Raw genomic sequence first — 68039 nt, forward strand, 5'->3', positions numbered from 1 at the left:
TCAAGAGTAGGGGCTGAGGACCCTTTCTTGTTGCCTCCTCTTCTCATATTTTTTGTTCCTTCCATACAGGTGTATATAGCAGGCCCAGTTTCTTTCTTTGTCAGTTACAATTTGTTTAAATTGCGCCGGCTAGGAGTTCCCGCCCACTGCAGTGTACTAGGGAGACACAGACCAGGGTAGCGTATGTTGGGCCCGCCCCTCCAGGTTGACCTACTGAAGGCTTCACTGCTAGGGTGCAGCCCAGGTCCTGGGACCTGGTTTGGGCTAGCCTACTGGGTCTTAGTCCGTGGCTTTACCCAGGTCAAGTGCTCCCCACCAATCTTGAGAGAGGAATACGCAACTAAAAATCACTGCACCGTCCTGTTCCAGCTAGTCTGCCCAGTCCCAGAATGTCCTCTGTTGGAGCCTCCTTATCTATGGAGGGATCCCTGTTCCTCTTACTCACTGCAGGTCAGTGCAGGGCTCCCACCCTGTCCTCAACTCTGTGTGCCAATTCCCACTCGCAGAGCTTTGCCGATTCAGATGCAGCAGTGGCGGCAGGAAATTCAAATCCCGGTTTCCAGAGGTGCAGTTCCAACTTCGGTGCTGAGATTTTACCTGTTCCAGTCACAGCATCGGGATTACATTTCCAGTTGGTTTCTCTCAGCTTAGTTCATTCCTGGATAGGCTGGGTATATCTCCCCTTGCTTAGGACTCCTCACACCACACCATTCCTGGATTCTAAGCTGGCTATCTCAGAGAGCCTCCATAGCTACTGTTATCTATCTGCCATGTATTCCCGGAAGTCTCTTTTTCTGTTTTTTTTTTAGACAGGGTTTCACTTTGTAGTTCAGGCTGGCTTTGAACTCACTTTGTAGCCTAGGCTGACCTTGAACTCACACAATCCTCCTGCCTCAGCCTCCCAAGTGATGGGATTACAGGTGTGGGCCACCACACTGGTGCGTTACATTTTTAAGAGGAAGGTTTTTACTCATATCTTACTCTTGTGTACACAGAAGGATATGCAGCTGACAAAGTATTTCTAAAATCATTTCCCTGCATTAGTTGAAGCTTCTCATTCGCTTTGAAGGCATTACCTGTGAGGAGTCCCCTCCCCATAGCCCCTGTTGCCATGTCTCCAAGCACTGGCCTGCAGCAGGTCACAGAAGGCCGAGCCCAGGCCACTCCTCTGAGATTCAGGCCTTTGTCCTGTCTCAGAACTTGGGCAGGGCAGTGGCGGCTCTGACCAGCACAGTGGAGGTGACATGGTGTGACTTCTGAGCTGATGTCATAAAGAGCCCTTGTTTTTACCTTGTCTTTGCAAAAGTCTTCCCTTGGGGCTCCGAAGTGGCCACCACCCCTGATACTATCATACTCCAAGTCACCTGGAGGGGGTCAGGTGCAGGGCCTGCATGAACAGTCCCAGTGGAGCCCAGCTGTGGGGTCCTGCAGCCTGGGTGTCCCACATCAGGTGATGAAGCCTCCAGAGAACTGTGTGAAACCCTGCCATTCAAGTCCCATCCTGCTCCCCAGCCTTCCCAGGGTGCCCATTATGGGGCTTCTGCACTCTGCTTCCTGAGGGTCTGGCCATGGAGTTTGGGACACAATAAAATGGTCCTGGTTTCAGATCACTGAGGTTGGGTGGCCTGTAATGGGACAGGGATAAGAGTGTCACAGGAGATCTGGGCACAGGGCACAGGGCACAGGGCATAGTCTCCACCTTGTCCAGCTCTGCATTGCCTGGTTAGTACCAGGGTGGACACAGTGGCCCTCCTCACTGCCTCCAAGTCTCTGAAGGAGATGTCACCCACAGCGACATCCTGATCTCAGCCAGCACTGCTGCCCTTTGTTGGTTAGCAGGCTCCTGAGGGCTGGGGAGAGGGACAGGAAGGCCGCATATCATACCATGACACACAGATCCTATGACCTCCCAACTTGATGCTGTCAACATGCGAGTCCCTGGGCAGAGCTGCAGGTCACAAAGTCACCATGTCAACCTTCCTGTCCAACATAGCTCCTGGGTATTCTGCCCCAGGGTGGGGGAAGGGCTTTGGAGACAGTGGCAGGACACCCAGGGCTGCTGTATCTTGGTCCCCTTGCTCTGAGAGGGAACCGGTGTGGGCACACTGGGCACTGGTGACAGAGCGCCAGGAGCTCAGTCCCTGGGCACAGGCAAGGTGGCTGGGCAGGAGGCCGGAGGTAGCTCATGCCTTCCCTACCTGGGCCCTGGGATAGGGTTCCAGGAGCAGAGAGGTCCCAGGGACAGCCAAGAAAATGGGGCGGCGTGGCCCTGGTGTGCTCTTCCCTGTGCACTTCCTCCCGTTCCTGTTGCTGTCTCCCTCCGTGGTCAGCACAGGGAGCCCCATGGAAGTTGATCTGGGCTTCGGATATTTAGAATCCGGGGTGCCAGGACACAGCTTGCACAAGAAGCAAGCAAAGGAGCAGACATGCCTGATTGGCTCTGACATCTACTTCGTCCTGGAAAAGTGAGTCGCCCTCCCCTCCTGCCTCCACCTGACCCGGCCCCAGTCACTGCAGGCAGGGTGGGGCCTCTGGGGGCATCCCTGTGACTGCAAGAGGACCAGCAGCCCCTGCGGTGCTCAGCCCCCTCACAGCCTCAGCGCCTTCCTTGTCTCCTGAAATGGCAGCTGTCACCGCAGGGGCTCCGGCTGGCTCTGTCTCTGTAGTGAGGTCCTGAGGGTCCCTCAGTCACTGGCCCCCAGGAGCCTCCTCCCAGCCCTGGGAGAAGCCCCAGCAGGGTTCTCTGGGGAGACACCACCTGTGGCCTCCGGGGGAGCGCTCGGCCAGGACCCTGCTCAGTGCCCTTTGCTCTGGCCTTGTTTTTCCTGTCACTCTGCAGACCTGGCACAGTCCCTGTATCCTCAGGGCTGTTGGGGGTTCTGCGTGGCCCTGGGGACGCTGGGCTGTCCCTGGGGCACCCACCAGCTGTCAGGGAGGGAGGCAGGGAGGTCTTGGTCTTGGAGAGGCGACCAGGTTCCATCTCAGCCCCTCCGGCTGGCTGGGTCAGGGGACCCAAGGGGAGCCTGGTGTAGCTCTCAGCAGGGGACGCCCTCGCTGGTCCCCAGCCCTCCTCCTGCAGCATCGTGTCCACTCCAATGCACAGCAGCCCAGGGGTCTCTGTGTGATGTCCTGGCGGATGGCAGGCTCCTAGGTGGCCAAGGTGCTTGGAGGACACTGGGGGTGACAAGATCTGGGCTCCTTGGCCTGGGCTCTTTCCACAGTGTCAAGTTGGCTGCACTCATGACCTCCTTCTCCGTGGGCACTGAGGGTGGAGGACACAGGCCCTGGCCCCAGTTCCTGAGTGAAATCAGTGACCTGAAGCCTCCGCTTGCTGGGGGAGAAGTCTCTTTGCTTCCAGCCCAGGCACTGGTGGAGACTTGGATTGCTTCTACCATTCGGTCATTGTGAACAGTGTTGCTATGACTACTGGAGAACGCGTGCCTGTTTGAGGTCATGCTTGCACTTCTGTGTGGCTTTACATGTTAACTCGTGATTGACCTTCGTGAGGAACCTGCAAAATGCTTGTGGGGGCATCTGCATCGCTTTCTGTGGCTACCAGCAGGCACCAGGGACCGACTTCTCTAGTTTCCCTGTGCTTTTTGGTAATATTCACCTGAATGGAGGTGAAGTCATTTTTCACTGTCGCTTTGAATCCATTTTTCTGGCAGCCTGGAGGGTAGTATAATGTTCCGTGTGGTCACTGTTCAGGTGCCTGCTTTGGGAAGGTGCTATTTGTATCCTCTGCCAGAGTTTCAGTTGTATCTGGATACTAATGCTTCGTCAGACTGACAGTTCATAAACATTCTCCGCCGTTCTGGATGAAATTCAGTGGTTTTTTGGGTACTTAACGATCACATCCATCACAGGGAATTTGTACCGGTACATTATAGATTTTGATCCTTCATTTTTTTCCCATTCTCTTCCTCTCCCTTAAGCTCCTCTTCCCCTCCTTATTCACAAAAGTCTTGTAGCTATTTTTTCTTTTTTGTTGTTTTTCTTTTCTGCTCCTTCATTTTTTTCTCTGCCCTCCCTAGTTCTCCATCTCATTTGAACATTTTCTTTTATTTCACAATATCTATTATATATTTGGGTCCTTATTTACACTTTTGGTTTCTCACACCAGAGAAATGATCCCATATTTACATGTGTGTATCCAATTTATTTCACTTAAGAATATGGTCTCAAGGTGCAACCATTTCCTTAGAAATAGCTCAGATTTATCCTTGTTTATGGCAGAGTAGCATTCCATTGCATAAAAAATTCCACAATATCTTTGTCCACTCATTGGTTGATGGGCATTTCGGCTACTTCCAAGATTTAGCTATTACAAAATGTGCTACTATAAACATAGCTGTGCATGTATTACTGCAGCATAATGTTTTTTTAATTTTAAAAACGAACAAAAAAGAAAAAATGATACAGAATTTCAAAAAAGGAAATAGGAAATTAACACTAGTTAATATAATGTTATCTTGAAAGTAGTTGTTCCAATTACAAAAAAAAACATGATATAAGACCCAAAATGCAGCAAAATGCTTTTAATTCTTTTGACAACATACCAAGAAGAGGAATAACTGGATCAAATGGAACCCTTAGTCTTAGCTTTTTGAGGAATCTCCACACTGATTTCCACAGTGGTTGCACCAGTCTACACTCCCACCCACAGTGGAGAAGAGCTCCTTTTCCCCACAGCCCCTCCAGCATTTGTTATTGGTTGATTTCTTGATAATAGCCATTCTTTCGGGGGTGAGGTGGAATCTGAGTGTTGTTTTGATTTGCATCTCTCAAATGAGCCAGTGATGTTGAACATTGTTTCATATGTTTATTTGCCATTTGTGTGTCTTCATCTGAGAGGTATCTATTCATTTCAATGCCCATTTTTGGACTGAGTCTTTACGTTTGGGATTTCTGATTTTTTTCAGTTCTTTATATACTCTAGATATTAGTCCTGTTTGAGGTACAGCTGGAAAACTGTTTCCCACTCTTTGGGTTTTCTTTGCACTCTGTTGGTGATTTCTTTTGCAGTGCAAAAGCTTTTTATAAGATGAGTTTCCAGTTGTTAATTTTTGTAATATTTCCTGAGCAATCAAGGTTTTGTTCCTAAAGTCTTTACCTACACCTATGTCTTCAAGAATTCTGCCTGTTCTCTCTTCCAGCAGATTTAGTGTTTCTCTTTCAATATTTAGATCTTCGATCCACTTTGATTTTATTTTCTTGCATGGTGAGAGATATGGGTCTAGGATGAAGTTAAGTTTTAAAATTGTTTTCTATTGTTACCTGTTTGACTACATCTTTTTAAGAGAGGGTAAATTTATTGGGAAAAGGATAAAAGAATAGGAACAGCTCCTGAGAGACAGGAGGGGTACCGGGTGGGCTGTCAATGAGCCTATTTCCCTGAGACAACTTTACAGAGCACAGTCATGAGGTGGGTACAACATGGGTCAAATCTATATGGGTCAAACCAATCTGATTATAATTGCTTGGCTAAAACTGACTCACTAGTAGCAAGGGCATGTGGGTGATATCATTAATCATTGTTGAAAATCTATGGTCTTGGTAGCCTTAGTCTTAGTGGATGAGATAAGATGCCCCTACTAATGACATAATGGTTCATTTATGTGGGAAATCTCAAAAGGATTGTATTAATAATCTCAAACTTCCAATTTTCACTTACAGAAGTATGCAAATCTAGCCATTGTGACTTTAATCTTCTTTAAATTCACCTCCAAATACAATTTGGATGTGTTCTTATCTTCTGAAGGGTTTAGCCCTGTCTGACTGCCTATATTTACACCCGGCTGAACTGTCCACAAAATTCCTACCTTTGATGAGGCATCCCTAACCGTGGTTAGTAATAAGAGACGTAGTTTCCATCTAGCGACTTTGAGCTGAGAAGTCTCAGTGTAGGAGAGAATGCAGTCAGGGGCCTTTCCAGACAGCTAACCTAATGGGTACTGGCTGTTAAGTCATGGTGCAGTTTAGCAGTTATGAAATCTCTTCAAAGGTCAATGTAGTGGATCCTGGGCAATGGAGTCCGGCATGATTGTCATTGGTTCAATCTGGTTTTGTCTGCATGATCACTTGGTTAGTTTTGCAAGAACAAATTTTGCAAGAAATTAAAGCATGTGCAATCAAAGCATAAACACTAGAATGGAGAGGCAGATGGGAGGGGAATGCCATATCTGTGTGATGCTCATAAGGAATTGGACTAGTGATTGTAATCAGTTGGCCCTTAGACCCATGTACTGAAAAATGTCAGATCCAAAAGTGACATTTCTTGTCATAAATCCCTCTAGTTGCAGTTGTAAGATGGAAAGTTTGGTTGTTGTTTTAGTTATTTTTCTCTCATTGCTGATACAAGATCCTCAACACAGGAAGTAAAGGTTTATTTAGCTCACAGTTTGTGGAGGTTTCAGTCCATAATCAGCTAGCTTTAAGGCAGGGTGGCCTGGCACTGGGCAGCACTTCAAGGCAGCAGCCAGAGCAGAAGTGGGGAACGAGCCTCTTCTCTTCCCTTGTATTGTTCACAGGCCACCCCTCCCTCCAGGGTGGGTGCAGCACTCACAAAATCTTTGTGCCCTCCTTTGCAAAGGATGAGGATATTTACAAAGTCAGGACTCTGCTCCCTGCTGAATTTCTCAGTTAAACTTCTAAACTTCTCAAGTTGACACAATGTATCAACCCTAATAGTCAGTTACCCACTTAGCTGGCAACTGCCAGAAGGGGTCAGCAATTGGAGCCCCTTTTTAGATGTAGCTTTTATTACTATAGTAATGTTTTCATACATCTTTTGATTATAGTCTTCAGCTAGGTGTTTAAGACCAAGTTCAAGTGAGATTTGTGTTGGTCAAGACTAGCTTCTTGCTGTCTATCAAGGTCAGTCTTAGTGGGTATTACCTTTTTTTGGAACCATGCACAGAGCCTCCAGCTGCTCTGTCAGGATGAGCTGCCAGAATGGGTTATGGTCTTGCTTGAATGAGCTGCTTTCTGTGAAAGGGTAGGAGACTTTCCCTCTTTGGTGATCTTTTTGGCTGTGCTCTGTACAGTACACAATTCTTGTCCTCTGGGTTCTAGAGTCTCTCCGCTCAGGAGGTTGGGTGACTCACCAAAGTTTCCTGCAGAAAATGTTCCCTCATATACTGGGTTCTTGTTGATCTTGGAGAGTAAGGGCTAAAATATTGGCCTTTTAGCCCAGTTATTTTTGTATTTCTAGTCTCCAAATTTCAGTTAGGAAACACCCAGGAAAGAAGACCATTGGTTAGGCTGGTGTTGCATTGGGAGCAGTGAGCTTAATTATTATAATCTTATCTGGGAATTAAACCCTTTGAGATATAAAATATAGTCAGAGATTATTATTTCTTACTAGTCATGGCTGTTTTAGAAGTTGAATTTCTGCAAAATGTTACCAGACACAATTATAAATTTTTACAGAGAAAATTTGAGATCAAGAGCCACATATAATATTTCAGAATGAAAACACACTTGAATGGCCACCTTAGTATAAAGTAACTTTTTAGTTACTTAATTACAAGATACTAAATGATATAAACTTTTACCTAAATTTGTTATTTTTCAATCATTTTTGTTATCAGAGTGATAATTATGCAGAATGTTCTTGTTTATGGCTATACTTGAAAGGTTATTAATGTCTAAATTTAACTCCCTAGAGTGCCATTCTCTGTACTGTACAGTAGATAGGTAGCTTAACTGTTGCAACAGAATCACATAACAATAACACAAACACAAGCCTGAAAATGTACTTACATTATTTGGTTGTCCAACACTGGACTGACATGTACATTTCATCACAAACAGAACACAAGTAAGGGACTGCCATATTTGAGCCTAAAAAATTTATCACCCTGAACAACTTTCACCAATAGGATGCTCTTAGTTTTATAAATTTTGCCAAGAGCATTTTTAACAAGACAACTTCATTGTTTTACTGACAGAAAAGCTAACCTTTTGATGATGATAACCTTTTTATTTATGTAGACGTATTACAGTGTATTCAGTAGTATTTGTTGGGGGGTGGGTGTCCCAAAAGGCTATGGAAATTATTGGTGAATAAGGCTGGAATAAATGTTTGCAGGCATCTGCTGCCTTACTCATCAAGTGGAGTCTTACTCAATAGTTTTGCCAAGCCTCAGGGATCCCCATTTAATTTTCTCACGAAACTTTTTCCAATGACCCATGAGAACAAGAGCATAACAATTAACATGCTATTCTCGACCAAGGAAAGACTCCCACGTTATTGTACACAGACAAAAACATGCATCACATTTGCAAAGACATCATTTTGATCAGCTGTCAACCTGGGGGGAAGCATGTCCTTAATTCTAATAGCAATTACCTATGAGCCAACTTAAATTGTAGACAAATATTTTAAGAGTCCCAAAATCCAAAAAGAAGAAAAAATCATTGAGCTGGAACAAAACAGCTGTAGATATTGCAACCAATCACCAACTGAACAGACAGACGTGGGCACACATAAGACAATTGTTGCTAGACTAGAAGGCACTCAAACGTTTTTGTCCAAGTTGAGTTACAATACTGTTTCACAGTTTTTAGATGCGTAACCATAAATAGACTACTCGGAACTTTTTACAGCTCAGTTAACAGAATGTACTTATAAGAAGAACCAGAACAAATAAAAACCTCTTACACCTGTGAAAGCAAAGGCTTTTTAAGCTGGGCCCTGGGCTGACGGTTAATGTGATTGTAGTACCCAGCTACACATTCTTCTCAGTGATGCTTTGATAGCTAGTTGTTTGGCAGTCACAGCTGATTGCTGTTTTAACAGCCATATGTCCTGTGACCTGCATGGCTCTTGAGGCTGCTGGGGCGAGGGACCATGAGAGGATGAGAAAATATCAAGAAGAGACAAAAACTGGGGTCAGGTGGAGCCCTCACTCCCCGGATGGGAGGAAAGGAATTGCCTTCTCAATGTAGGGACACTTATTTATCCATTTAGCTGCACAATGTCATGCAAAGGTATTCCTTTGCCTAGTGACCCATTGCTTGGATTATGTAGGGACTGGTGTTTTTCTGGGCTGAAGCAGCTTCTTCATGTGGTTTGCTCAGGATGCTCTTTGTTCTTGGGATGGTCGTGCCTGCATGAGCGATCAATTTGCAGCTTCAGTGGCTCCCAACACACACGTAACTGTTCCCTGTAAAAGGACAGACTATTAAGGGCAACTGTGACTCTTGCTGGCGTGAGGGAGGGTCCAGGACGGGTTTGCATGCAGAAGCAGACTGGGTGGCACTCTGGAGCAAATTACGATTTCAGACTGTAGGGAGGAAGGTGCTCCCAGGCTACCACCTGCCCTGCTGCAGTCTACCTGGGGCAGTTTCTTCCCATTTTGAGGAGAAACAAGGGTTAGAAGGTGCTGCTGTTTATCCCTCTGGCTCTGTGCCCTCTCTAAAGCATCTCCTGGACTTAATGCCATCCAGAACCAGCAGTGGTGAACTGGAGGTGCCAGTGCTGGGTTATCCACTCTTCCCACGCACCTGGGCACCCCTTTCCTGGGATCCTATGCTCTTGGACCCATGTAGCTACAGGTATTCTTCGTTCAGAATCTCAGTTAGTGTATGTCTGAGAACAGTGGCTGGCCTGGCATGATTTTCCAGAGAGAAATCAAGACGAAAGAGAGGCAGTCATCTTGGGACTGAGGCTACAGCTCTCCCTTAGTACCTGTGTCTCTTAGCTGCTGAAGAGTCTTTTGGAATTTAGCCTGTCAGGTGGCGTCTCTTAGCGAGGCACCTGTTTCTTTATTGAAGAGAAAATCAGCAGTGAACGGTGTATCATCTACACATTGCAGTGACCGTGACTTGCGAAAATTTAAAACAGGCCAAGTCATAGGAGAGCACTTGTCCAAAAAGATGAGGACAGTCTCTTAACTCAGAGAAAGTCTGAACAAAAGGTAATTCTGACCATGTTTCCTTGCTCTTCGGAACAACCCCAGCTGCAAAATAGTATTGGAATCAATACTTTTCTTTGCATTCTATTTCAGCTCTAGTGGGTTAGGCAGGTGGTGCAGAAAAACATAAAACCACTCTTTCTCCATGCACAAGGATGGCACAGATTCCAGCATTTTATAATACTGTGGTAGTCTGAGTTTGCAAGGAAAACAATTTGTTAACAGGACGCATGATTTATGGAATTATTTTATAATAGTCAACCAAAGAGTCAAACACAAAAAGTGCAGGAAATCTGTCCACACACTAAAGACCCTCCAAAAGCCAGCTGAGGGCCAGGTTCTCATCACAGTGTCCTGTATGAGTCCAGATGAAGACCAAGGGCCCAAGACAAGGTCCCATGCAAGTCTGTGTTTAGAATCTGCACTGGGAAGGCCCAAAGGTCAGTGGTGGAAGCAGCAAGTCTGTACTAGAAGGATCTGTGCCAGAAGGCTGAGGGTTATGCACTGGGGTCAGTAAGCAATGATCAAATTCAGGACCAGAGCTCCCCTGAGAAGTACCATAGCCTTCCTCAATGACTATGAATGAGGTCCCATGCTCCTCTACCAATGAGGGCAACTGAGTCCTTATCAGAAGTCAGGATGGCAAGCTTTTCTTGGACACGGGGCAGCACCCTTGAGCTAGGGAGTGCAATGTAAGGACCAGAGCTCTTCCCCGCTTGAGTTAGGAAGTGCAAAGTAAGGACCAGCGCTCCTCTCCAAAGTAAACCACAGCCATTCTCAGTGAGGTTCAGAGCTCCTGGGGAGATGGGAACAGCCAAGTTCACATCAGGAAAGAAGCTGACAAGCTCCTACAGGAAAACCAACAACAACCAGGAGAACCATCGCCAATTCTCCTTCTTATGATGGCAATGATCCTCAGGGGGCCATCCACACCTAGCACCATGCTGGTTCAGTTCAGTTGGTTTACAAGTTGATCACCGATTATCAGTCTACCAGAAGCACATTCCAGAGGAGGAAGAGAATTCGACCTTCCTAAAAACAAGGAAAAATGCACATCCCTTTTAATCCCTATTTGGTTTTTGTCTGTTCCTGAACTGAACCACTCTAGAGCAGGTGACTGCTATCTGGAGAGTGTCCAGAAGCTAGGTCTGGGTGCACTGTCCATCTTGTATTATCTACCCAAACGCACTTGTGAATCTCAGAGCTTCAACCCTGTATTCATGATCCCGCAACCACAACTTAGACCTTAGCAGAAATACTTGCTTGGTTTGCAATGTAATGTAAATGATAAGAGCCAGCTGGGGCTGAGCTACGTGCCTGTAATCTCAGTCCTCGGGAGGCTGAGGCAGAAGGAGGATCACTGGATTTCGAGGCCAGCTTGGGTCACAAAATGAATTTGAGGCCAGCCTGAACTGCACAGTGAGACCCTGTTTCAAATAGACAAAGGAACAAAAGTACAAAAAGATCAGAGAAAAGAAAGCTTTTCTTCTCCTTTTCTCATTCTCGTGGTGAGTCTGCGACAACTTGACCCGTATTGTCACGCTCATCTTGGGAAGACAAGCATGGGGAACCTCAAGAGCCAAGATTGCTTCTGCACCAGCGGAAGATCAGACCAGAAAGGAAACAAAGACACACGTGCGCTGGATGCTCCCCTCAATGATCATGGGGGGCCGGATCGGGCCAGATGGTTTCCATGAATACTCTTGTGACCCAGATTTTAAATGGGCCACTGAGCTGTTGCAAACGACAGGCTGAGTGAGCTCCAAATTTATGAGGTATCTATATTTCACAAACTAGATTTTATTCAAGAAACCCACTTTACAGAATTTCATAAATTCACAATTTGGTTAGTATCAAAAGCCTCTAGGAGATGTTCTAACATGACTCTTTCCTGGGGTCCCTTTTCCAAGACAATAACCATCACAGGCAAAGAACAACCATCAATTCATTAGCTACCAAAACAGGAATATGGACCCGGCCAGTAAAAATAAAATGTCCCCCCGGAAAAACATCACAATCTCCCCACGCTCTCAATTGAAATTTACCATTGACAAAAAACGAGGCATAAAAAGACACACAAGAATGACATCTTCTGATTACCTAAGTGGGTCACAATCCAGAATCCGTGAAACCAAAGCGGATTCTTAATCCTCTTCCAATTATTTTGCATCGTGATGTGTGAGAAAAGAGATATTTGTGTTATCTTCCTAGATGCCTACAAATGATCCATGGGGGAAAATTCGAAAGTCCCAACCTGCTAGATAGCGGATACGCTGCGTTTGTGCTCGCCGCAGTCAAAGAATGAATTCTGTGGAACAAAGAAGCTTGAGAGCAGGGAAATCTATTGAGGACTAGGAATGGGGTACAGGCAAAGCTCGTGAGAGAGAAGAAGGGTTCTGAATGGGTTGTCTTGGGCTTCATCCTTTTGCATAGGGATGCCCAGTTTCTCAGCACTGTTTGTTGGAAACACTCTTTCCCACCTGTGGAAGACGCGTGCCTCTCTGATTGAAAGCATGCAGCAGAGGGCCTGGGACACGCTTCCTCAGGGGAGTCATCCTGATCCATCTAGAACCATCCAGGCCTCTGTTTCCTCTTGGCATTCACATTGATTTAGATGCAGTTCGATGGAAGGAAGGGGCCGGAGGAGGTGGCTCTTGCTGTGTGACAGTTACCACATGTTTGTGTGATCTTCAGGGATCCCCCTTATGGGATTCAGGATCTCTGGGAGGGAGAAGGGTGGCCTCCTGGCAGGGGTTTCATGAAGCACGGACACCAATATGGTCCAGGGGAGGAGCCCCGGGGGAGCCACAGCCTCAGTTCCACCTGTGTCAGCTTTAGGACCTCGCACAAAAGCTCGCTCCTGAGTGTCATGTGTCCCTCCATACTGGGCACAGTTTTTGCCCCGTGATGCTCAGCTCTGCAGAGCTGTGGGACCCAGAGACCAGCTTCAGGGATGTAGAGCAGCTGTACATGGTCCCCACTGGACAGGAGGTCATGAGGCCCTGCTCTCGCCCTGCCCCTCTCCACCTGGGAACAGTTTGGGAGAGAATGGAGCAGGATGAGGCAGTGTGGACAAGAAGAGCCTGCAGCTGTCCCTGTGTCCACTGTGCTAGCACCAGGGCAGCGGTGGCAGGCCTGTCCCTCTACCCTGGCACTGTCTCCTGGAAAAGTCCTCCTGGGCTTGCAGAAGCTCCTGGGGACAAAGCTGGGGTATCAGACAGTCTGTGGTGCTGGTCACCCTGCTGAGACCCAGGTTCCCATAGGAAGTGTCCCTCTGCCTCATGTGCTGAGAAATGTGGAAAAGGAGAAGAATTTGGGGTGTCATTAGGAAGGCTGGGGGCAGACACTGCTTGCAAAGACTCCTCCATCTCAGGGGCGGGTCTGATACCTGGAATCTGATACCCAGGTCTGATACCTAGGAGCCCAGTGGGGGAACCATTGGCCACACCTGGTCATGTCTGGACCTGGGGCTGTCTCTTAAATTTTCTGATGGCCGTGGAGCCAAGGTTCCCAACACCTATGGGGAGCTGAGTGCCTCACGTAAATTAAAGAAGTGGGAATCCAGAGAGCCTATGAATCGAGATGCCCAGGTGTCTTTCCAATCCAATTTTCTTTCTTCACCTACTGTGATCAGACACTGGGTGCTGACCAAGCATCCTTCATTCGGGGAGGCCCCTCTAACCGAACAGAAGGTCTAGAGGGCCAGCCTCTGCCCATAAATGGCCACCAGGATGACCCACTGGCTGGCAGTGTTGGGCTGGGAGGGGCTTATTAAGGATCGTGCAGGGGAAAAAAAGGAGGCAGAGGCTGTGCCCCCTTGAGGGGACACCATATCCCCTGACTGGTGTCTCTTTTGTTTTCAGGTCCGACTTCGTGGGTAACAACTGGTATCAGATTTACAGGTTTATGAACAATATGATGAGAAGGTTGACAGAGTACGCTTCCCCTCGCTGTGGGCTCCCTGTGCTCCCCACCCCCGTCAGACTCAGTGGGGTCCCTCGGATGGAGCACACAGCCCAGTGTGCCTGGGAGGAAAAGGGACAAGTGCACTGTCCCCTGGGTCTCAGCATGTGGTTGCCCTGCCTGGGAGCCTGGGCACCTGCAGGGACCCCACCTGCCCTCCAGGACTCCCTCACCCCGCTGGGGAGGAAGTCAGGACAGACGAGCAACTTTGCAACCTACACCTGGACATGGGGTGCTCAGGGACAGAGGACAGGGACAGCAAATGTGCAGGGAGGCTGGAGGGGAGGCCAGGACCCCTAGAAGGAGGGTATCCCGAGCAGCTTCCCAGGCTGAGGGGAGTGAACTTGACTTTGAAGGATGGAGAGGAGTTGGGGTCACAGCACCCCTCAGGGTGAGCTCGACAGGGTGGGGTGGCGTGTTCAGGCCAGGGAGTGAGGGAAACTCAGAAGAGGGCAGGAGACAAATCCTCACAGGTTGCTGGGACCAAGGCCTCAGGCTTCACTGTGCCAGGTGGGGGGATGGGCGGAGCCCTGTCCTGTGGGCCACAGGCAGCCCTGGAAGGTTCCTGGACAGGAGCCACGTGGTCAGGGCTGTGCTCCAGGAGGAAAACCCTGGCAGCTGTGGGTGAACGGAGCCGGGAGCCAGAGGGGGAGCAGCGGGCAGCTCAGCCAGGGAGGCTGCAGCCCATTGACCACGGGCAGCCAAGAGGTCCTGAATGGAGGGCGGGTGGTAGTCAGTGGTCAGTGGTCAGTGGTCAGCGACAGGAAGGGGAGGTGTGAATGGCGCCCAGAGGGGAGGGGTTTCCTGAGCTGGATTGAGGGAGGGAGGAGGAAATGGGGGAGAAGGGGAAAGAGCGAGGACAGAAAGAAGGGGACCGTAGGAGGCGGGCCAGGTGGAGGGAGGCCCCATGAGGAGCGTGCATTCATCTTGCCTATAAAGCATGCATGTGTGTGTGTGTGTGTGTGTGTGTGTGTGTGTGTGTGTGTGTGTCTGTACATGTGTGCATGCGGGGTGCTGAAGCACATGGACAGGGCCTGAAGCCACCCTGATTATCTCCCCTTTTTGGGATCATTCATCTCCATAGGCTTCTGAATCCTTCACTAAATTTATTCAGTTCCCCAGTGTCTCACGATGTACCCCAAAGTGAAGGTATAGGGGTGGCAAGACGGGGATTTGGCCCAGCCCCTTCCCAACGGCTGGGTGCCAGCGCGTCGGTGTACACGTGACTTCTCACAACCCCTGCTTCCCCCCAGTCCGAACCTGCGTGTGTCCTTCATCACCTACTCCTGCAAGGGCAACATCATCCTGCCGCTCACTTCAGACAGGTAGGTCGTCTTGGTCACCTGTGCATTGCTGGGATGAAAGAGACAATGCTCACAGTTTAAAGGAGCAACACACTGTTTTAGCTCGCAGTTTGTGGAGGTTTCAGTCTGTAGTTGGCTGGTTCCAAGGCAGGGGAGCCTAGCAGAGGGCCATCTCAGAGGACAAAGAGTCTCTGGCAGACCGGGAGCACCAAAGTGGCAGGTTCCCTTTCCCTCTTCATTACACCCAGGGCACAAGTCTATTGGTTGGTGCAACCCTCACTGAGTGTGGGGTTCTGTCTCTGGCAATCCATTTAGCCGCACCCAGAACTGTGCCAAAGCCATCTGGGGACTGACCCTGCACCACACCCATTACTTCCCACACCCCCGCCTATGAGCACCTGAGGCTTTGGGGGGACATCTGGATACAAGCCATTTAGAGAGGCTGACTTGAATCTCAGTGCAGGTTCGCTTTCCAGCTCACAGGGGCAGAAGGTTTTGCTAAGATTCCCAGGAGGCTCTCTCCAGGGCACAGGGTGGGCTAGAGGGGTACACTTCAGTGCCTCCACTGACCTCAGCTTGGCTCCCTGTCCCTGGAGTCTAAGCCTATGGAGCCAAGAGAGCTACTGTGACAACCCCAGCCTACAAGGAAGGAGCCTCGGGGAGCAGGTCTGTGGGTCCCATGGCTACCTCGGACAGAATGAAGCCTCTGAAGACAGGGCTTACTCTGCCCTGGCCAAGGCAGCAGGGACCAGGGGAAGCTTTGGGACACTGAGCAGGACACAGGGGTCCTCAGGCAGGTCCAAGACAGAGCATTTCCCAGGGTGCAGCTGAGGCCTAGCTGCTCTGAGTGTCACAGGGAAACCTAAGTCACAAGCATGCATGAGAAGGAGGCCCACCTATGCCCAGAGGCCAGGAGACCCCAAGTAGGGGTTAAGGGGAGGAGCTGACAGTCTGGGAGTGAGGGGTTATCTTGGCCACAATGCAGGGACCCTTGCAGAGAGGAGAAGCTCAGAGGAGAGGAAGGGGGACTCTTGGATTGTGGAGGAGCTGCTATGGGGGTCTGGAGAGAAGCCAGGGCGCAGTGAAGCAGAACAGGCCAGCTCCGAGGGTGGGAGGGTGGGAGGTTGGGGACTCCTGGGTCCGGGCAGAGGTTACCCCTGGGTCGAGCTGGCAGGAGAAGCAGGGAGGGGTTGGCTCCATGGGCACAGGGGAGGCCTGGGCTGCTGTGTGCTGTGCTGGGGGTCGGGAGAGACCTGTATGGACACGGGGTTGGAGACTGTGTTGGGGCGGTGGGCTAAGCTGGGCACAGGGCAGGAGCTGGGCTGGGCAGGACTGGCTGGGCCTCTCTGGAAAGGGCTGCCCATGGCTTCTCTTCCCAAGCAGGGCCAGGAGGGGCAGATCTTGGGCCCTCATAGCTCCATGGCAGGGTCTCTGCTCCAGGAGGAAGCTGCCCTTAGGGTCCCTGCTCTGGGCAGCCTTTCTGTGTGGATTTGGCCTGTCACAGTCCATCAGCCTGAGCCCAGCTCCGCTTCATGCCCCGGTGCTGCCACCAGAGCCACAGCCAGGGCTGCCTGCCCCAATCGGCGCTGTCTCTCTAACAGCCTCTGACAGCCCTGTTCCAGCAGCCTGGGCACAGGGCTTGACCGCCTCAGCAGCCTGAGGCCACGTCCCCTCCTCAGGCTTTCTGAATCAGGAGCCCTGAGGTCCTCGGCTTGTGCTGCTCAGAAAGCAGCCCAGCTCCTTCCCTTGGTGGCCAGAGCGGGCACAGGTCAGAGTCTGTGCTGTGGGGACAGCGCAGGGCACACTGAGCTGATAACCTGAGGGACCAGGCCTTCCCTGCTGGAGGACAGAGCCTCAGCCAGGGAGTCCTTGGCTTCTGGTCAGCACTGGGTATATGGGTGCTCCTGGAGCCCTGGACTCAAGCTGCACGGCCCTGGGTCCCACCTTCATCAGGAAATCCCTGGGGGACCCCTGAGGGTGGGGTACCTGAAAGCTACCCCTCCCTGTGGGACCTGCTGTTGGCCACTGAGCTAGAGGCCAGCAGAGAAGGCCATGAATCCCGCAATGATCCAGTGCAGAACAGGGTGAATGGATCAGTGGCCCAGTCCCTTGCTTCTGCACGGTCAGCGGACACAGCTGTAGTTGGTGGCCAGCCTTCCTTGTGTCATCCTCTTTTCCTACCTGTTTTTCAGACAAGAAATTCAGAGGGGCCTGGACAGACTACAGTACACTGTCCCTGCAGGTTCTCACTTCCTGGAGGAAGGAATCCACAAGGTGGGGATGGAAAGTCCAGGAGGGTCAGTGCTGGCCCCACTTCCTGCTGCTCTGCACCATCTCACTCCCCTCTCCAATGAATCTCATTTCCTCACAGGCGAATATGCAAATTCAAAATGTCAACTTCAAGTCCGGAGGAGGTGAGCACCTGCCTTCCCCCTCAGGGCAGCTGCTGGGAGCTGCCCACACTCCGAGAGTTCTGTGCTCAGACCCCATGGCTCTCCAGCCCAGCTGTGGGAGCCCAGTGCCCCCTGTCCCATCCCGGTCCTGGGCATGGACACAGTGCCCACCTCAGCATGGCTCTCATAGGACAGGAGGCTCCGTGGGTCCACCCAGGAGGCTTAGTTATTCTGGGCTGCTGGACCTGCACTGGGCTGTGTGTGCAGAAGGAGAAAGTCCAGGGCCTGAGCAGCCCGAGGATCAGCGTGAGGAGCACACGCTGTCGAGGGCACAGACCGTCTTCCCTTTCTCTGTCCCCATCTTTCGTTGCCCCCTGCACCTGGCCCTGCATCTCAGACCACACAAACAGCTGCGTGGCCCAGGATGGATGGTCCCAAAAGAGTCTGGGGGGGGGGACCCATTGAGGGGGTTTGAAATTGTCCAGGATCCTTCCTAGGAGTCCTGCACAGCTGGGATGCTGTTCTAAGTGGAAGTGCCCGCAGTGGGCACCAGTGCCGCTCCCTCCCCTGCTACTTCCTGTGCCCAGAAATAGACTGGGGCAGCTGGGCACGTGGCTGGGCCACCCTTAGCGGCGAGAGTGAGCAATCTGGGGCCAGTAAGGGTCCAGGCTGTCAGGTGGGGAGAAGAGGACCTGGGTGAGGTCCTCTTCTCTCTCTCTGGGGTCTCTGGCTGATGAGTGCTGGGATCTGGACACCTGTGCTCAGATCCCAAGATGTGGGGAGCACTGGCCCACCTGCCGTGGGCAGTGCTGTTCCCTGGCTGCCTGTGGTGCCTCTGGTCCTCTGCTGGTTGCTCCTGTATCCTTCACGGGGCCCTCCTCGTGTGTCCTGCAGCTTCCAAGCGTCCTGCTACGATCATCGCTATGGTGGGCAGTACTTTGAAGCAGGAAGTATTGAATGAGGCCAAAAAGCACGTGAGTCTGCCTGACTGGCAACTTGGTCTTTGGTGTGTTTTGGCAGTTTGGGCTTCACCCCTTTCTCCTCTTAGGCTGACAGGTCTCGGTCGTTGGGAGCAAACATCTACACTGTGGGTTTCGGTGGGGCTGACAGAAGTGAGGTAACTCAGCTGAGGTGACTGGGGGCCCTTCTGATTCTCCACCGTCTCTGAGGGCAAGGGCAGGATATGTCCTGGGTTGGGGGCCCAGGTGCTTCCTGGAGCCCTCGCCTGGGGTTCCAAGCCAGCACCTCTCTCTGTAGTTAATGCAACTCTCCGGCTTGCCAGAAAATGTGTTAGAGGTGCAGCATGGAGTCGAAGGTTTGCCCAACATTCTGGAACCGGTGAGCAACTTGTGTGAGCCGAGTGGGCTGGGTTTCCTTGGTGCCAGACACTCACCCTCTTCCTGCTTTGTCCTCTCTGTCCCAGCTGGCTCTCGAGGTCTGCCCTATCGTCCCCGAGGGCTTTACTCCCGTGTGTGTAGAAGGTAGGAGAACACAACTGCCACTACAGGCAGACAGATGTCTATGGTGTGTGTGTGTATGTGTGTGTGTGTGTGTGTGTGTGTGTGTGTGTGTGTGTGTATTGTGCATGGAGATAATTAGCTCTGTGACTGTGTATGTCACTGTCAGGGGTGGAGCTGGCATATGCTGAGGGGCTGGGGTTTGCACGTGTGCAATTAGGGCTCACTTATGTCATAACAAAAGCACAATTATGAAGATGGGGAAAGTCTACATTAGACATGCTGAAGGAAATGTAGGAACTGTAAGCAGCCCGACACAGACACAGAAACCAGGGCTCAGCCTGGGAAGAATGGTTCCATCTGGCATTAGAAATGTAAATAGTTGCCATGTCCTCAAATGGGAACAAACACAAGGTGGTCGCCTCCTGGGATGAGGCGCAAGTGTCACATAGATGTCCGGCACTATGGGAGAGAGAGAAGAAGCCTGTGCCCTAACCAGCACCCACATACACAGCCAGCATGTACCTCACCCTGTGGGGAAAAGGTAGCACCTGTCCCTGGAGCACCAGTCTATCCCAGGTCCCTGCTTCTGTGAGCTAAGGATGCTCCTGAGTGGCCCAGTAAGCGAGGCCACTTCTGTATGTCACAGGTGCAGTGTGTACAGCCATGGTCCTCCTGCAGCTGGCTTCTGACACCTTTATGGAGGGACCTAGGAAGGTCCCCTTCTCCCAAAGTTGGCACCTTGGCCACTGCAGCTTCGGGATCTGGCCTCCGTGCCCCTCATGGGAGGCACCATGGCTGCAGGTGTGGGCAGACAGAGCGTGCTCACTTCCAGGCTCTCCACCCATTGTCCTGGGGAGGGGAAGAAGATGCCAAACACCTGGGTGCCGTGCGGTGCCCGAGAAATAGCATTGTGGAGACGTTGGGGGATGGAGGGACAGAGACGGTGTAGCTTCAGGACGTGGGTAGGAACTGAGGACGACACCTGGTCCTGACCCCTCCACCTGGACCTCAGCTCTGCATCCCCGAGCCCTTCCAATGCTGGGCAGGGTGGGGGCCACAGTGCTGGGGTACAGGTGGTCAGGGACCCTGCCCTGGGTTGTCTCCTGCTTCTGATGTGAAGCAGCTCAGCTGTGCAGCCCACTCAGTCTGTGCACGTCCCTGATGTGTCCCCGACACACAGGCCTTGATGTCTGGGCAGCCAGACAAGCCCAGGTGAGGACAGCAGCTGTCACTGCTTCCTCCCAGCTGCAGAGCTGAGGTGACAGGTGCCTCTGGACACCAGCTCCGCTGCTGACCTGCTATACTGCTGGGTGTCCTGTGCAGAACTGCCTCACATAGTGACAGGGACTCGGGGGGAAGCCGAGGCAGGAGCCTGGGCCCAGGTGACACAGAACGGACAGGTTCCTTGGGTGGCATGTGGAGGGAGTCCATGTGCAAGGTCTGAAGGAGGGGCTGCTGCAGACTGGATCCTGGGCCAGCTGACCTGGGGCCACTCCAGGGCCATGGGGACAAGAAGCCAAGGAATTTGTCAGGCCGGGGACCTGGAAATAACAACAGGAAGATCACAGAAACCCAGCCTGGGTGCCGTGGGGCCACCCTGCTGTCCTCTCTTGTCCACTATGGCTTGTTCTGGGGACCATGGAAGGCCGCGCTGGTGGATTGAGGGGTTGGAAGGTTACAGGGCAGTGGCCTGTGGTCTTTGTGGAATGTAAAAGAGACTGGGCCATAGTGGGAAGTGTGGCCCTCTGTGAGAGACCCACCTAAGTGGGCCAGGGGCCTCCTGTGCCTTCATGTAGGCACTGTTCATAAATTCAGGGTGGGAGGCCCCAGCTGAGGCGGTCTCTGGAAGGTGGGCCTCAGTCCCAGTTCTATCGTCAGGGCTGGTGGGAGGAGGGCTCCGAGGTGTGCACGACTGGTCCTGTGGCACCTGTGTAGATCCTGGGCAACAGCAGATGTAGATTTGGTCCTGGGGACACACAGATTTTCAGATACAACTGCTGCCTCTTGGTGTCCCTTGGAATTGTCCACGGGGTAGCAGCTATGAGTCATGGGTCCAGAGGGACCACAGAGCCAGAACCCCTTGCTGATGTGTTGGAATGTGTCTTTGCAGGAAACTATACATATACCGCCACCCTGAACGAGGAATACCAAATAGGTCCTAAGGAGGAAATCCTCTGCAGATTCACGTTCAATAGCTCCAGCTGGGTGGGTAAGGAATCTCTGCGTGCTTCCGAGTCTCTCTCACCCTACTGCTCTGTGCTTTCCCCTTGCAGCTGAGCCTGTAGCCTTGGTCACTACTTCAGGGGGATGCAGATGCCCCAGCCTCACAGCATGGTGACCGAGCTAGAAAGAGGACCTGGGAAATGGGAGCATCCAGACTGAGCCTTCTGCCCAAGGAGATCATGGGGAAGATGGGGTCCTGCCTACCCCCAGGAAGGGGGCTTAGATGCTCCCCAAGGGGTCCTCCTTGGGTGCCACTTGGAGGTCACTTGCTTTTTGCCCAACAGAGATCAGGGACCAGAGTAGCTCATGGAGACCCATGCTACTGTCCTGGAGCCTCCCAGATGGCCACCCTGCAGTTGATGTGTGGCAGAGCAGGGAGTGACCACCATGGTAGTCTGCTGCAGCAGGGATTGATTTATTGGTTTGTAATTTCATTTTGGTCTGGAAAATACTGGGGTGCCACTACAGAAAATGGAAAGGAGAGGAGACCAGTGGAACAGTCAGTGTTTCAGGATGTTTCTAGCTTTGTCATGACAGTACTCTAGAGCAAGATGAAATGTTTCATGATGGCAACCAGAGTATTCAGTGTAATGACTTAGTCTTGGCTTGAAAGCTTCTCCCGTCAGTCAGGCTTTGCTGGGTCCTTTTTCCTCTCTGACCCAGGGTCTCTACCTCAGCAGGCAGGGGACACTTGGACCCTTCACCTCTTCACTCTGTGATGTCCGTGGCGCCTCTTTGGGGAGACCTTTCCAGAGCCACCCCAACAGAATTAGTCAGTTTTCCCATTGTTGGAACGCAGTATCCCACACACACAACTTAAAACTAAGAGAGGTTTAATTTGGCTCACAGTTGAAGGGATTCAGTCCATGGTGAGTTGGCTGACGGCAAAGCATCATGGTGCACGGGCATGGGAGGAGGGTGGCTCACCTCGTGGCAGCCAGAAAGCAGAGAGGAGAGAGGAGCCAGGGAAGGAGATGCTTCAGGAACCAGGGGATGAACTCACTGATGATTGATCCTTAACATCTGATCACTTTCTAAGAGCTCCAGCACTGAACTCATGAGACATTAGGGGGCCTTCTAGGTCTCATTATAACACTGACCACTCTGCTAACCCTACAAGCAAATCCTTCCCCAGGATTCCTCATCAGGTCTCATGATCAGCATCAGTGGAAATTACCTCACGTGTACAACAAAATCTTAATTGGAAGAGAACTTTAGACTTTGACTCGTAAGCCTTTATAATTTAAGAATTATAAATTAAATTGAACTATCTTTTATTTAAACAAATGATACATAGTACAAAACAGAGGCACACAGAAAAGATAAAAACCTTTCCCTTATCAAGCTATTATGGCTGATACACTGTGTCAACTTGAGAAATTTAGAAATTTAACTAAGACTCAGCAGAGAACCAGGGTCCTTACTTTGTAAACATCCTCATCCTATGCAAGATTTTGTGAGTGCTACACCTGCCCTGGAGAAGGGAGGTGGCCTTGTACAATATAAGGGAAGAGAAGAGGCTTGCTCTCCACCTTTTGCTCTGGATGCTTTTGCTGGCTGCCACCTGCAGGTGCTGGCCCGTGCCACGCCACCCTGCCCGAGAGCCAGCTGATTATGCACCGAAACCTCCACAAACCGTGAGCTAAATAAACCTTTCTTCATTTTGGGTTTTGGGTATTTTGTCCCAGCAATGAAAGAAAACTAAGACATAATTTAAAAGAGAAGTACTGTTAGCAGTACTTCTCAAATATACCATGAAAAGTTTAATTTTACGTGGACATGAATTTGAAAGACCCTGGAACGGAATGTGCAAACCACTGGGCAGCCACAGATGCTTCTTCTGCGACACTTCAGTGCCCAGCAGGAGCCGGCTGTGAGAAGGGACTTTAAAGACCCTGAGCAACCCAGTCAGGGATGGAATCATCCCCGCAGGCAGAAACAAACACAGAGGACAGGATCTCAGAGTCCTTCTGACTTCACAGGAGACAGCAGATGCTGGGAAGCTGGAGCCTGGGCACAGAGGGCTTCCTGCCAGGCAGCCAGGGTATGGCTCAGCTCCACTCTGGACCTGGGCTCCAGGGGTCTAGGGAGAATTTGGGCTCAGGAATGGAAAGATTCATTGCTACGCCTTAGGGAACTCTGCTGAGGTTCCCAAGCTCTTTGAGAAATTGAGGAAAGGGATGGGAGGAAGGGTGTAAGGAATGAAAGAAGGAAGGAAGGAGAGAGGAAAACAGGGAAGCCACCTGAGGCCCACATCCCCTCCACAGGCTGCCCTGCTCAGTGACGCCCCCTACTGGTCCCTGTGGTCAAATCCCCAGTCAGCCTGGATCCTCCCAGCTCACCCCACAGGCAGCTGCCAGCCAGTCCCATGACACCGACGTCCACATGGTGTCCAGTATCTGCCCTCAAAGATCCTCTGCACCAGGAGGAAAACCCAGTCCTCCCCTCACCACCCGCCTCCTGGTTCCCGCCCTTCCTTCCTCTACAAGCCCCTCTGTTCCTGCCCCAGGGCCTTGGCACTGACCACTCACACAGCCCAGATCCTGCTCCCTCGCATGGCCCCTGGCTGCTGCTGCTCTGGTGGGGCTCAGCTGAAACCCTGCTGCTCCAGGAGCCCTGACTTAACGGAGCTGGCCCCCAAGTGCAAGGGGAGCAGGACTCCCGTGGGGACTTAGGCTCCCAAGTCCTGCTCTTAGGGTTCCCATTCCCCACAGTGCCTGTGCAGTCTGGTTCCAGGCCTGGCACCTTTCTCAGTGCCCCAGTATTTCAGCATCTCCCGAAGAGCAGCCCCAGCTCCCATGGGTGGCACAGGTGGCCCGGCTCAGCACCAGCCTCCCACCTCCCCGCCCTCCCTCTGCCCCTGCCTCTGGTGCTGCTCCTGCTCAGCCTTTTGCTCTGGGTCCCTTGGTCCCTGGCACTGGGGACCAGAGCTCAGAGCCTCTCTGCCTCTCCCTGCCGTGCACCAGTGCTGTTCGGAGCCCAGCAGAGCAGGAGCTGAGCAGGGTCTTGGAAAGCAAGGCGGACAGCAGATGCTGGCCATAGGCCCTGCATGGGCTCTGCTGGCCCAGGGCAGGTAGAGGGGACAGGACAGGATATGTGCACAGATGCCCAGGTACCATTCTTTTCAGAGCATAACCCCAGCAAAGTGGAAGGCTTTGCCATACGGTGTCCACTACCGAAGACAGACAGGGCTGGGAGGTGAGTGCCCGCGGTTCTGGGTCCTGGGACAGTGTGGCCTGTGTTTGTCACCCTCTCATGTCCTGACTCTGGGTGTCTCCATCCAGGCAGCACAGGTCTGCCTGCTCCGGGCTGGGGCGCCCTCCCCACCTGCCCCCGTGGTGACCTCCAAGGTGCCGGGGACACACAGAGGCCCGGGCACTGCTGAGGGTGGATATGGGTGAGGCTGGGCCGGGAGCCTTTCCTCTGGGTCCCCTTGCTGGCTGGGATCACCTGGTGAGTGACAAAAGCAAGGACAGTGACGCCCTGCAGACCTCTCTGCCATTCAGCTGTGGCCAGGATGGGCCACGGGGGCCGCTCACTGTCCGAGCCGCACCCCTGCGAGCTGACCTTGCAGTGGTTTGGGGCAGCAACTCTTATGACCCATGTGGCTTCCCTCAGATCACCCTGAACGTGGGGCTTTCAGAGTCATGGCCATGATCAGAGCTGCAGGGTCCCTTCCAAGTCTAGGGCCTGGTCCAGGGCTGCCAGATGGATCCCAGCTCCTGCCCTTTCTCTGTATCAGAAAGTACTTTGTGTCAGTCAGCCTGGACAGAGGGGTGACTTTCTTGGACCTCAGGTTTGACATCATCAGCATCGATTGTGTGAGTCCTGGGGGTTGGGGGGCTACTGGAGCACTCTCCAGAGTATGGGAGCCATGTACTGGGCACATGTACATCTGGGGGTTCTGTGCAGCCCAGAGAGCAGCTGTGTAGACAAGTCCTGGTTCCATCTCAGCTCCCCGGGACCAGTAGGGGGCCAGAAGCTTCAGTTTTTGGTCTGTCCAGGGCTCTAGGGCTCTGGTTTCTGCTCATGAGCAACTCTGCACAGCCATGCACAGGTCTGGGAGAGGGTGCAGAAGCCAACCAGGGCTCGGCCAGCTGGGGGCCACCACTGTCCCCACCCCGCTGCGCATGCTTTCAGCCCAGTCCCCTTGCAGTCTCTCTGACCCAGCATTGTAGCTCGGGGGAGGCCAGGCAGGCAGCCAGTGTCCCTTCACTGTGACAGCCCCCATTCCTTCATCCATGTACACGGGCCTGAGCTGGGTGCCCCAAACCCTCTGAGCCCTGAGTGCCTGGCAGAAGGGGGGTCCCTACCCTGTGTGAAGGGACCCACTGAGGCTCAGGGTGGGATGAGCCCAGGACACAGAACCGGGAGCGGGGCAGTGAGGCCTGGGGGAACCTGCGTCTCCCGTCTTCCCTGGGGTCCCCAACAACCTCGCCTCTCCCACGTAGCTTTCTGGGTCCTCAGGACACGCTGTGCTGAGTCTGAGGCCAGCAGTGAAAGCCGGGGTGACTCGTCCTGGCTGAGCCCAGAGGCCTGAGCGGGGCGAGGTGTGGCCTGCAGCCCAGGGACCAGCCCTGGTCCCTGCCCCACTGGGTCCCTCACACTGCAAAACTGCAAAGGACAGCGTGGGTGGATGGAAATCTGCAAGGTAGACACTGAGAGACAGGCCCTGTGGGACCTGAGGCCTGGCTATCAGTCCCTGACTCAGCTGGCATGCACCTCCCTCCCCATAAAAGCCCAAGAGCACAGCTCCGCCCCCGACCACAACTCCGCGAACCACAACTACAACAACCACTACCCGACCCCCACCCCCACCTCCGCCCCCGCCTCCTCCCCCACCCCCACCCCCACCTCCACCCCCTCCCCCTGAGGTGATGAGCAACTTGTTCCTGGTCCCCCTTGGACTGTTCCTGTTGCTGGCACTGCTGCTTCTGTGTTGTCTCCACCAGCTTTGCCGTCCTAAGGTCAGTGTCCCCTGCTGCCCCTGCCCTGGGGCTGAGGTCATGCCCTCCCGCCAAGGGACAGGGACATGATCCAGCTATAGGTCATTGTCATCTGCTCCAAAGTCATCCTGTGTATCAGGGTCACAACCCTACATCTAGCCAGCCACCCCAGGTCCTCTCACTGGGATCTCTGCAGGTCCTAGGAGGATGTGTTCCCAGGAGTCTCTGTGCAGAAAAAGGGATGGGTCCCCATGAAGCACTGATGGCCCCTATGCAGGGCAGTGCTGACCAGGGAGGCGAGGTCCGGGGTGGCTGTGCCATCAAACCCACAGGGACCTGTCCACACCGTCCACACCACGGAGTGCACAGCCATGCTGGGCCAGCGGGAGAGGAAGGGCGGCTGCCATCCTCCCCCGAGAGCTCAGAGCCGCATCTGCTCAGGCATGGCCAGGGACATGGCAGGGGCCCTGGGCACAGCAGAGCCGAAGCACTGGGCAATGAGCAGAAGGAAGGAGCACCTAGAGCGGGAGGAGAGAGGACAGCAGGCTTAGAGGGGTGCAGACCAAGAGCAGGTGCCCAGCTCTGCCTAGGGTAACGGCCGGCAGGGACAGCATCGAGGGCAGGGGAAGCCAGGCCCCCAGAGGATGAGGGGACAGGAGTGTCCTGCAGTGCAGGGGGGTTGGCAGGCGACAGTAGCTTGGCCCAGCTCAGCAGCGTCCCCGAGGGAGGGCGTTTGGGTCAGGTGGGCTGTTGGACACAGTGGCACAGGGACAGGGTAGCCAATGGACATCCCGAGGCCGTGTCCTGCTGGTGCTCTAGACCAGGGTCCCCTGGGCTACAGGGCCCAGGCAGAGCCTGCCCCAGCACCCCCTGCTGTGTCTGTCTTCCATTCCAGCGAAGAAAGCCGCCACCACCTCCTCCGCCTGAGCCTGAAGTAAGTGGATGTCTGGGCCCTGGCACAGTCACACACCCAGGACTGTGCTGTCCTTCCAGAGGGGCACTGTAAAGCCCTGTGCTTAGGGTGCCACATTCACCTGAGCAAAGAAGGGGGCAGAGGGCCAGGAGGACAGGGCAGGGGACTCCGTGACGTCCCCGGGCAGCAGCCGCGGCTCCATGTCCTGCTGCCCTAGTCTTTGTCACAGACCCAGCACGTTGGGGCCTGTTCTGGTAGTCTCCATCCCTGCTGACCTGCCTGGCTGTGTGAGCCCAAAGGCGCTTCTGGGATCGAAGCGCTCAGGGCTTTGGGAAGGGCGTGCTGGCCCTGTGTGCGTCCTGGATGCCTGCTGGGCGCCTTTGGATTCATCTTCATGCCCACCTCCTGCAGGGCAGGGCTGGCTGGGTGCAGCCTGAGGGTTTGGCAGGGCTGAGGATGGAGGTGTCTGGGGGCTGGGCTGTGAGGGCACCCCCAGGGGAGTACAGGGATGGGGTGGGGGGCAGCCTGAGGCTCAGCTGGGCTGGACCAGAAGTGCTGAGTGCCTGGGCCAGGGGACCAGCTGGGGGTGCTGGGAAGCAGGGTGCTGCCTGGGACCTGTGCTGTCTGCACCATGGCCTGAGGAGGTGGCATCTGCCGGGACAGTCAGTGGCCAGTGCCCTGATCCCTGCAGACCCAGCCAGGCTTCTGCTAGCCAGGGCAGCCTCAGGAGACTAAGGCTCCACCATAGGCTAAGGGACTTTGACTGTCCTACACAGGGCCCTCCCCTCACTGGGGTGCTGCTCACTGTCCTTTGGGTCACCCACAACCTTAGCTGACCCCACATGCAGGTGCCAGGACAAAGACCTGATGTCCCTGCTCTCAAGAGGCTACAAACTGGGTTTTTTCACTTCTAGGAACCAGAAGAGGAGCCCCTTCTGCCTCCACAGCCTCTGCCCCCTCCTCCAGCACCGCCCGTCACTGTGTGCCCCGTTATAATCGTGTGCTGCTGTGCGTGCGGCGGCGTGTGTGTGAACAGAGGCCCGGAGGTGAGGGGCTGGGCCTGTGACCCTGGCTGGGGCTCTGGGGAACAGGGGATCTGGAGACCACCAGGGCTGGGGAGATCTCCTAGTGCTGAGGACAGCTAGAGACCCTGGTCTTGACCAGGGAGGGGGGCACCCAGTGGGGCTCTCCCTCCCTCTGACTGGCCTGTCCCAGCCCAGGGATCTGTGGCTTCCTCCTGGGAGTGCCATGCCTCTGTTCCCACCACCCTGCCCTGTGAAGAGGAGGCTGCCACTGCCAGTAGAAAGGTCTGGCCGATGGACGGCCCCACCCACGTGGCCCAGAGGGGCAGGACCGCATGTGGTCGGAGCTGCCTGAAGCTTCAGTCCGAACCTGCAGGAGGCCATGTCCCTGCCGTCCCTGCCATGCTCTTCCTCACGTCCTGTTTGCTTTTCAGGGCACCTTGATCTCATGCAACTTCAGTCACCCCAGCTGCCACCAGGTGCCACTGACATGGTCTCCATCCTGTGCCCAGGTGAGCAGGACACTGGGGCCCTCTGGGCGAGCGCGGCTCTTCTGAAGCCTTGCTTGTAAGGATTGTCCCTGTGTCCCCAGCAGCTGCACAGTAGCTGCTGGTTTATTCCTAGTTTACACTGGGGCAGCAGCCCTCAGAGTTTGTGTGATTTGTTCATAAAGCCTAGGACACACAGAGCGGGGATTAGATCCGGGCCTGGCTCCCTCTTTGTGTCCCCACTGACTCAGCCTTGGGACACGTACTGGTCACCCCCAAGTCCTTGCCAGGCTGCTCTGCTCAGGCCAGGTCCCTGACACCCTCTTGCTGCATCCCAGGCTCCTGTGCCTGGGCCCCCACACCCAGTCCCCTGCACAGGCCGCCATGGGAGGAGGGCGGGCAGTGCCCAGGCCCGCAGCAGGCCGCACTGAGCTTGGTCCCGGGACCAGGGCAGCACAGGGCCTGGGAGTTCGCTGAGCAGCAGGTGCTCAGAGGAAGGACAGGGTGAGTGGGGGCCCTTCAGAGCCTGTCCTGGGCCTGAGGAGAGGTGGGCATAGGACAGTGCTACCCCTTAGGGGCAGGCCTGTGGGCATTTTGGTGGGCTTCTCTTGGAGCTGAGGCTTGGAAGGGAAGGGTGCCACAGGGCGAATGAGGGCCCTGTGAGAGAAAGAGAGAGAGAGAGAGAGAGAGAGAGAGAGAGAGAGAGAGAGAGAGAGAGAGACTGTCCCTGGGTCAGTGCTGGAGAAGGGCACCCTGCCTTTGTGGCTTTTGTGACCTGAGCATTCCTCCAGATCCAGCATGGAGGATGCTGCCTGGCAGAGGCAGGGCAGCACTGAGGCCATCTGGGAGGAGGGGAGACGTGGGCCCAGGGTGGCGAGGCTGGGCAGTTCCTCCCTCCCAGCTAGCAGGAGGGAGGTGTGTTTGTCAGCAGGTGAGGGCCTCTGTCCGGTTCTGGCTGGAGGGAGGTTGCAGGAGAGCTCGGTGGGCAGGTGTGGGCTGTGAGCAGGGCAAGAGGACTGGAATCCGGGGTGGGTGGAGCCTTGGAGTCCCCAGCCAGTACCTGGGAGTGGCCAGAGAGGGAAGCTGTCTTCTGAGGGCCCAGAGTGGGTGACCCAGACCCAGGAGGCTGAGTCAGGACAAGGTCGGAGGAAGCACAGAGGGGAGCCAGCTGGAGAGGGGCAGAAAGACAACAGGGTGCTGAGGGGAAGGGGCATCTCAGCGGGTGTCTCCCAGGCTGGGGCCCAGCAGGGGCCAGCAGCTTCCAGACGGACTGGGGGGAGGCGGGGCCTGGAGGCCCAGAGGCCAACGACACCCCAGCAGTGCTCACTTTGGAAGTCACAGCTCTGTCCCGGGCACAGTGAGGATGCTGTTCGTTTGTACGCAGGTCTCAGCCTTGAGTGTCATCTGGCCGCTCTCCTACCTAGGCGGAGGGAGCCCAGAGATGACACTGTCTCTGCCCTTTTCTGGGCAGTGTGTCCAGAGTACAAATGACATTATAAGGGAAGCTTTCTTTGGGAAGACAGCAGCCATTCGAATCCCCGAGGACGGCTTCCCCGGGACGCTAACACCCCTCCTTTGGTAGACCACACTCTCCAAGCGCTTTTATGTTAACAGAATGGTTGCAGGGCTCCTATGGATACATCTAGATTCCAAGGAAAAAAGGACGAACAAGGTACGGGGTGCTTTCTGCAAAGCACAGCCCTGTCCCGTCTGCAGCATTGATGCTGATCTCGGCTCAGCAAGAGAGAGTGGGCAGGTCATGTCACAGCAGAGCACCTTGCCGGTCCTAACACAGTCACTCTGCTGTCATTCAGTGGGAATGGGCACAGGGTCACTGCGCAGCACTGGGACCGCTGCCCCCGATTTAGAGACAGGAAAACCACTTCCCTGATGCTGAGTGGCTCAGGAAGTCCCCACCAGATGTGGACCACAGCTCCGTGGGCTTAATTCAGTGAGGGACACTCAGGGCTTTTCTAAGAGGACCTGATCGGCCCTTCAGATGGACTTCTCCCTGATGCCCTGGGCACGCAGGACTAGCAGAGGCACCGACACCAGCACAGGGACCGGGCAGAGTGGGTGGGGCCCAGCAGGGGTGACCTGCAGCTCCTCTGTTGGAATAAAAGAATCCCCTGAGTATGCTCTGGGGAAACAGCTCGGGCTTCGGGGGGCCTGGCTGTGGTTCCAGTTGTGACCACAGCACAGAACCCAGCCCGGAGGCCACCCCGGGAGCCCTCGGCCCTCAGCCTCTGCACCTGTATGTTGCAAAGGGGTTTTCTAAGCAGAATTCAAGTTTTCCCTGGGCTGTTTTGGGTACATCTGTTTCCTTGCCCTTTCTAGCTTTTAGAGACCCAGCAGTGCAGGCTCAGGGACTCTCTGCCAGCTACAAATCCCACAGGGCAGCACCTGCCGCAAAGGTCTCCTGGCTTCTTCCCTAAGTGTGCTCTCCTCCCGCACCCTCTGCTGTCTCCCCTGTGACCTGTGGGCTTGCACAATGTCCACCTGGCACATGCCCAAGTCCATAAGCATAGCCTTGAAGTCCTTTCCACAGGGTAGGGCGCAAAGCCACAGTTCCAAGGGTGTGGACATGAACCCCTGTGAGACCCACTCCTCAGCCCCAGCCTGGCTGTTTTCATATGCCTTCACTGGTTCTGGGAGCAGTGGTGGCTGCAGGGCAGCACTAGGGCAGAGCCTCACCCAGGCCCTGCTGCCAGCCAGCCACCCGCAGCCTCTGCTCAGGTCCAGGGCACTTGGCCACTTCCTGCCTCTGTCCTCCCTCCAGGGCACCAACTTTGACTTCCTGAAGATGCTCTGTGCCGAGGGATCCTGGGACCCCAGGATCGGCCTTCAGCCCAACCAGGACGATCTCCCCCTGGCCTACTGCTCCCAGTGCCACCACCAAGCAGTCCAGAGCGACCGGCTCCCCTCCAGGATGCTCCCCCGCTCTGCCCAGATGGCCTGCAGACCAACGCTGTCTCTCTCAGCCCCATAGCCGCCCCCAGGCCCTGTGTGTGTGGACGAGAGGTCTTGCTGCTGAACTGGACGCAGGCGTGCAGCCGTGGATTCTAATAAATCAGAGTTGGATTTTGTTGCTGAGCAACACGGGCCTGTCGCCGGGAGATTGCCCTCCCCACCCCCGTCTGAGAGGTGATTATTCTGCACCCCCAGGTCGCACACCCTGCTGCCCTGTGGTTGCTGGGCACGGGGACCCCATTGCCAGTAGTCTGTCTTCACGCATCACTGAGGGCTGGGAAACACAGGTGCTAATATCAAGTGTCTATCAAAAAGGAAAAAGCTCCCAAGTTGTTGGAATACAGACATGATCCTGTGTCTCCTTCCCTAAGTGTCTGTAAGAGAAGTGTGTAAATGTCTTCCTTGGTCTTCATTTTTGGCTACCAAATCCTGAATGCATTCAGAAGGGGTGAGCCCTTTCTGGAAGAGAGATGGCTCTTTCCAGAGACTCTGCACTGTCCCAAGCCTGGGGGATTTCAGAAGGTCCCCTGCATTTCTCCAGAGCAGGCAAACCCTCCTGAGGCTTCCTCGCCAGAGAAGAAAGCAGAATCCTGACAGCGGTGTACAGCCCACAGCATCATACTGCCCAGCACACACACTGCTATCCACCTGACCACCCAGGAGCAGGGCACACAGGCAAGGGAACCCAATAAGAGGATCCAAGGACCTCAGGCGGTTCCCCAGGGGCCAGGGCCAGGCTGCCTAGTCATCCCTAATCCATCCTGAGCACCTCCCATCTGCCCCCCAGCTACCTCCAGCTTACAGGTGAATTTCTGTGCAGTTTGCACATGCAGAGAAAGGCCAGGCTTTGTACTTGACTCAGTGTGGGTTTAACACGATGGGCAGCGATGACCGCACTGTCCCCACGTTTGCAAACTGACTGGGCTGGCTGGAGAGACTTGTGTCACACATGGAGGGTCGTTTTCTCTGGGTCCCTTTCCAATCTTTCATTCATTCTGGGAATCGCTGTTTCTCCCCCTTCTCCAGCTTCTCTGTCCTGCGCCATCCAGAGCTGCCACAGTCTGGTTCCCATGCCTGGGTCCCGCCTGCTGCCAGGATAGGAGCTAGGTGTCTCCCACCCTTCCTGGCCTCTGCCCTCCGGCAGCACATCTGTCTCTCCCTGCACTCCAGAGAAACAGAGTCACAGCGTGGGGATTGGAGGAGGGGCTGTGACCTGGGGCAGGACAAGCTGGTCTGATCTGGTCCCCTAAGAGACTTGGCCCCAGAGCAACCGTGGGATTTTCGGAGAACAAGCAGCCCCTCCACAGGGCACAGCCTGACAGGCACACTGGGTTGCAAGGCTTACCTTGGATAATTTTCTTTTTCTGGTTTTTACCTTTTAAAAAAGTCTTTGTTTTGCACTCAGAGAAGCCCTGGGCTCCTGAGTATCTAGATTGGGGAGGCCTCAGTACTGCAGGAGGAGGGCTGGGGACCAGCAAGGGTGTCCCCCTGTTGAGACACCAGGCTCCTCTTGGGTACTCCGGCCCAGCCAGCAAGAGGGGCTGAGATGGAACCTGGTCACCTTCCCAAGACCAAGACCCACCTGCCTCCTTCCTTGACAGGCAGCAGGTGCTCCAGGACAGCCCAGCTTCCTCAGGGCCATGCAGAGCCCCCATCGGCTCTGAGGGTGCAGGGACTGTGCCAGGTCTGCAGGGTGACAGGAAAAATGGCCTAGAGCAAAGGGCACTGAGCAAGGTCCTGGCCGAGCGCTCCCCCGGAGGCCACAGGTGGTGTCTCCCCAGAGAACCATGCTGGGGCTTCTCCCAGGGCTGGGAGGAGGCTCCTGGGGGCCAGTGACTGAGGGACCCTCAGGACCTCACTACAGAGACAGAGCCAGCCGGAGCCCCTGTGGTAACAGCTGCCATTTCAGGAGACAAGGAAGGCGCTGAGGCTGTGCAGGGGGCTGAGCACCGCAGGGGCTGCTGGTCCTCTTGCAGTCACAGGGATGCTCCCAGAGGCCCCATCCTGCCGCAGTGACTGTGTCTTCCTGGGGTTGGGGTTAGGTGGAGGCGGGAAGGGAGGGCAGCTGGTCCAGGGTGAGGTAGCTGTAGGAGAGGCCGGACTCCTGGCCTGCCTTCCTCTTGTGACAGCTGTGTGCTGGGACCCAGGGTTGGACCCTTCCTGAGCCCAAGCCAAGTCCTTAGGGGTCATCGATCTCTACTGCGTTTCAAACTACATCAATCTCTGCGGTTCTTCTTTAACAGTTTCTCCCTTTCACTGTCTTTGAGTTCATTTTGCTGTTCATTTTCTATTATTTTTAGTTATAATTTAAATTTATTTTACCTCTTCTATAACATAAGCTTTTGGGTCACTAGTTTCCTGCTAAGTTTCTCTTTTACTGGGCCATATACATTTTCAGATGTATTATTTTATTATCCCTGGTTTTTCTTACTTTAATTTCAGTGATTGATAATTTATATATAATTTAAAATATTCAATCATCGACTTTCAGAACAATCACAGACCTTCAAGGTAACCGGATTCTGACAGGAAGAGGTGGCCAGAGGGGTTTTATTTTGGGGGGCTGGGATCTAGCTCAGTGGCACAGAACTTGGCTGGCCACATCGGGTTCCCAGCATTGTCAAAGATGTTTTTTAACAAGGGACAATAGTCCCTCACAGTTTACTGTTCGTCATGATTTGTTCTAGTGGAATTCTTGAGGGATAATTCTTTATAAGCCCAACTGCAGGAATTAGATGTCCTTAAATCGTTGTAAGTTTTTAGGAGAATTTTAGGTACTTCACACACACACACACACACACACACACACACACGTTTTAATTTCTTGGTATAGTAGAAATGTGGCAATTTCTCCTTGCAGTGAACTGTTTTCATTTGCTCAGGAGCATGCCCCTGCAGAATTTCTGCTTCGTGTTCATGAAGCCTTAGTACTAAGAGCTTCTCTGTTCACTCCTCGGCAGTGCCCCTACCTGGAAGGGTACCAATTTTCTTTTCTGGGGCTTGGCATCTCTGCTCCAGCATCCCCGTCCTTTTCTGTGAACTTTTTCATGTCTCTGAGTCTGGGGCTTTTCTTTTTAAGAGCATTTGGCTGGCTTTTTGGCTTACATGACAAACGCTGACTTTTACTTGGTAAGTTATCCCCCTGTGCAACACGGACACTATGGAGAATTGGGGTGCGCCCTGGGGTCCCCCCATGCCTGCCCTCCACCCCCACATTCCCACCACATGGTGGCCTCCTAAGCTGCTGCTGGTGTGGGTGGGCCGGCAGGATCCCGCCCCCACTCCAGCCCCACCCTCTCAGCTCCTTTTATGGTTCTTTTCACCAAGTCGCTGTAATGGTAACTTTGGGTTTTGCGTGTCTGGAAATACCTTCACTGGGGCCTCCCTCCTGGCAAACACTGTCCTGAGATCTGGATCTGCAAACAGACACATTTCTGCAAGGCTCCACCCAGACACCACGTTTCGGTGCTCAGGAGAGCTCTCCTGTTGGTCTCACTGACATACAAAAGACTCTTCCTGAGTCTTTTGTATTTTGGGTGTAGTGATTTTTTAAATTTCTCTGTTCCTGCCTCAAATCCCAGCAGTCCGGGGGGAGGCTGAGGCAGGTTAATGGTCTCCATCAGTTCCACTCAGCCTGAGCAAGTTCGTGGTTTATCAAGGTCCTGTCTCAAAAAACAAAAAACCAAACAAACAAAAACAAACAAATCAGGGAATGTAGGCCAGTGCAAAAGTCCTGGATCTGATCCCTGTACACCAGTAAATAAATAAACTGACATTTCTCTGTCCTTGATGTTTGTAGTGTCGCTGAGGCCTGCAGTGCCTGGCATTAGATAGCTCATTTCTACACGCATCGGTCTTTCCTAAAAGACGAGGCCCTGTTTGCCTGACGGCTCCCCACCCCGGTTCCGTGAGAGCTGAATGCCGCTTCCCCTCCTCCGAGGTATCTTTGCCCTGTACTGCCTCATCTTTGCAACCAATCCTTCCAAATCCTGGGGAAAGTTCTGATCTGCACTGCCCCCAGCAGGTCATTCAATGTGCAGACCATTGGACAAACGGATCAATGGACATACGGTCGGAGAGCCTGATGAGAGGGTGGGTAGAGACACCAGGATTGTCGGACAGAAGGGTGGGTGGAAGGAGTGGGGTGGGGACTCAGGATGTTTCCTGTCGGGTCCGCAAGGCCTCTCCTTGGTTCACTTTAAGCAGCTCCGCACCCCAGGCTCACACACCGGCCCACCACACTGGCTGCACTGGCCCAGCGTCCCAGGTACTCAAGCCCTGGCGCCCCGGCCCCCTTCACAGCCATTTTTTCCAGAGTGCATTCCACCCTTCCGTGACCATCCCTCCAGGGGACAGTTGCAAGTCGTCTACGTCTTTAGATTCTGGGTCACCAACCTCCCCAGAGCCTGGCACACTGCTGCCACTGGGGGGAGGGGCGAGGAGCAGCGGGGCGGCTGGGGAAGACTGGGCTGCAATCAGGGCGCCTGACTGTGGAGGGGTTGAGGTCCCCAGGGCGCGGGGCACACTACCCGCCCGCAGCGTCGCTGTCACTCTGGGCTCAGGGCGCACAGGATGAGAGTGCGAGTCTCTGCAAGCGTCGAACCGAGCCCGGGGTGGCGGGGCTCAGCTGCCCCGCTGGAGCCCAGCACCACCAGCCCAGCCGGGGACAGGGGCCGGATTCCCGAGTGGGATCCGCTCCTCCGGAGGCGTCCCCAGCTCACAACCCCGTTGGCAGATCCCGCCCTCCCGAGCGCCGCCCCCCGGAGGGCCCGGGGCGGGGAGCCCCGGGTGGGGGACGCCGAGGTCCCGCCTCAGAGGCGGGAGCAGCCCGCCAGGCGGAGCCTGGCTCCCGGCCGGGCTCGGAGCTGCAGCCTGCACCCCGCGCCTCCGCCGCAGCCGCGGAGCAGGTGAGACGCGCGCCCCGCGGGCTCCCCGCGCCGGCCTCCTGCGAGGCTCCCGGTCTCTCCAGTGGCGCCCCGCGCCTCCCTCGCGCTTAGCTCTTCCTTGCGTCTCCTTGCGTCTCCTCGCCCTCTGGTTCCTTGCCCGATTTTCTCTTCTCCCGCCCTCCTGCTCGCCCTTCTCGTCCCTCGCGTGCTCTCCCCGATTCTTTGCTGCGCGAGGAAATTCTGCCTTGGTTTCTCCCCCAGGCTGACTTTGTGCGCCCACTCCCTCCCCTCCCCACCCCACCCCACGTCGTCCGCGACCTTGTCCTGGCTCCAGCCGGCCTCGCACGCGAGCCTGAGTTGCCCAGCCCCGCGTCCCCCAGGCCTCCGAGTCCCCAGAGCGCTCAGCCAAGCTCAGCCGGAGCTGCCGCTGGGCACCGGGGTAAGCGCCACGCGTGGACCCCAGATTCTTCCCCCAAAGATCGCACCGGCTCCCGTGCTCTAGGTCTGGGGTGGGAAAAACGCTAACGCTCTGGAGCACAAAGAAAATACCTGGTTCTGGAGGCCAGAAGTGGATGGCATTCTGCTGTTGACACGGTTTTCTGCGCGCCCGGCAGCGGATCCTCGCCGGCCGTCGGGAGCGCGGAGCCCAAGGCCACCGCGGGGCCGGGTGTGCAGCCGGGCCAAGCAGTGCGGGACAGAGACGAGGTGGGGTTCACAGCTGGGTTAGGGAAGACAATGGGAGGCCAGGGCGGAGCACTGGATGCCTCCTCGGGGTGTGACTGGAAAGAAGCATTAGCCTTCTGAAAGCGATTCTTGGTGTCACCGAACGGACGCTGACCTAACTCATGGTGGGCAGTACTTTGAGGATGTTTGCGGGAATCTGAAATGAATGTCTGTGCGCACGTTAGGTGAGGGGCCGGTGGGAAACTGTTTCACGTTAATATTGAGATCGTCTTAGACACTTAGTGGTTAGGAAATTTAGGAGAGAGCACGCCTAACAATGTTGGGGAGGAAGGCAGGGGAGGTGCATGTTGAGGCCATTTTTTTGGTTTCCATTTTTTATTTAATCATGTCAGAGAGACATGGTGTCATTTTAGATGATCTCTAGACCTACATATTACAAACCCATATAAAATATGAATGCTAAGTTGTTTGTTTTTAAAAAGATGTTCATTACCAACTGAATCTTGAAGTTTCGATTGCTTGGAAAGAATTTAACCCGATCTTGTAGATTACTGTGATCTTGATAATTCAGCCAACTTAACTTTTCATTTAATGTGGGATAGGAAACTTGGCACCAGGTGGATCCCACAAGAGAACAGAAACAAAGTATGCAGGAGGAGAGGACCGTGTGTTTAGTGGGAGAATTCGCCCGCATTCGGTTAAGGACTTCGGGTAAACTCAGGGTGTGTGTGTGTTCATGGAGCTGAGGTGTGGAAGGCTTATCTGGATTAGGAGTTCAGCTGTCGTTTGAATCACCAAAGTGCTGACTTCTAATCGATCAGAATTTGGAAGGTGGGGAGGGGAAGGGATGCTTTTCAAATGACTTAGGGTCATATGTCTGTTTTGCTTAGATTTCTTTCTCAGAAATCCAGGAGGGGCCACCTAGTACTTAAAACAGACGCGCCAATTGCTTTTTTAAAAAGTGCAAAGCCGAGTGTTGAGTATCAAGCTTTACTGTTTGTTTTCCTGCGTTGTGCAGCCTGCGTCTCCTCGAGAACGTCCGTGTACTGCTGCTGCTTTCAGACCACGTTCTTGCGGGCGTGTAAGTGTGGCTGCCCAAGCAGCCCGGTGTGTAAGCCGTGGACTGTGCTCCGAAGGCTGACCCTGGAGTCATGACCACTGCCTGGTTTTGTTCTCCACCTGTCTGTTATTTCCCTACTACTCATGCATAGAACCTTGTTTAAACCACTAGAGCACCCTGAAGTGAAGATCAGCACCCCAATCTTACTTACGAGGAGACTGAGGCCCAGAGTGGTTGCCCCCAAGCCGTGCGCTTAGTGAGTGGGGCTGAGGATGTGCCCCGAGTTTCCCCTTAGAGCCTAAGTTGTCCCTTAGGGCTGCTTCCTTCCTGTACCCCGACTGTCTGTGAGACAGCAGTGCTGGCCAGGCTCTGTTTGAAATGTTCTAGGTGGCACGGCGCCTTGCCAGCTGGCGCTGTGGTTGGAACGCCACTTCCTCTTCTAGAGTCTCGGCTGTCCTTGGGTGCGGCCAGCCTGAATCTTCACCAGGGCCCCTTTGGAGAGTAGGTGATGAGAGGGTGTCTTCCCCTACACGAGCTCGCAGGGCCAGTCTCTCTGTGGGCTCGGGGCTGGCTGTGCTGAGAGCTCTGGACTTGGCTTTGCTCGAGCGCAGGTGTGGCTGCTGGAGCTGGGCAGTCACAGCTGGATGTAGAATCCTAAGCTGGCCAGGATCCTCTCTCTCTCCTGCTGTGTTGCATCAACCAGCCAGCCTCCAGTGAAGCTGAGGCTAGTCCTCAGGGTTAACCGTCCGGCTAGCAGGCTGCCCAGACCCACGCATACTCCGCTTCTTAGAAAAACCCAGGCTCTCTGGGTTCATCTCGCCACAGACCTAAAATAAAAACCCAGGGTTCTTTCCAAAAACCCTGTGCAGAAGAAGGTAAAATGTGACATCTTCTGGAATCTTCCAGCACATCCTGGAAACCTTGGCAGAGACGAGGGACTCCGAAAGGATCAGAAGAATAAGTAGTGTCTTTGGCTGTGGTTTGTTTCAGCTGAAGAGAGGCAGACACAGCAAGGGGAAGCCTGGCAGTGCACACGTGTCACTGAGTAGGACCTGGCTCAGAGCAAGTGGACGCTGGCCAGTTGGTATGGTGGACAGTACCTCAGACATTTCGCATGAACTGAGCCATCTGGGTGTTTACCAAGAGTCCTTTAATCTGTAAATGGAATAGGAAAGAAAGAGATGCCCAAGTCACTTTACCACCGCTGTGTGCTGACCTCAGAGTACAAGCAACAGGAAACTGGCCATTCCTTTATGCTAATAATTTGTCTCCAAAACATTTGTCGAGCCTTACATTTTTAGCATTATCCAGGGGTATGATCACCCAAGTGACCCTTTTTACAGATGGGAAGACAGAGGCTTAGAATGAGAAGCTTGTCAAAGTCACAAGCTGGATAAGGGCAGGGCCTGAGTGGCATCTGGGCTTTTTGTCTGCAGAGCTAAGCGCTTGACTTCTCTGCAGATGTACGATGGGTAGCTAGGATGATCTGGCTAAGGCGAAGACACCTAAGGCCTTCCACACCCTGAGCCGCAGAGGCTTTAGCTCCTAGCACCCAGCACCTGCGTGTACGCCATGGCTAGTGGTCAGGTGGGCCGGAGCTTTAGCAGGAGCTGTGCCCTGTAGGACAGGTAGGAAAGACCAGGTACCATAGGTCACCTGGGAGCTCAGTGTCAGAATGTAGCTGCCTTCTCTCTTTCTGACCCCAAGATCTCGAATGTGACCAGGACACGCTGGAAACAGTGGGTGAGGTTGGAATCCAGTCAGCCCCTTTCAGACACAGAGAGCACAGGCTGCTTCTGAGGGACGTCTGTGTGGCTCAGGAATGTCATCCCGAGGCCAGAGTGACGAGAACAGGGGAAGACAAGAAGAGCCCTTTCTCAGGACGCGCACAGAGACAGAGACCGATAGAGGGTGTCGGGCGAGAGCCCAGGATGAACTGAGGCCGTCAAGGACAGCTGAGGACACAAAGCATCTTTTTATTTTAGGTCTGTGGCGAGATGAACAAGGACGGCCTGGACCCCTCGCTGCCTGGAGCGGCCGGGGTCTGGGAGGGCGGAGAGGAATATCTGGACAGAGGGTGGCCCTGCAGGTGTCCAGGGCAGTGGCGGTCCCTAGAGGGCAGGAAGAGTGAGACCGTACTGAGAGCTCTGCGTGCCATCAGGCTCCTGACCCAGGGACATCCCAGGACCACACAGGGACCTGGAGATGAGGTCCCGGGTCCTCTGAGAGGCCAGGGGTCACGGGTGACTCAGGGGAAGCCAGGAGGCAGGTGGGGTGTGGAGTAGTCCCCGGACAGAAATGACGGCTGGGTGTCCATGCGCAAGGAGGAGGTGACCACTGAGTGGTGGCGGGAGCTCTGTAGGGACGGCCACGGCAGAGCCGCCTGACTTTCCGCCCGGAGGGGCTTTCATCTGGTGGTAGTCTGGACAGCCGGGGATTGGAGCCAGGTTGCGGATGGAGCTTTAGATATATCTTGGCACTTGCTGGACTGGCCCATCCCAAGCAGAAAGATGGCCCTTCGGGGACTCCCAGATGGCAGGCAAAGGTCCTCAGCCAGGTTGTACCTTGTGCTCCTCCCCGCTTTCCTCTTCCTTTTGATTATTATGATTTGTCTTCTCTTTTTCTTCCTCCTCCCCGTAAGAGTTGGAAGGTAACCGCATGGGACGTGAGGTCAGCCAGGGTCCTGAACCCAGCAGCTGGTGCCGCCCAGACCCACTGTGGCCTCAGGAAGCTGCAAAGCTGTGCCAAGCTCAGCATGGCGGCTGGTGGCAGGTTGGAATAAAAGGCACTTGGGCACCAGCTAAGTCATACGGTAAAAGTGGGAGGAAGCTGTTACAGAGTCGATGCAGGAGTTGTCCTGCAGCCTCTGATCTTCCCCGCTGCAAACCCCCATCTCCATTTTTAGTGGCTCTGGGGGCCCCGGACAGTTTGGGCATCAGTTCCCAAAGGCCACCATGGCTGGGTGACCAGGGGCAGGCTGGGAGCTTTAGCAGGAGCTGTCCTCTGTGGTAGGAAGGATGGGGTAGGGGTAGGTCACAGACTTTGGGAGCTCAGTGTCAGTATGTGTCCGAGATTGTCACTTTATGATCCCACGATCACAAATGTGACCCAGGACATACTGGAAACGGTGGGTGAGGCTTGTAATCTTGTCAGTCCCTTTCAGACAGAAAGAGCACAGGCTGGTTCCGAGGGACGTCCGTGTGGCTCGGGGAAGTATTTGAGGACAGAGTGACGGGAGCAGAGGGGGACAAGCAGAGCCCTTTCTCAGGACGTGCACGAGACAGTGACAAGGACCGGCAGAGGGGGTTGGGGTGAGAGGCCCGCAGCAGCTTCTTGGCCTGTCTCCAAAGTGAGGGTGGTGCTGGGGACCAGGGACAGTGGGACAGGCCCCCTGCAAGCTTGGGGACAACACCATGGAAGGGCGAGGAGGGAGAGATTGCAAGGGACGAGAAATTGAGAGTGATTAGCAGAGAGAGAGAAACTGAAAGAGAGGGCTGACGAGGTTGTGCGGTTCGGGTCAGTGTGTGTTTATATGTGCGTGTTTTTGTGTGTGCGTGTGCAAAATCTTTTGGCAAAAGAGAGAATGGTTTTCTGGTCCTCCGAGGAGAGCAAGGCGGGAGCTGTGATGGTCCCGGGGCCTCTCACAACGCGGCTCTCTCCTGCCTTGGGCCTGGGCCACTCACATTGTCCTGGGATGGGCCACACCGTTGGGAGGACACCTCGGACCTCCGACAATTGCTAGGCCCGCATCCTGCCGCCTGGGCACCCAGCTGGAATGTTTCCTGGGTGCCTTGGGGCTTTAGAGAGTTCCTTCCCTCAGGCACACGCAGGTACATAGGTGGTGTGCTCAGGATATACAGGGAGTGTTTACCTTAGAAACTTCTTGCAGTGAGGTAAAAGACGCATTGCGTGAAGCAAACGCTCCCCACCTTCCAAAGCACCCCTCCCATTTCTCTTGCGGCCTCCGAAGCAGCTCTGAAGTCCTCTTTCGTGTGTGTCTAGTTGTGCCGTTGTCCTGCCTCAGCGTCCCAGATGGATGCAACGTGTTTTTCCTTTCAGGGTCCTTCTGAATTTGGAGGAGAGCCAGGAGTCACGGGGTGCCAGACCTGGTGAGCCAGGTGGGTGAGGACCCAGTGGGATGGTTTCCGAGCCTGCCTTCCCGTTGGCTGGCACTCGGCACCCGTAGCTTTCATCACACCTCATGGAGACACTCAGGAAAGAGGACTTCCAGAGCTGCTCACTGTCCACCGCTGCCCGGAGTCTCTGCCCTACCCCGCTCCCCCAGGGCATCGTGCTCTGCCAGCTTCTGCTCCTGGGTGTGTTCCCCTCCTCCACTGCCCAGGGTGCACTCTGAGTCCACAGCCCCCTGAGCTCCTCTGGCCACCCCTTCTCCTCTCCCCAGAGGCAGCCTGGCCATTCCCCCCAGTTCAAAGATAGCACAGGAGACCCCAGTTCTGGGGTTTGTCTGACTTCAGCCTACAAAGGGTTCCCCAGGGGCTGGTGCTGTCACTTCATTGCCTGTTGCTTCCTCTCTGCAGATCGAGGTGGGCCCGCAGCTGTCCCTGGGACCTCTCCCATCCCGCAGCTCTCCTAGGCAGGCCAGCCTTTTGGTGACCTGCAACCCACGGCTGCTAGAGCGGGCACTTTGCGCAGCGTGGCCAGGCCCTGCTGATCACCATGGCAGCTAGGAAGGGGGCTCCCCTGAGCCCTTCAGACGCAAACAGACGGCAACTGAGTGAACCCGAGCAGGGCCAGGGCTGCAAGCCGGTGCTGCTGGAGAAAACGAACTGCCTGGGCTCCGAGGCTGCCACCGGCAGGGGTGCCCGGGATGTGGCCTGGGCTGAGCTGGCTGTGACACCCTCAGCAGGAAAACCCAGACCAGGCAAACCGCTGCCCCAGAAGGCTTGCAAGGAGGAGGGGCTGAGTGCCTTTAAGGATCTGCAGAGGCCACAGGAGAGGATGGGGGACAGCCAAGCCCAGGACAGGGAGCGCGAGGAGCCCGCAGGCCATCCTGGACCCCCGCAGCTGAGCCCGGATGTCCCCAGAGCTCCAGCTTGCTGTGCGTGGCCTGGTGCAGCCCGAGGGGAGCAGAGAAGCACCTTCAGCAAGCCCACCAAGCGCCCAGCGGAGAGGCCAGTCTTCCAAGCCACCCTGGGCGAGCTGTCTGGACTCCTCCACGCTGTGGATGTCCCCTGTTGGAGTCGACTGTCCGTGTCCAAGCTGGTGGTGGGTGACCTCTGGAACTTGCAAACGGTGTCACAGAACACTCTGCTCTGCAGTGCTTTCCATGGGGCTTCCGCCCTGTGGCTGGAGCCTGCCCAGGCTCCCCCGGGGAGCCCCGTACCCTCTGCATCACGCTCACTGCCCTCGAGAGCCGTCCTGTCACCCATGCTTGCCTCCCTGGGCTTGTCCACCCAGAACTGGTGCGCTCGGTGCAGCCGCTCCTTCCGCCTGACCTCCGACCTGGTCTTCCACATGCGCTCCCACCACAAGGAGCGCGCGGGGCCGGACCCCCATCCTAAGCCACGAAGGCAAGAGGCCCTCACCTGCCCCGTCTGCCATGAGTACTTCAGGGAGCGCCACCATCTTTCAAGGCACATGATTTCGCACAGTTAGCTGTGGGCAGGGCGCAAGACCCTGGGTACAGCGTCCAGCGGTGACTGAGGTGGCTCCTGGCCCGCCTGGAGACATGCCGGGTCTGGGACCTCTGTGCTCTTTGGCATCTGTGGACAAACAGCCTGGTCCTAGCAGCAAAAGAACAGCTGAGCCCTTGTGAGCTGCTCAGCAGGAAATGAAGCTGTGAAATGAAGGGGTGCACTCTGCTCCCCTGGGCTAGCGGGGCCCGGGCACTGCTACAGCTCTGCTCCTTTTGCTCTGCACGGAGAGGACAGAGGCCCAGCATGGGCCATGTAGGTGGTCAAGTCTGCGTTCACCTTGGAGCCTCAGTTTCCTCTTCTGTTCAGCAGAAGTGAGCATGTCTGAGTGACACCGCAGGTGCGTGGACGTGGCTGCTTGCTGCCCGGCACACCGTGGGCACCGAGGGCAGGTCTGTGGTTGCTGTCTGGGCTCATCAGTCCTGTCATCCAGGAAGTCTCAGGGGCACTCGAACCCATGCATGCAGGTGTTTCTTGGCTGTGGGTCTGGGATGAGGCCAGGTGAGCAGGTCTGGCCAGCTGTGGCCGCCCCCGGCAGGTTGAATCAGGTTCAGGCTGTGTCTCTGCTGGATGCACCAGCGTGCTGAGCAAGCCTTGCTGGAAGTGATGCCAGGAGGAACCTGGACCAGCATTCAGCCTGCCACCCGCTTGGGGCCTGCAAATAGTGGGAGTAGTGTGCCCTGTGCAGACAGAGGCAGCCGCTGAGCCTGCTGTCCCGTCCCTTCTCAGCCGTGCATGGCGCTGGTACCCAATGCTCACCTTACTGCAGCAGAAGCCAAGCTCAGAGAGTCACAGCTTCCTCGGGCCGGTGCTCAGGAGCAAGGGTGCAAGAACAGGACCCGGGCCCCGGCTCTGAGCTCCTGTCCTTCCCTGCCTGCCACGTGTGTGCAGCATGGCTCTACAGGGACAAGGGACTTCCTGGGCGACCAGAGAACCGGAACACAGGGGCGGGCCTGCCTCAGACTCCATCTGAATCTTGCTGCTCCTACACGCATGCACGTGCACGCACAGGCACACAGGGACATGCACGCATATGCACGCATGCACGTGCACGCACAGGCACGCATGCGCACGCACGCACGCATGCACACGCACGCACAGGCACGCATGCACACGCACGCACACACACCTACCACTCTTCAGAGCAGTTTCTCTATGTAAGATGCTAAGTGCTCTACTGATTTGGCTTCTGTATTATGGCTCCGGCCTCTAGAACTAAAGCCCGGGAGGAAACTGCTGTTTTGGGGACCTGCTGCGCCTCCGTTGTCTAGAACAGGGCAGGCATAAAGCAGGCGTTCGATGCGGGAGCGAATGAATGCGAAGCCTGGCTCTGGCCTTGCTCTCCGGGGATCTCGGTACCTGCAAAGGTGCGCAGCCCTGTCCCTCCCTGGCTGACGGCACCGGGCCTGGCTGCTGTGAAGTCTTCTCAGATGGGGATGCTTAGAACGGAAAAGGACTTTAGAGCACCCTCACTTTATACCGGTGGCCCTGGAGGTCCACACCCTGCCCACGTGCCCAGTATGAAAGGGCACGTGGAGGTGAGGTCAAGGTTAGGACCCCGGAGGCGTCTGGTCCAGGAGTCACCCCTGCCCCACCTGCAGCTCCAGAACCGCGGTTGGACCAGGCGCTCGCTTGCAGGACTAGAATGGCCTCGGTGCCGCCGCTCCTGGAAACCAATTCTACCATTCACAAGTGGGACGGGCGATGCTTTGAAGGCATAAGTAACATCATCTTCCAGCTCAGCTCTTTAAGATGGATGGAGTTAATTTTATTAAAAGCCAGCTTCTGCGATGCAGTTAATCTTGGCATCACAGGCTGCGTTTCCAGGGCCCCTTCATGACTCAGTTTCTCTATCGTTTCTTCTTCTGTGTCTCCAGTACTGTCATAAAGTTACTTTAAACCATGGTTGCCCCGGCTCTGTCTGCCACTGCTATGGTCTGGACGTGTGTGTCCTCCTGGATAACATCACGAGGTCTCTCCGTGCTAACTGGTTATCTCCATCTGTAGGAGGGGGAGCCTAGTGAAAGATCCCTAGGTCTTTGGGGTCACCCCCTCAGGGATTGCAGAACCTTCTTCTCCTCCTGTCTCTTCCTTCCACTCTTGCTAGCTGCCACCTCATTAATCACAGGGTCACCCAGTCTTGGGTTAGAAACTTTAAATGGTGAGCTGAATAAACCTTTCCTCCTTATAAGCTAATTGTCTGAGTTATTTTGTTGCAGTGACGTGAAGCAGACTCACACAGTGGCTTTCTGGCAGAACCACTATTAGACATGTAACACAGAAGCCACAGAGTTCATGCACGGCAAGACTGCTAACTTCTTGGAACCCAGAAGAGAAAAGGCCTTCTAGTTGCTAGAAAAATGGTGAATGATATCCTGACAGGCCATCTCCCAGCAACAGCCATTCCATTAGGGTTTGTAAAAAGTCACTGAAATGTGCCGATCAGACCAAAATAGTTTGAGTTCAGATGAGAGTTCACATTTAGGGCAGGATGGCTATGGACTTATTTTGAATTCCGATTCAATTTAATTTTCTATTTTAACCAAGATTGGGGTTTCTTTGCTTCTTATCTTGGAGGGGAGTAAAAACCATCAGAAGGCTGGGATCCTAGATTTCAATTTTTTGCCAACTCCTGAATCTTCGGGTCAGGGATCTTAAATACCCATGTGGGTCAGACTGACACACGTGGAGGAGACTCTGGACTCAGGCGGACCGTGGTGGGGCGGGTGTTGCACATGGACCTCCAACATCATACACAGAGCCAGGCCTTCAGACAGGGCAGAGGTCTGGGCTTCGTGTGTGAGCCGTTGCCACCTGATTGTCTTTGGAACAGTAAAGCGCTTGGACTCTCGGGAGCACCTAAGAGCTGGTAGTGGTGGGGCCAGCCAGTGACCCATTTCTGATTTGCTCCCAGCTGTCAAACAGGCCAAGGACTGGGTCTGGCCCTCCCACTTGTGTCCCCATTTCTGGGAGGACAGAAAGAGGTGAGAGTTCACGAGAAAAGCCCGAGGCCAGCTCTGCAGGCACCTGGCCTTGTGCATCACCACTTAGAATCCACACGGGCTTCTCACAGCCCTGTCATTGCATAGTTTTGTGTGTTTAGAAGTCACGCAAGAAGCCTAAATATTGTACAGCACGTCCAGTTTGAATTTCATAGGACAATCCTTTCTCCAGTGAGCTTTGGCTTGGTATCGTTGCCAGGAGAAATTTTGGAAAACGATTTGGAATAGGTTTTGGGGGAGGGGACTCGTGCAGCCGGGGTAGGTCGGGGCTACGTTTCTCTTCCCCCTCCTGTCCAGCTGTGCTTTTCTGGGCTGGACACAGGAGGCCCCTGTCATATGGTCTGGGAGCCACCCTAAGCTGCTTGGATTAGGAAGCTATTTTCAGTGCTGGGCACCCTGCTCAGCAAAGCACAGGGAGATCCTTCCTCTGGGCTGCAGCTAGGGCCCCGGGACCAGCAGGGGGCGCTGGTGCCCTGCAGTGGGGACCTGGGAGCGGGTTCCTGGCCCATGAGTGGCTTTGGGCTGCAGGGTTTCCTTTGCAGCTTCCTGCTACGGGTTGGCCAAGGCCCTCACCCCCGGGCAATTCCACTGTCAGCCGCTCCCCTAGAAGCCAAGCCAGGTGCTGTGTTTCCTCTCATCCCCCTCTCCCCCAGTAAACACTGTTAACGTTTCCTTTCATCCATGACTTCATTCTCCTTCAAAGTGAGCCAGTGAGCTCAGACTTGTGCAGTTCCTACAAAGTTAGCTATTCCACCAGGGCCCTGGGCAGCCCCAAGGGGCCCGGTGTCTGACTCCTGATCACCCTTCAAGCAGGGGTGCAGGGCACCGGCCAGGGACCTCGCTTCCCCAGGTTGCCCCTGAGCTCCCAGCGCCTCCCAGGCTCACTAGGTTCGGGTGCCTGAGGGATGCACGTGAAGGCTGACGGGGACTTCACACGACGCCACAGACTTCCCGCATCTGTACCAGGGATCCCGAATCCGGCAGCGGGAGGCCGGGATGGTGCTGCCCTGAGCAGTGCACAGCAGGTTGGGGACAGTGATGCCCATGGCCAGTGTGAGCAGTGCCCACTGACCACAGCGTAAGAGCGGCAGAGCCCCTGCCCTCCCTCCTGTGAAATTCTTCACAGCTCCCTGGACTGCGGGCGGCCCCTGAGCCCCAGAAATGTGGATTTGTGCTGTGAACCCAACTACACATGGTGCCTCAGGGACAACGCAGAAAAGCCTCAGACCACGACCGTGTGGTTACACAGTGAAGTGACCACGCTGTGGGTCAAGGGCTCAGCTATATACACGGTTCCCACTTACGGTGGCTCAGCTTAGGATTCTCTCTTTACAGGAGGGTAACCAGAGTCCTGGACTCAGTTTTTACTTGCTGCATATTTGTATTTTACCAAATGAGTTCTTCATTGTACGTCAAGAAGCATCTGAGGTATTAGGATAAGCTGTTAAAATTAATCACCCCGTTTATTTTTGCTTTTGAAGGCTGCAGCTAGTAGAAAATGGAAAGCTGCATGCGTGGCTTGAATTGGTGGCTCCTGTTAATTCTACCAACAGAGCTGCTCTTGGGACAACCCAAGGACTTGGGGTTGGCAATTGGGGAGCATGGGTGGGGACAGATCAGGACTTAATCTCCCCCAAATAACAGCTATGGGGGACTGCCTTGGAAGGGGTGAGCTCCCCGTCTCTGGGGGCATGCAAGCAGAGAGGATAGGTGCAGCAGGGAGGAAGGTGGGTGGATGAGCTCCGAGGGTGACTTTAAGCCTAACCGGAGCTCAGCAGTCCTGGAGCCACTCCTGGGCCTCAGGTAGGAAGCAGGCAGGAGCCTCTTAGACCCAGGCAGAGCCAAGTTAGAGGCCCCCCAGCCCGGGGCTCTGGGTCACCCTCGAAGCCCTTGCTGCAGCATCTCCTGGGCTCTGGTGAGGGCCGCCTCCGCAGGCACCAGCACGTGCGGCGTCACGCCCACCCCCTCCCAGGAGCTGCCGTCCTCGGCCCCCACTGAGCGGGCTGTGGGGATGGTGATGTAGAGGTGTGTGTCGTCCACATGGTAGGTCTGCGGTGGCTGGCAGCCCCCGCTGGTCACCTCCCCGATGACCAGGGCCCGACCCAGCCTCTTCATGATGTAGGTGAACTCCTCGGCCGCTCCGGCAGTCAGGCTGCTGGTCAGGATGGCCACGCTCTTCTGGGACCCGTAACGCTCACCTGCAGGACAGAAGCCCGTCAGTGAAGAAGCAGCTGGGGCGGGGGGCCACCTGCAGAGGGGTGCCGGGGACTTAGCCATCGTCAGCTGTCCGGCGGGGACAGGCACGCTCTGGACTGGACTGATTCCCCTTCCTCTTGAATCCGCAGAAGAGCCACATGGTAACTCATGGATAGCCCCGGGGACAGTGCTGCCCTGTAGACCTGGGACAGGCTCAGATCGCAAGCCCCTGGGGTCAGCGAAAGTGTTTTGGTGGCCACACTCAACAAGCCAAAATAAAACAGAAGAAGCCGGGCACAGCGATGCACGCCTGTAATCCCAGCACTTGGGAGGCTGAGGCAGAAAGACTGCCGTGAGTTCAAGGACAGCCTGGGCTACCCAGCAAGACTCTGTCTCCACAACCAAAACAACGCCCATAATGAAACATGAAAGTTAACTTTAACCACGTCCCGTTTGACCCAGCATATTCAAATAGTTAGAATCTGGCGAGGGTACCACTGAGACCTCCGATTCCTTTCTCCTTCCCCACCCTGGGACGAGTCTGCTAACCCTGGTGCGCGCTTTATACTTCCGGCACAGCGCAGGTCAGTGTGCACCAGCCACACCTAGGTCCCCTAGCTCAGGGGACATGTGGCTCTCAGCTGGGACTGTGAGGTTCTATGGTCTCCAGTCTGAGTCTGTTTCTAACTCCTGGTCTTGGGTGTCCGCTTGCGTTTGGAATTCACCCACTTCTGATCTTTGTGTTTTTGCAGCACTATCGAACCATGTCCTGGAGCCCCGACAAAATCCACAAATCGCCCTAAGGCGGACCCTGGCCTTCAGTAGCCACTCGCACCCACTGGCCTCTCCGGCGCCCTCTGGTGGGCGCAGCCCAACTTCCTGGGCTTTGCATGGTGGGCTGGGAGAGGGAGGGGATTTTGGAGTCCAGGTCTGTAGAGCTCAGGAGCTGCCTGGCTCCTAGTCCGAGGCAGGTCATGCAGCCCCTCGATCTAGGAAGGTGCTCAGAGCCACCGCTGAGGGATCCTCTGGTCGGTCCTGCCTGCTCCCGGCTTATTCACATTTGGGCTCTTTCTGTTAGATGCTTAGTGACCTGAGACCTCGCTTTTCTCCTCTATAAAATGGGCACACGCTTTCCCCATTTGAAGGTCACAGCTCCAACGGCATGGACCAGGCTGGAGTCTCCTATTCCAGTTGCTATTCCTGGTTCCCAGGCATCAGAATCCCTGGAATCAGACCCGCAGGGGACCGGGCACCTCACATGCCTGCCAAGCCGGGATGGGTCCAGAGCTCAGTGACCGAGTCACTGGGGCGGTTGTAGATCTTGTCCAGCAGGACGGGCGGGCCCTCGTCAAAGAAGTAGGAGCACAGGGCCGAGATGGAGGAGGTGGGTCCGCCGATGTTGAACCTGAGGAGGGAAGAGGGGCTGACCAGGGGCTGGGCTCACGGATGGCCCTCGGTGTCCTCTGGGGACCAGAGCCTTGACCCTAGTGTGTGTGGGGGTTCTAATTCCCGCCAGCCTTCTCGGACCTCAGAGCATCCAAGTCACAGACACGTGGGACCAATGGACTTTGCGGTCAGATATGTCAGAAAGTGCTGAACCCCATATTCCACCCTCTGGTTGCATGCTAACTCTTTAAAGGATCTGACAGGTCCTGCAGTTAGAAATCTGTCAATGCATGGCTCTCCTGCACCCACGCTGCCTGTAAGCCGAGTCTTTTGGGCACCACCTTCACCCCAGCTGGTTTCCTTGACATTTTACCAAACCTTCCAGGTGTCATAGTTTGGGCGTCCTAAGTGGCACCTGGTGTGCCAGTGCACTCAGGGTCATGGACAGCCTTTGCAAGGAGGGCTCCCGTGTCCATCCAAGGCCATTTGAATTTGTCCCCCTGTGCGACTTTGCTAAGCCTGTTTGGCTGATGACACACTGGAGGCACTTCCGGTCGGGGCCCGGGAGAAGGCCTGGCAGGTCTCCGGGCCAGTGGCCCCCCGCACCCCAACTTCCCGAGGATCCCAGACATGGAAGGAAGGGGTGCAGGGAAAGGTACCTGTGGGCTGAGAGCGTCTCCTCTAAAAACAGCGAGGGTGTAAGGGAGAAGAGAGGGCCAGAGCACGGGTGTTCAGAGGCGCCCTAAGTTGCTGGGGACCTCGGGATCCCCACCTAGCTCTGGGCAGCAAACCAGGGAGGGGTCACCCTCGGGGAGGAACCAGCCTTCTGGGGCGCAGCGCCACCTTGCGGCCACTCAGGTCCGGTGCGGTTTGCGGGCTCCAGCAGCTGCAGTGGTCAGCTGGGCTGGGGGATGCGCCCACGGGGGGTGCCCACCAGCGGGCCCTGGAGGCTCCTGTCTGCAGGTCCTCCGCCTCCTGCCCCTGCTCTGGGGTGGGGGCTCTCATACAAAGCCGAGGGGAAGCGGATAGCAGAAGACAACACCAGTGAGAAGCAGAGTCCTCTTTGGTCCCCCGCGGTCCACTCACGTTCTTTCTGGGACCCCAGCTTTCCCCCTCCTGACCCGGGCCAATGGTGGGTTGATCGTGGGGGTGTGAGACACAGCACAGGTGTGGGCTCAGCTGTCCCAAACAGGCCTAGTGACCCGGTAACCTCAGTCACTCTTGGCCCAGGAGCCGCTAACTCAGGCAGCTGGGGCAGGGGCCTGGGAATCTGTATTCTATGCCCTACACTTGATTCCAGTGGCCATGGATGTACTTGGGGTCATGCTCCCCCTGAAATATACCCGGGGGCTTCAGAGGAAGTCAAGCACCGACCGGGCGAGCCTCATCAGCCGTGTAACTGGCCGCCCGGGCTGGTGACCCGGATCCCCCTCCTGGCTGCTGACCTCATGTCGATGACCATGGCGTCCGTGTGCAAGACCTCCTTCCAGATATGCCGTACCAGCAGCTCGGACACCTGCGTGAACAGCTCGGAGTCTGCGAACATGTCGAACCTCAGGTAGCCGATGTTGGCCTCCAGCACGTTGGTGTGGAAGAACTTTATCATGTCCGCGAAGGCCTCCGGGGACGGGATCTGGGGGAAACGGAGGCCCTGTCAGGGTCAGGCAGGTGTGGACCGAGGAGGAGTTCACGTGAGTCTTGGCGGGGGGTGACCACGTGGGGGAGGACCTAGGGTGGACTCAGTGGGGTCCACCCGTTGATGGGCAGCCTCCCTGCAGAGGAGACTCCTGTCTGCCAGCCCGGCGCCCTCCTGTTGAGCTGCAGGAGCCTGTGAAGGTTTCCCCCCCTGACTCCTCTGAGCTCCCCACGTGCTTGCTCCTCAGCACCCTCAGCCCATCTTCCTCTCCTCCACTGAGGGAGGGAGGGACAACCCAGTCAGCTTTACCAAGACCCTGGGCTAAGCATCTGCGGCCTCACCCTGTCTCCCCAGCTGCCCTGTACAGGCCACACCATGGCTCTGCGCTTTGGCTCTGAGACCCCTGTAGGACCTGGACTCTATCTCCCCCTTCTCTCCCCCTGTCCCACTCCTCCAGCTCTGCCCCCAACTCCTCCTCCGTGCAGACCACGCCCCCCGCGGGGAGGCAGGCAGGTGGGGGGATCAGTTCCCCACACTTCCAGGGGTCCCCGCACAGCTTGGGGACCTCGGCTGACTTACTGGCTCCTCTCCCTACACCGGCAGTGAGGCCTCCTGCACTTCCTCCTGTCCACTAGCCGAGGAAGACCACCCTGCTCCTGCTCCAGGGGACTGAAACAGGGCTCCGTGAGAAGTGAGACTCCGTGGCGGGGTCCCGGACACTGTGCGCAGGGGGTGGACAGGACACAGGGAGAGGGAGGGAGAGACGTGCCTGACTGACACTTACACTATGTCCCCAAACTGAGCCTCCTGTGTGACTCACCTGCATGGGGACAATCCCAGGGATGCGGTCCTTGGCATCTTCAGGGATATGGGCTGTCTTCAAGTGGGGATCCCTGGACAGCTTCTGCAGGTCGGCCCCCAGCATCTCGGCCAGGGCGACTTCAGAGGTCACCCTGGCATAGCGGCTCTGCAGGCCAATCAGCTTGGCTGCCATCTCGGCCCCCAGCTCCCGGGAGGCGTAGTTATCGGCCACCAGCTTCCCTGCCGTCTGCAGCACCGTGGGCACTTTGGCACGCAGGGCCACTATGTCCTGGGCCATGGTCAGGGCCTCGCTCATGGGCACCGTGATGTCAGGCTCCACGCCAGCCAGGTCCCAGGCCTCACCAGTGACGGCGCTCAGGGCCATCTGGGTGGGTATGGAGGCATAGAGAGGGCTGCTGCCCACCTGGTAGATGCCCACCGAGAGCGCACCTCCGGCCGTGGGCTCGCCGATGACGGTGGCCCGCTGCAGGTCCTGCATGGTGTGAGCAAAGGCCTCTGCCGCGGAGCCACTGGAGTGGCTCGTGAGGACGTAGAGGTCCTTGTGGGGCCCGTAGCGCTCTCCGGCAACCTGGGGTATGGTCCACACCTCCGTGGTGCTCGAGGTGGCCCTGTCAAAGACGGAGTAGAGGTGCTGGCGGGGCTCCGCCTCGAAGAAGTAGGAGCAGAGCAGCGGCACGGCCGAGGAGTAGCTGCCGGGATTGTAGCGCAGGTCCACGACCAGCGCGGCTGTGTCCACCAGCCTCTGCCATACCAGCTGCACCAGCTGTGGCCCGATGGCCTTCACCGCCTCCAGTTCAGCCATGGCATCGAAGCGCAGGTAGCCCAGCCGGCCGGGCAGCACATCCGTCTTGAACAGAGCCTCGATGAGATAGGTGAGCTCCTCGGGAGAGGGGACAGCAGGGGGCGGCAGGGGCAGCTCCTCGGCCACCAGCTCTTCCGGGCTGTGGAACACCAGCAGGCGGTGGTCCTCAGACACTTCCTGCAGGTCAGCGGTCAGCTGCGAGGCCAGTGACTCCAGATCCACGGCCGTGCGGTAGGCACCGTGTGCCAGCTTGGCCCTCAGCAGGGTGCTCGTGTGCCCCACCACCTCGGGCCGTGCATAATGGGCTTCTAGCAGGCGGCCGGTGCCCTCCACCAGCGTGCCCAGGCTGCGGTGGAACTCCAGCACCTCCCGTGCCCTATCCAGCGCCTCCTCGGCCAGCACGATGGCATCCGGCACCACCCCGCCACCCAGCCAGCCCTCGCCGTGGTTGTCGGTGAACGTGAGCACGGGCACGGTGAGCAGCAGGGCCCCCGAGGCTGACTCCAGCAGCGGCACGGTGCAGGTGTGCAGCAGGCTGCCCGCCGTGATCTCACCCACCAGCGTGGCCCAGCCCAGGGACTGCATGAGGAAGGCGAACTCCTCGGCGGCCGTGGCCGTGCGGTGGCTGGTGAGCAGGTACACCCCGCGATGGTGGCCGTATCGGGGGCCCAGCAGCTCCCCGCGGCTGAAGTGCTCCTGGGTGACGTTGGTGCGGCGGTCGTAGGTGGTGAAGAGGTGCGTGGGGCTGTCCTCGGCGCTCTGGAAGTAGGACAGCAGCAGGGGGACAGCGGAGGACGGCCCCCCGGGGTTGTGGCGCAGGTCCATGATGAGGTGCGCGGTGCCCTGCAGCGGCTTCCACACCTGCTGTAGCACATACGGCCCCAGCGCCTCGAGCACTGCTTCGTCCGCGAACCCGTCAAAGCGCAGGTAGCCCACGTTGCCCGGCAGCACTGACACCTGGAACACGGCATCCACCAGCGCCTGCTGGGCAGCCTCGTCCTTGGGCACTGCAGGCTGTGCCTCAGGGGACTCATGGACTTCAGCCTCACACCCCAAAGAGATTTCTTGGGGCCCCACAGCCCGCACCAGCAGCCTGGGGTCCTCGGACACGGCCTGCAGGCCGCTGTTGAGCTTGGTGACCAGGTCCTCCTCAGACACCACCATGGAGTAGTCCATGCTGGCCAGGTGGTGCAGCAGGGCCGGCACGCGGTCCACCAGAGTGTAGTAGTCCTGCAAGGCCTCCCGCAGGCGGCCCACGACCCCCGGCAGGGCGCGGCGCAGGGTGAGGATGGCCAGAGCCTTCTCCAGGGCCTGCTCGGCCGGCGTGACCACACAGGGCAGCACCCCGCTGCCCTCCCACGTCTGGCTGCCTCCGCCCAGGGGGCCCAGTGACCTGGACACTGGCACAGTGAGGAAGAAGTCGGACTGGCCGATCCTCAGCTTCTGGAGGTCCAGGGCACCCCCCTCCGTGCGCTCGCCCACCACGATGGCTCTGCGCATCTGCTTGAGGATATAGGCGATGTCCTCGGCCACGCCCCCGGTGCGGCCACTGGTGAGGACCACCACATCCTTCTCGGCGCTGTAGCGCTCTCCCAGGACTTCAGGCAAGGTCCAGATCTCCGTGGTGGTGTTGGAGGGGCGGTCGTAGATGGTGTCCACATGCAGGACTGTGTTCCCGGGGTGCAGGTAGGAGATGACGTAGGTGATGCCAGAGACATGGCCGCTGGTGCACTGCCGGAGATCCAGCACCAGGGCAGAGGTGCCCATGAGCTGCTTCCACACCTGGGTCACCAGGAAGCTGCCCAGCCGGCTGAGCACCTCCTGGCCCGGGAGGTCGTCCACGCGAAGGTACCCCACGTTGTTCTCCAGTACCTCATAGCGGATGCTGTCCTGCAGCCTGGCCAGCAGTTCCTCCTGGCTGAGGTTGCTGGCTGCTGGGGTTTGTTTCAGCTCCTCCATGGTGCTGGGCTCATAGGAAATGACCAGGCGCGGGTCATTCAAGGAGCTTTGTACCCCGTCTGTCAGCACACGGGCCAGCGTCTGAGGGTCAGAGACGCCCAGGATCTCCTGGCTCTTCATGGCCTGATCGATGACTGCCTGCATCCCCATAAGGTTCTCTGGGAAGCAGTAGTTGTCCAGGAGGACCTTGGCCATGTCCAGCACCAGGCTGGGCTGGAACAGGTGCGTGGGGCTGGTGATGTCACACAGCAGCACCAACAGGAGCGCGGCCCATTCTGTCATCATGGGGACGCTGGGACGCTGGGGCCTCACCCCAGCCCTTGACTGTGTGCTGGGCTGCGACCCTGCTTCTGTGGCTGTCCTTCTCAGAAAGTGGACAGAAGGTCTGGGGCTCAACGTGGGAGGAGGCTTCCCTCTCTGGTAAGCCTTTAATCCTGTCTAATTCAGGTGTATCAGCCGGGGGCCGGGAGCAGGGCCGGCTGACATGACCCGGAAGGAGCCCAGCTGCTGGCCTTGGGAGCCGTCTGTGCACATGGGGCCGTCATAAGCGCAGTTCGTTCCGAGTCCCTGACACATGCCGGCTGCTGGCTGTGTCTCCCTAGAGCCTTGCGGAGGACAGTGAGTCACATTTCCTGACCACTGTGGGTGGCCCATAGCCCGGAATCAGGTGGACCTTGTTGGAAACCTGTTTCTGCCACTGCCTAACGTGTGGGCTTAGGGATCACATATCTCCTTCATTTTATCCATTATATGGGAAAAATTTACGCAGAGGACTTCAGAGTGCCCAGCAAACTGGAAGCATTCTGCTACTGGTGAGTAGCTGATACTCTTTCTGTTTTGGGGCCAAACCAACAGGCCGGAGCATTTGTAGCTAACTGGATCCAGCTGTTCCGTTCAGGTGGGGTTGCCGGAAGAAGCTGGGGATGCACAGTCAGCTCGGACACTGCGGAGGTGGAGTCTGAGCCCATCACCAGCCTGAAGGTTTGATCCTTGGGGTGAAGGCCAGCTGCCGCCTCACAGCAAAGGATGAAGCATCTGCCCTGAATACGGAGTGTGGCTGGACAGCGGGGACCTCAGGGGGCTCCAGGTGAGACAAGGTTGGCCCTGAGAGCTCATCCCGCTGGCTAACGGGACCCCTGCTGGCTCAGGGCTCAGCCACTGCCTGAGGCTTGCAGGCTTGCAGGGAGCAAGCGTGTGTTGGAGGACATGGGTCTCTGGTCCCACTCCAGCCCCTGGCGCACAGCTGAACTCTGAGCCTCCTGGCTCCTGCTGCTTCTCACAGAGGTGACATGGTGCTTGCACCTAACCCGTCAAGGTGTCCACAAGGCCCAGCATGGGCCAGAACCTAGGGGACAGTCCTCTCCTTTAACCCATTGGACCGCCATGGCTCAGACCACAGGCATGCGGCTAGGGAACAATGGCAGGGAGGGCCACTTCCGGCTATCCCCTTCCTGGCACCTCTGAGCTGTGTCCAGCACCACTTCCTGAGCTGGGTGGGCAGCAGGTGGGCGCCTCAACTGGCAAAGGTGGTCTTGGGGAGACGGGGGCTGTCACCCTCTGCTCTCTGAAATTATTCTCTGAGGCTGTTTGCCAAGTGGTTAATGCAGGCCAACAAGGTCAATTAGCTGAAACGAACGCATTTTTAGCTCATTAGGATTTGTTTAATGCCCAAGTGACATACGGTTGGTCACATCACCCCACCCCTGGCAGCCAATGGGATTGAGCCCAGGTTACTGCAAGAATAAGGTGCAGCTGGGGGTCCGGACGCCTCTGGGTGAGCACGTCTGTCGGGTGCTCTTTCCCCTGCCTCCTGGGGAACCCAGCTCGAGCCTGGGGTGCAGTCCTCAGAGGGCCTTTCTCCGTCCTTGCAGGGGCCCAGGCCAAGCTCTGGGGCTGAGGGTGACCAGGGTTAAGGCACCTTGGGGCCCGTGCAGTACAGAGATGAGTGTCAGGATGTGACACCCGTGGACATGGCTGTGTCCTGATTTATGTGGGTGACCCAGCTCTCGGACGGAGGTGAGCAGGACAACCGGAATCCATCCTGAGTCCCCGAGATGCCTGGGCTGGGAAAGCTTTGTCCCTTAGGCGCAGCCCAAGGCAGGCAGGGAAGCTGCGTTCGGTTCCCAGAGTTCTTCAGGCTCTTTGGGAACCCGCAGTACCCTGGCCTGCAAGTGAGGGGATGTGATCAGGGGACAGCTGGCCGCCTTGGCCCCTCCTGACACGTGTCCTGGGAAGTCCCTGGCTCAGGAGCTGCCCTGAGACCCCACTGCTTTCTGGGGTGGGCAAGACCTTGGTTGGATGACACGAGGTCTTTTCTGGCTGATGGGGTCGCTCCCTCCAGAGGGAAGTGGATTGTGGGAAAATCCGGGTACCACTGGAGGGTTCTGTGTGAGGATGCCAGGGGCCTGAGGAGGAAGTGATCCAGAGCAGAGGTTGCTGAGTGATGGCTTGGCTCTGCCTGCGATCGGAGCCTGGGGGGATTCCCTGCAGGGGCTCCCCTTGGGACCTGGGGTATCTAGTGTGTGTAGACCTAAACCTTGCACTGGTTCTGTGTGGGTAGGGAGAAACTCCCCAACCCTCTCCAGAGTGAAGGCAGGAAGGGGACGTGGTGTCCTGCGTGCTGACAGGGATGGGAAGGGGCAGAGCTGGGGCAGCCAGAATGATTCGCAGTACCAACTGGCCAAGCCCTGTCCATCTCTCCATCTGTTGTTTTATGTGAGTTTTCCCACAGTGGGTCACACGCAAAGCTCTGTTAAAAGATGACCCTCATGCACTGAGCTCCAAAGCCATAGCAGCAGACACGGACTCCCGAATGCGAGCCCTACCTGGAGGGGGCCAGGCTTCCCCTACAACGGGGTGAAACTGGTCTGCTCCGTTAAATCTGAGTGATGGCTTCGGACCGTCCCCGCAGGTCTCAAGGCCACACTGGTGGTGCCCAGGGGCCGCGTGGGAGGGGTGGAGCCTGAAGTTCATTTCCTTTTAAATTAGCCACACATGGGAAATGAGGCTGATCAGGTTTCGCTTTGTTCCCTAGGAAGCCAGGCCACTGAGCCGTCTTGTCTCTGTCTATCCTCCTCCTGGAGGAGGCTGATTACTTCAGCTTCGATTCCCTGATAACCTGACTGTGCATCTGTTCGCCTCACATCTGTCCTGTCTGTGCATCCTGGGTAGCACACTTGGTGAGACACACTACTCACAGACACACAGTGCAGATTTCTTCCAGGTCGAGGAGGGCATCAATAACATCCTTTCCGTGGGTGCACGACGGTCCTTGACAACGTGCTGCTCTGTTTTCCCGGCTGTGAGGCGGGGAACTCACTCATCTAAAACTCGATCCTCTGAGTTATATGCTAGTGGCATCTGGAATGTGGCCTTTGGGAGGTCATTAGGGTTAGGGGGGTTGTGAGGGTGGGGCCCCCATCACAGCATCGGTGGCTTTTTGAAAACAGGAGGAGAGACTCAAGCTGGCAGGCAAGTTTGTTCTCAGGGGTTCTGGAGAATTAATAAAACCTGGGTCAGGCCCTGGGCCGTGGCCTTTGTTCCAGTGAACCCCATCTTGGCTGGCCTCAGGGCCCCTTGGCACCCCACAACTGTATGCATATCTCAGTGTCTGTATTCTCACTTGCAAGTGGAAGGTTGAGTTAACTCACTTCCGGTGACCTCTCCATGGGATTAAAATACAAACCTTCAGGACACAGAGGAGATCTGGGAAAGGGCTCGCTGTACGGCGGCTTCCGTGGGGTCGTGAGTACAGGAGTTCTCTTCCACCTCTTTTTCCTGTTTAAACGAGTGTCTTCTTTGTGTATGGTGGGGCCCGGCAGCCTGTTGGTACCGGAGATCTCATGGTATCACCCTGCTTGTCACAGAGCTCCAGGCAGGAGGTGGGGCAGGACCTGGCCCATTGCACGCATTAATGCAGGGGAAGGTGGGTTAGAGACACATCTTTAAGTGGAGAACAGGTTATAGAGCCAGCCCTGACAGTTTTATTTGTCTCTTGTTCCCATGAGCATCCCTTGCCATGCTGTGATACAGGAAAAGGCTGTATGACTTCCAAGTGTCTAGAAATACAAGTGGAATAACCTTCTACTCTTTATAAATGAACTGGTCTGTGACATTTAGTTATAGTAACAGAAATGGACCAGGACTTCCAGAAAGGTATATCTTTAAATAGTTTCTGTTTGTTCCTTTATGAATGATATAGTGATAAATATTCTCACTCTCACACATAAATATTCTCAGAATCAGTGCTTTTTTCTTTTCTTTCTTTCTTTTTTTTTTTTGGTACGGGGGAATCAAACTCATGACCCTGCGCTCGCCAGGCAGGTATTTATGCCCTGAGCTAAATCCCCAGCCTGGAATCAGTGCTTTTTGATTCTGTATAAAATTCTTTGTGTGTGTGTGTTTGCCAAGCAGGCGCTTACGCTTGAGCTAAATCCCCAGCCGTGGTTCTGTATAAAATTCTTAACAATGGGCTTCCATGTTGGATTCAGGGGACAGATACTTGTTTTCTTTATTATATTTTTTCCAGGAACTTTTCAATTATACAATGAGTGTGCATTATTTTACAGTTTAATTGATGTGTAATTGACACAGAATAAGTTGCCCATCCATGAAATGCAGATTTGGTGAGATCCAACACCTGGGCAGACCGTGAAACCCTAGGCATAGGTTCGATAACATAGATTATGATTATTACCAAGTTTTCCTTGTGCTCTTTTGGTGTCCCGTCCTCTGAGGTTGTTGAACGGTCCGTGATTTTATTTTTCACAGCTGTGTAATGTTTCATTGTACAGCCCAACCAGGAACTGTTACCCACTCACCTTGTCATTAATCGCCAGGGTATCTAAGTACAGGACTGTTACAGAGCTGGCAGGAATATTTGCATTTGATCTTCATGCAGATCAATATCTTTTTATTTGAAGGGGAGAGTACACAGGATATGAATGTGCACTTAGCATTTTAAGAAATGTCTTAAGTGTTTTATGAAGTTTTAAATGTATCAGCAGCCCTGAGAATTCCAGTTCCTGCACACGGATACCCAGGGAGGACTTGTGGACACTGGCTGTCCTGACAGATTGCCTGTGATTTCCACCTGCATCTGATACTTGAGGCTGGTGAGTTCCCTTTCTGTGCTATCCGGGTCCACCTTCGCTGGTGAATTGTCTGCTTTAATCTTTTGCCTCTTTTTGGAGGGACAGAGTTCATTAAATTACTCCTCTATTGTTCATTTTAGGCAGTTTCCTTTCTTTTGCTCTGCAAAATACATTTTCTGAACACTAAGACATTTATATATTTAACTCACTTATTTTCGGTACTTGGGTTTGAACCCAAAGTCGCTGTACAGAGCTGCATCCCAATCTTATCTACTCTCGTCTGTTATCTATTATCTACTTAAATCTATCAATGACCTGTCTTCCATCTATCATTTATTATCTATATTTTCTACCTACTATCTACTTGTGTATTGTCTATTGATCATCTATCATCTATATCTATTTAGTATTTTCTTTCTGTTCCTATTTATCGTCTATCTATTATCTAGGTATCTATTATCTCTCAATTATCTGCTATCTACTTAATATCTATCACCTAGCTATCTATTGTCTGTCTGCTGTACGCCTGTCTACCCATCCATCCATCCATCCATCCACCCATCCATCCATCCATCCATCCATCCATCCATCCATCCACCCATTTCGTGAGACAGGATCTTGTTAAATCTCGAGGTTGCCCAGGCTGCCCTTAAACTTTCGGTCCTCCTGTCTCAGCTACCCAGAGTGCTGAGATTGCAGATGTACACCACACTTCCTTAAAGCAGAGCCTGGCCTAAGTGCCTCTGTCATGGTACCTGAGCATCGGAGGCTCCCGGAAGAGCCCCTTGTGCACCGGAGTTGCAGTCTTCTTGTCACCACAAGTTCTGGACCTCGGTGAGGGGGCAGCTGGCCAGGGTGTCCAGGGGCAGCGGGGAAGCCCAGGGTCTCCCAGGTCTCCCCTTTTGTGCTGTGTCCTGAAGGTGTGACTGTGGGTTTTCCTTGAGCTGTGGGCCCTCTGGGGGGGACAAGGCACAAGGCTCAGGTCCTCACCTTCGAGGACCCAGCCCTGTGCCCACACAGCGCAGAGCCGGGAGGGTGGGAGTGGGGCTGAGGGTGGTGGACTGAGCTCCAGGACCTTCAGGACGTGGGACTGGGGAAGCCTGGAGGAGAGAGTGGAGAGGGAGCAGCTCAGAGCAGCGAGTGGCGGAGGGGGCCTGGACCCCTCAGGTGACCCGCAGCTATTCCCGTGTCCTGGCGAGGGCTCAGCCAGTCCTGTCACACGCAGCTGCTCACAACTCCTGCTCACACAGCCCCGTGTGCAATCGCCGTGCACACTGCACACTGTGTCCTCCAGGTCTCCGTGTCCTCTCCATCCCCCACCCGGTAAGGAACAGCGCAGCTCAGGGCTCCTGGGCAGGCGGCATCACAGCGCCCTCGGACCCTGGCCTGACATTCAAGAAAGGCCTCACCACGGACTCTGACTTTATTTCCAAGTGGAGCTTTGCACAGACACAGAAACGCACCCCCAGGACTGGAAGAGGACGCCTTGCCCCGGCACAGCCCTGTGGCTGGCAGGAATTCACACTTCTGCCAGATCCAGGAGTTGAAGTCCGGGTTTCATGGTGATTTTGCGTTAAAGGTGCTCGTTGACGCTGTGTGAGCATCTAGCTTGGGGATTTTCCCTTCCACAGGGAGGGGCCCGCCGTGCCCGAGGGGAGCCCTCGGGGCTCTGAGCCTCTTCTTCACACCGTGCAGGCTCATTGTGCAGCAGGAGGATCCAAGGACAGAAAGGACACAGAGCAGATGGAGACCGTGGGGACAGCACCCATGCGACTCCACAAACCTGCGGGCGGGGGCCAGTGAGACCGAGGCCTTCACAGGCCAGGGGACCCTGGCCAGAGAGCTGGCCATCTTATCACTTGACTGCGTGTCCCCAAGGAGTGCCAATAAGGACCTTTCAAATGCCAAATTAAGAGCATATTTAAATCCAACAAATCCAAACCCTTGCCCTGCCCTCGGTCTCCTTGGGCAGGGCATGCATGGTGACCTTGTACTGGGCAGTCAGGCAGGCTGAGTCAGGTCACCACAGAGGCAAGGGACACCCGCTGTGTCCTAAAGACTGTCACAGAGTGGAGTCCACCCCAGGGTCCCTCTGTGAGGCCCTGACCTCTGCATGGCCCCAGAGTCCCAGTGGCCCTGACACAGGGCATGCCAGAGGGTCGCTGTCCTGAAGGCGATCTCTGCAGCCTGCAGCTGGGTTTGGGCACAGTTTTCAGGGAAGGAACGCATGGGTGAGCAGGTGCTGAGCCCGGCCTGGCCTTAGTGCTCCAGCCTCCCAGCATCAGCGGCTCTCAAGGTGCAGAATGACCCTGCACCCATGGGACACGGGGGCAGGTCCCAGGCCTTGGTGCCACGCAGACCTGGGCGGAACACTCGCTGGCCGGCTGGCTTTTGGTTTCTGTGCCTGTAAAGCAAAGGTCCTGACACCCTGCTATTCTGTCCACACCCCTCATGTCCCCGTCACCAGGGGCGGAGCCCAGGGACGTGTGCTTAGTGGTGTCACAAGAGGGACAGCAGTCTCCCTTCCTATTTCCGGGCTGGCCCACAGAGCCACATGGTCCCTGTGGTTCCCAGGGGTGCAGGGCCCCTCCCCAGGAACCCCTGCCTCTCCCGGCCCCCTGGGCAGGTACTACCTGCACCCACACTCAGCCACGCTCATTCCCTCGTAGTGGTACTTCAGGGTGGGCACCCCCCTGTCGTCCTTGTAGAGGATGGAGATGGGGCTCAGTTTGGTAGGCACACAGCAGGCCTTGCCCACCTTCTTGGGGTGCTTGAGGTGCACCAGGGTCTGCACGATGGCATGCTTCGTGGGCGTCAGGTCATCGCTCAGGGGGAAGAAACAGCCACCTTGGCACTCGTAAGCGTCGTATTCCTTGGGCGCGATGATCCAGCTGTCCCAGCCGATGTCCTTGAACCTCACCCGCAGGGAGGTCTTCTGGCAGTGGCTGCCGGCCCCGATGCTCCGCTTGTGTCTGGCTAACAACGAGCCCACCGAGGAGCGACCTGCAGTGACCTGCTCCTGCCCCCCGCCCCCCTCCTCCTCCTCCTCCCCGTGGCCTTCGCCTGATTCCCCTTGGCTGCTCTTGGGTGTCTTTCTGAGCACGCTTTCCTGCTCGTGGCCAATCATCTCTCTGAGCTCCAGCCTCGTCTCCTTGGTCCCGTTGCTTCGGTCATTGGAGAAGACCACAAAGAAGGGCAGATTTTTGGAACCTGGGGGGACGCTGATGTCCAGCGTGTCACAGCCCTTCCTGCAGCTCTCCACCATCACTTCTAGTTTATTTTTGCTCTTGGAGGAGTCCGCCCTGACCCACCGCTTCACGGCGCTGGATACTTCCAATGTCTCCCAGCCCTCGCCCCGAATGTCCTGGGACACCAGGAAGGTCCTGGTCCCCGAGGCACCATCCCAGGCGCCTTCTCCATCCAGGACGTCGTAGATGACCATGTTCCCTTCCAGCCCACGGAGGGCATCCATGTGGTTTTGACAGGAGACGTAGAGCCGGAGCTCGGCCCGGGTGATCTGCTCGTGCCTGGGGATGGAGATGTTAAAGAGCAAGATATGCTTGTGGAAGGGGAAGTCATCGGTGGCCGCCGTGGAGATGGCATCTAAAATGCAAAGACACAACATGGGATTGGCATGGCCGGAGCTTCTACCCTCATGACCCGAAAGCTGAGCCTCCAGGTCTGGGTGCAGGGCTCATGGGAGGACAGTTTTTTCCCGTTATCTCTGTTCAACTCCCTTTAAGCCCTCGGTGGAAAAGCGTTTTGAAAGGTTGCCTAGAACCTTCCACGGGACAGCAGAAACAATGCCACCAGTAGGGGTCGACATTTCCTACTGTCCGCTACATCACTGGTGTTTTCACCGAGAGCTTGGCCATCATGGGAATTTCTTTTACAGACAGGAAGACAGAGACTCAAGGCATCGAACTGCCAAAATGCACACGGCTCCAATGCACGATCAGTAAAGAAAACCACATAGCCTTGGCAGCCTCAGTGTGAAGATCCCAAGGGAACTCACTGACAGGCAGCCGGAGCCCATCGCAGCAGCCTCTGAACCACCATTTGGAACTGGAGCTTTCAAGCACAGTGCGGGTGGGTGGTTTTGCTATGCAAGCCCAACAGGAGGCTTTTCTCAGCCGTATAATCCTCTCTGATTCCCATGTCTCCTCGACTAATACTTGGCCATTGTGCTATCCCAATAGGGGAAGAGAACTGGCCTGGCTTTGGGCGCTCAGATCAGCCCCTTGTCCTCAGGGCACATGGTCCTCAGCCCCAGGGACACTTCTAGTACTGGAAAAATCCAGTTCTCCCTGCACGTGCGTGCTTAGGAGAGTTAATGTCTAGGTCAGGCACAGAAAGAGACTCAATGATTCAGTAAAACAGAATGCAACGTGGTGTAATAGCAGTTATTCAGAACTAGGAAAGGCCTGTTCTGGGGTTTTCACTTGATGTGTGGACTGGGCGGAACCTCAGAAGGCACCTGGAACGTGGGCACTCTGTGTGTCCCCACAGAAGCAGGACCCTCGTGTTCTGAAGAGCTGAACCTGCCTCACCCCTCCTTGGGCTCACCACCTTGCAGAGTTCTGAGATGCTCTGTATCTCAGTTTCCTTCTGTCCTACCTGCCTCTAGGGTGGGTGTGAAGCCTTCTCAAGGTCCTTGGCCCCTAGCAGATGCTCGGTTAATCTGCCCGTGTCCCTCCTAACCTGGGCACATGAGGCACATGGCCCCTCCACCTGCTCCCCGGGTCCTCTTGCCCAGCATCCTGCCTGGCTCAGCTCCAGTGGAACGTGCTGCCCTTTGGGTGAGGCATCTGGACCTTGGCCTCATGACCGGATGCACTCTGCCTGGGGCAGGGGTGACAGTGCTGGGGGATCGTGGTCAGACACCTAGAAAACACCATCCCCTAGCCAGCTTGATGGAGCTCGGGACCAGGTCGGCACATCACACTTGCTTCCACCAGGCTCTGTATACTCCCTTTTGGGCCCCTGGGATGTGATAATTCAGACGCTGACTGAGGGAACTGAACCTTCCCCTAAGGCAGAGATCAAGGCGCGTACCCCAGGCGTATCATGGATTGCATTTTTTTTTTTTTTAAGATAAAGGCAGAATTTGAAAAACCAGGCAAGCTCATATGAAATCCAATTTTCTTCTTTTGGGCAATCAGGAAATCCAGCAGCCGTGAGCATGCATTGTGAGGTAAGGGACATGTGCTCTGCCTATCAGGTGGGTAAGGTGCAGCCCTAGGACCATTTGCAGGTCTGAGGCCCGGGAAGGGTACAGGGCCCACCATCCAGCCCTTGACTGGTACTATGAAGCCATGTTGCTCACATGGACCGCAGGGCGTGGCCAGAGTCTGACCAGGCTCCCATCCGTGCCTGGCCTGAGTGAGCTCCCCACACCTGCACAGCTGACCACACTGCCCTAACTCATTTCTGCTGCTCCCCCTGGCTAACGGGCAGGGGACACAGGCTGAGACAGTGCTTTCTCCTAGTCTCTGAGCCAGGGAATTTCATGGTTAGAAAAATTAGGTGTCTGACACTTTCTGTCCAAAGGCTTTGTCATTGGGTTGTCAGAGCACATCACGAAGAGGTACAAGTGTTCTTCCAAAGTTTAAAAACACAGCAGTCAGCTGGGTGGGAAGTAAGCTGTTTCCAAGCTGGGAGGAGGAGGGAAGGGAGGAAGAGACAGAGGGAAGAGGAGCCGGAGAAGAGGACAAGCAGGGAAGGCAACGAGGTGGGGGGACAGACGGGGAAGGGAGGGGAGAGGGGGGCGAGGAGGTGAGGCGGGCTGGCACCCCGGGCACCGCTGCCCTCAGTGTTCTCTGTGGCTGGGACAGAGCTGCCTGCTGGGACTTTTGGGTTGCGGTGTAGGCCGTGACTTGCAGGGCCCTACAGGCCACCACGGGCCACACACAACGATTGGTTACTTAAGGAAAGAACTGTACTTTCCTCTCATGCCATTGCAATTAATTCCAATGGGAACCTTTAGGGTTGCATGTGGTCATGCGCCACCCCATTGGCAGCCAGGGCGCCCCCCGGCTTACTCCCCCAGCCCCTCCCTGGCCCATACCTTCTACGCTGAAGCTGCGCACGATGTTGGAGGCCGGGGTGGACGACTTGTCGGAGGTGTACCTGTAGTACAGGTCAATCATGTACTGCGGTGGCTCCAGCCTGGTCTTGACCCGGGAGGGGACGCTGCTCAGGTTGAGGCCCCGCAGGAAGTCCACCTTCATGTTCTCCAGGAGCACGGTCAGGTCCATAGTGCCCTCCTGCCGCCCGCTGCCGGGTTCCCCTGGTGGCATCTGCCACTCACTCTGCAGTGGCCTCCCTTGCACGGGGCAGGCCAGCAGGGACGGCACGAGCAGGGCCACCCACAGAGCCCCACGGGACATCTTGGGCCCTGCAGAGCAGGCCACAGGGCCGTGGCAGCAGTGGTGATGTGTTACCAGGTGCCCAAAGGAGCCAGGCCGCCCTGGGCTTGCATCATCCTGCCGAGGGATCTGCAGGGAGCGCCTGGGGCGCACAGGCTCGCCCTGCATCCTGGATTGTCCAGCCCTTTGCCTTATCTGGCTTCACTGCGCCAGGCCCGTTATCTGAGGCAGCTCTTGTTAACGAAGGCTCTGTAAACATCCGAGACTTGGGCCGGCACTCAGGCCTGTGGGAAGGATGCAGCCGGCCGTAAAGGTCCGCGTTGCACTGGGTTATCTCCTGCTAATTGGGACCCTGGCTGGTTTGCTTGTCAGCTCCGTTGGGAAGACTCTGCAGATGGGTGACACCGCCCCTCTCCTGGGCCAAGGGGCAAGAAATCCAAGAAACAGCACTGAGAATATCACAGACAGCTAAGTGAGGCAGAAATACAGCGGTTTCAGGAGGGGCTGGGCCCCCAAGGGGACAGAGCAGAAGTGAGAGGATGTCGCTGGTGGTGCGTCCCCTGAAGGCCGGCCTCAAGATGAAGACAGAATACCTACACACCCCCTGGGGGATGTGCAATGTACTAGGATTACCTGGTGTTACCCGGTATACTAGCATTACCTGATTAGTATTACCTGGTCCAATAAACCTAGCTAGGCATCCATTGGTCACCCAGGTGGGTGACCAGGACCTCCTGCCTCATCTTCTCCACGTCGCTTGCTACACGAGCTGGATCACCTGACCTCAGTGGCTGTACTCAGAATTCTACTGGTTGATCCTAGTTTTGTCCCACGTTGTATCCACCTTGTGATTCTGCACCTACTTTGTGATTTTGCTCTGTAAAACTTC

The 68039-nt window shown here is 55.6% G+C and overlaps 5 protein-coding genes across 5 annotated transcripts in view; 3 read left to right on the plus strand and 2 right to left on the minus strand.

Moving 5' to 3' along the window:
- Positions 1 to 2027: 2027 nt before the first annotated feature.
- On the plus strand, positions 2028 to 17770 carry LOC134472247 (anthrax toxin receptor 2-like). The gene is made up of 6 exons (XM_063233518.1): positions 2028 to 2465; positions 13784 to 13855; positions 15137 to 15208; positions 17380 to 17461; positions 17559 to 17601; positions 17688 to 17770. The coding sequence occupies exons 1-6, from the start codon at positions 2254 to 2256 to the stop codon at positions 17768 to 17770; spliced, it is 564 nt and encodes a 187-aa protein (XP_063089588.1). The 5' UTR covers positions 2028 to 2253.
- Positions 17771 to 26122: 8352 nt separating this feature from the next.
- Positions 26123 to 31886, plus strand: LOC134472308 (anthrax toxin receptor-like). Its single transcript, XM_063233630.1, has 5 exons — positions 26123 to 26230; positions 27105 to 27143; positions 28037 to 28168; positions 28579 to 28656; positions 31412 to 31886. Exons 1-5 carry the CDS (start codon positions 26141 to 26143, stop codon positions 31619 to 31621), a joined length of 549 nt encoding a protein of 182 aa, XP_063089700.1. The 5' UTR covers positions 26123 to 26140; the 3' UTR covers positions 31622 to 31886.
- Positions 31887 to 42274: 10388 nt separating this feature from the next.
- On the plus strand, positions 42275 to 46077 carry Znf488 (zinc finger protein 488). Its single transcript, XM_023563515.2, has 2 exons — positions 42275 to 42350; positions 42771 to 46077. Exon 2 carries the CDS (start codon positions 42910 to 42912, stop codon positions 43846 to 43848), a length of 939 nt encoding a protein of 312 aa, XP_023419283.2. The 5' UTR covers positions 42275 to 42350; positions 42771 to 42909; the 3' UTR covers positions 43849 to 46077.
- Positions 46078 to 48332: 2255 nt separating this feature from the next.
- Rbp3 (retinol binding protein 3) lies at positions 48333 to 56077 on the minus strand. Its single transcript, XM_003466069.3, has 4 exons — positions 52927 to 56077; positions 51916 to 52103; positions 50347 to 50489; positions 48333 to 49086 (listed from the first exon to the last, which is right to left on the minus strand). Exons 1-4 carry the CDS (start codon positions 55972 to 55974, stop codon positions 48764 to 48766), a joined length of 3702 nt encoding a protein of 1233 aa, XP_003466117.1. The 5' UTR covers positions 55975 to 56077; the 3' UTR covers positions 48333 to 48763.
- Positions 56078 to 60174: 4097 nt separating this feature from the next.
- The window catches only part of Gdf2 (growth differentiation factor 2), an 8137-nt gene continuing 272 nt past the window's right edge, over positions 60175 to 68039 (minus strand). The window contains exons 1-2 of the mRNA XM_003466068.4: positions 66850 to 68039; positions 60175 to 64385 (exon numbers count right to left, since the gene is read on the minus strand). The exon at positions 66850 to 68039 is cut by the window's right edge and continues 272 nt beyond it. Of these exons, the coding sequence (XP_003466116.2) occupies positions 63412 to 64385; positions 66850 to 67318 (1443 nt within the window). The 5' untranslated portion in view covers positions 67319 to 68039 and the 3' untranslated portion in view covers positions 60175 to 63411. The remainder of the gene's footprint in view (positions 64386 to 66849) is intronic.

The sequence above is a fragment of the Cavia porcellus genome, unplaced genomic scaffold (assembly GCF_034190915.1).
Source record: "Cavia porcellus strain 051 isolate PalLab524CR breed Dunkin Hartley unplaced genomic scaffold, mCavPor4.1 scaffold_23, whole genome shotgun sequence".
NCBI classification, from domain to species: domain Eukaryota; kingdom Metazoa; phylum Chordata; class Mammalia; order Rodentia; family Caviidae; genus Cavia; species Cavia porcellus.

Coding starts and splice junctions, on each gene's coding strand:
- LOC134472247 (XM_063233518.1), top strand. CDS start 2,254: ATGGGGCGGCGTGGCCCTGGTGTGCTCTTCCCTGTGCACTTCCTCCCG. Junction 2,466..13,783: donor ATCTACTTCGTCCTGGAAAA/GTGAGTCGCCCT, acceptor TTTTGTTTTCAG/GTCCGACTTCGTGGGTAACA. Junction 15,209..17,379: donor CTGCCGCTCACTTCAGACAG/GTAGGTCGTCTT, acceptor CCTGTTTTTCAG/ACAAGAAATTCAGAGGGGCC.
- LOC134472308 (XM_063233630.1), top strand. CDS start 26,141: ATGAGCAACTTGTTCCTGGTCCCCCTTGGACTGTTCCTGTTGCTGGCA. Junction 26,231..27,104: donor ACCAGCTTTGCCGTCCTAAG/GTCAGTGTCCCC, acceptor CTTCCATTCCAG/CGAAGAAAGCCGCCACCACC. Junction 28,657..31,411: donor GGTCTCCATCCTGTGCCCAG/GTGAGCAGGACA, acceptor TCCTCCCTCCAG/GGCACCAACTTTGACTTCCT.
- Rbp3 (XM_003466069.3), bottom strand. CDS start 55,974: ATGATGACAGAATGGGCCGCGCTCCTGTTGGTGCTGCTGTGTGACATC. Junction 50,490..51,915: donor GCCATGGTCATCGACATGAG/GTCAGCAGCCAG, acceptor TTCCCTCCTCAG/GTTCAACATCGGCGGACCCA. Junction 49,087..50,346: donor GACCCATCCCGGCTTGGCAG/GCATGTGAGGTG, acceptor TCTGTCCTGCAG/GTGAGCGTTACGGGTCCCAG.
- Znf488 (XM_023563515.2), top strand. CDS start 42,910: ATGGCAGCTAGGAAGGGGGCTCCCCTGAGCCCTTCAGACGCAAACAGA.